Consider the following 72,089-nt stretch of genomic DNA (forward strand, 5'->3'; position numbering starts at 1 on the left):
GATCTGAACCTCGTCTGAAACTCACCCGCACCCCTCAGGACCCCGTCCGAGAATGGCAACAAGTTCCATACACTCAATACTGACCTACTCAAGGCCTCAAATTACAAATAACAACAACAAAATGACGAATCACACCTCAAATCGAAATCTATGAACTTTGAACTTTTAAAATTCAATACCTCGTGTCGAAACATAGCAAACCAATCCGCAATGACTTCAAATTTTGCACACAAATCCTAAATGACATAACGGAGCTATTCTAATTTCCAAAATTGGATTCCGACCCCGATATCAAAAAGTCAACCCCCCGGTCAAACTTCCCAAAAATTTAACTTTCGGCATTTCAAGCCTAATTCCACTACGGACCTCCAAATTATTTTCCGGACACGCTCCTAAGTCCAAAATAACTATATGGAGCTATTGGAATCATCAGAATTAAAATACGAGGTTGTTTACACATAAGTCAATATCCGGTCAACTCTTTCAACTTAAGTTTTTCAATTATGAGATTAAGTGTCTCATTTCACTCCGAAATCCTTCCGGGCCCAAACCAATTACCCTGGCAAGTCATACAACAATTGTAAAGCATAAAGTGAGCAGCAAATGGGGGAACAGGCCTGTAATACTCGAAACGACCGGGCGGGTCGTTACATCCTCCCCCACTTAAACGTACGTCCGTCCTCGAACGTGCCAAGAGTTGTTTCCAAGCCACTAAATCACTATTCCATCTTACCACGCACGTACCCAGGGGTGACCCCACGTCACCCTATCCCATATATGTCTGATAACACCACATAACTGAAATTTCTTAATTCAACCTAGCCCACAAGCCTTAGAATCCAATTTCCAACATCCAGAATTTCTTATAAGATCTGAATCTCGCAACCTACACACTGTATAAGTCTAAACAAGTTGTACCAAAATCCATCACCATAACTCAAATACCACATAGCTCAAATGCTTGAAGCAATGATTTCTAATCACACTAGCTGCTAAAAATAACTCAATGTCGGTAATAAACCTCATATCAAACAAGACTCCATTCTAAAACCTTCGTACATTACCGATGATGAAAGAAACACGCATAAACTCGTAATCATTCATCAGATCCACTAGTCATGGAGCTCCCTCTACTTCAACAAGAACTATAACCATTTCCTAAGCCGACTTCCGATATTACCCTTCCAAATATACCACAATCAAATCTGATAGCAGCCATCCTAGATCCGACGAACTCATCTTATCAAATATCACTTACTATACTGACATGCCACACAAATACTATCTATAGCCACTACCCGTGCTATCCGTGCACCAATAAGCAATATTCCAAATGTACATAATCACGAAAATGACTCAAACAAGAGAACCGTCCAGCAAGCTCGACAGGCACCACCCTAACGCAATGCTAAGAACCCATCACATGCCGTAGAACCATAACACACGAATCTAACACAAAGGATCATATCTCAACATAACTCTGCCGCAACGCGCGACCCCATCCAAACACTGGACCATATGAGATACCTCGAGCCACCATGCTCCAAATCAATAACTACGCACAATTCGACATCAAGTACCCAAAGTGCATGACCATAACCACGGAGAATCAAATGACACAATGCCATACAAACCCGAAAGAACATAACCAATGTGCAATCAATCATGCATAACCCAAATATCCATCTCGCGCAACTTTCGCTATAAAGCCCTAATGGAACCGCACCATGTGTGCATATGACCAACAGATCACAACCCCTCGTGGCATAGAGGAGCAACTCATAGAATGTATCAGAACACGAACGAGCTCAACTCTAACTGAATAACACATCCCTCAACAGTAGCAGCACAGAGTCAACCAATCCGACCCGGTGTAGAACACACATCCTCATTAGGCGTATCAATGAGTCCCGAATCATCTCTGGTCATCCAAAAATAAATAAATAACCCTCTGAAGGTCCCCAATGACTAAATCATAACATATACTATCATCTGGCTAGCTTTGGCGACATCTTCACAGTCCACAACCACAAAACAATCTGCTTCTAAAGATTCACGGTCTCCAAATCCATAGAACACACGAATCACCATATTTGATCCCAACTCCACTGCCCGAATGTCTAACATATCTCTCACACATGATAACCCCATGAGGAATACCTCTATAATACTTATGTGCCACATATAAAATTTTGAATATCAATAATAGATTAACCCTGCGAGCATCGCAATACCAATGAAGCATGCGTAAGTCAAAACACAAGGCGTCTTCTAAAATGCGCACCCTTTTCAGACAATACCAAGTAGTAATATCATTCACCTAGTCATCTAAAAACGTCCATGCTGCCTAAGAATTTATGTCCTTCCCTTCAAAACTGACCCGAGACCTTGCACATACAAATCTCGATCCCACACAACACACTACATCGAGTATGCCATCATATGAAAAGTACGAGAATCTCATAATCAACTCTGAGTCACAAGAAAAATACATACTAGATCAGTCAAAAACCTTTCATTTGATCTCATCTAGGAGAAAATCTCAATACACAACATGTTCCTCACGCCAGTAGAAAATATCCACCTCGAACCGTGATAGAAATCATCGAGAACTCTTCGAACCAATTTGCACACAACCAAGCTATCAGAACCGAATCTCTCTAACTCAACCCAGCCACGCAGGTCGCCAAAACCCAAGAGCATTGCCACGAAACACTTGTGGAGGCTAGCCACATCATAAGTACCCAAAGAAACGATTATATCCATTACTGTGCTGATCCAACCTACTACGACATTGTCCTGTTTCTCCAAGTCCCTTCCAAATTATCTTCAAATTGATATTTCTACTTGCTGGAACACCACGATCCTTAACTAAAATTCACCACACAGGAGGCCCTAGTATAAAACCACAACGCCCTAAGGCCCATAAGTCGCTGAATTCCCTCTTAAGTACACCCAAAGCACCACAACCGAGACATCCACTCTGAAAAGACCTTATGTAAATTTAAAATTGTTCCTCTTCTCTTTTCTTATACTGAAATGTAGAATCCATAGTCATACAGAATTACCGCAAGTCCCGAGACCATCCAATGTAAACAACTGATTCTAGCCATATACGAATCCGAAACATTTTAAATTGCCACTTATACATTTTTTTGAATCCATTAGCACCTTCTCAAGAGTCACCCACTTTGCTCAAATCTAAATTGCACCACCCAAATGGGCTAAAATACACATGCCCCACTAGTACAACAACACCCAAAGAAGTAACCCTCCCTTAATACCACCGATAAAATTCATACTCTGTGCGCACTACATCCTTCAGAAATAACAGCTTACTCACCCCATGATTTTCCTATACTCCTAAAGTGCCATAACCCGTATCTAGAAATTTCCTTACTCGAGTCATTTTCGAGCTCCACCTTTGCAAGTCATCACTGATTCCCAAGTATACCTCAGACCAAAACAAAAATTTGACACATAACTATGAATTGAATTATCAATGGTAGACTCCCCCACTTGGCTTAGAGCCATAAATTAAAACACTCCATAATTCACAATACCCATACTCTATTACTATCATAATACGTAGCCAGTACAACAAAAATTCTTCTCAAGCTCATACAACGCCAACCATAAAAATACCTCAATTGTCCGCTAGACTCACATTCATTCTCTTAACACTCAGGTCAACTTTCTCAACCAGATTCAAATTCAAATCCCAACACATACGCCTCATCGGTAGAAAAGAAACTCCTTACTCACATCATAAGGAATAGACCTACGTAGATTACTCTGCAAAGGATAACCCACCTGCTTAGCCTCAAATTGGTATCTTGCCCTTTCGCTGTTACAATTACTATGAGATCACTTAATCTTTCTGAGTCGAAACTCATTAACCAGACATAAGAATTTAATTTGTCCCAAAATTTAACAACGTGAAAGATCCTTCAAAACATTCATACTCGAGATTGTACGTCACATCGAAACAAAAATCGAGCACCCAATGGCCTTTCCTTTACATTCCAAGGAAACACTTCTCGTCACATTCAAATCGTCTTAACACATCCCGTAATTACACCATACTTATCACAAAGCCATTCCACCGCTCATCGAGCCACAAATTCCATTCGTAGGGACATTACCGGACATATGAGTCAAAATATACAAGTAACAACTGAAGCTATCGAGCTTAAGCTGCGGTCTAACCATGGCCTCAAGTCCTCCAGACTGGCCCATCACCAAAACAGAGAATACACATCTCGAACCTCGTTCGTAGAATCACAAGACGGCTATGCACAGCTGATACCGAGCGCTCACATGCGTATACGAATGCGTGGAAGGAATTCAAAGAGTTACGCTTCAAGCTGAATCAATGTCGCACGATAAGGAAAAAAAATGGGAAATATATCCTAAATGTCTTGTAGCCTCTCCAAGATAGGTATGGACGTCATCATACCAATCCCCAAGACTCTACTAGACACTTGCTCATGACTTGTAGAACCTATAAACCTAGAGCTTTGATACCAACTTATCACGACCCAAAATCCAACTAGTCATGATGGCACCTAACCCAACCCGCTAGGTAAGCCAATTAACAACTATTCTATCCCAATGATATTTAATAAGACAGTTAAGTAAAGAAATTATCTGAATCTTATACATTTCCCAAGGACTGGTAGTACAAATTATGAGTTTCTAAGAATAGAGTTTACAAAGCTGAAATGAAGTAAATACATCATCTATTTGAAAAGTACATTAACAGAGTTTTATAGCTCTAAGGCTACCATGAACAAGAGGCAGCTACAACCAGAATACAGGTACATCTTCAAATCCAGCTCCCATCGAACACAGCAACATCAGTAGCCAACATCTGCACGCAAGGTGCAGAAGTATAATATGAGTACAATCGACCCTATGTATTCAATAAGTAACAAACCTAACCTTAGGTTGAAAGTAGTGACAAGCTAACAAAAAGGTCGTGTCCAACACTAATATTTCACAATAGTTCATAACAGCACAGTACAAGTAACAAAAGAAGTATCTCAGAAATAAAAGGCTCAGTTCGTTCATAATTCCAGAAAATAGGCATTTCTTTTCAAGTATCTCAGTGAAAACCCAAATCATTTACCAAAAAAAATAATAATAATATACGAGTAAGTTTGAAAATTGTAATTTTTCCCAAAAATTCTTTCAACAATAAATAAGATGTTCCATTTTCCTTTCAGATAGCAAGTGTAAGATGTCTCTCTATGCCCATATGTCAAAATGTATGAGAAGTCATAAATGACGTGATACCATACAGGATGAGGAAAAATGCATCTCTATGCCTGTATGTCAAGTGTGCATGCCAAATGCGATGTAAATCGGTGATAAAGATCATATGCATAATCTCAGAGTATCAATTCACTCAGTCCTCCCAGTCACTCGGCACTCGGTACTCGGTACTCGGCATACGCACTCAGTAGGTACCTGCGCTCACTGGGTTATGCATACTCCGGAAGGGCTCCTACAACCTAAGCGCTATAATCCGCAAGGACAACTCATGTGCTGACGGATAACTCACTTACCATAATATCAATATCTGGAATCGCACGGACAACTCACGTGCTATAGTAAGCCAATCTGACCCGCTGCAGCATGCAGCCCGATCCGATAATCATCCTCACAATCAGGCCCTCGGCCTCACTCAGTCATCAATCTCTCCAGTCTTTCGGGCTCACAATGTCATGATACTAGCCCGAAAATAATGATGTGATGCATCAATAAATAACAACAACGACTGAGATATGATATGCATGTGAATGCGTATGACTGAGTATGTAATGCAATGAAAGCAGATTACTCAACAACAGAAATGACCTCAGTGGGTCCCAACAGGATAAGCATATAGCCTAGACATGGCTTCTAACATAATCACAGCTCAATAACTCTAGTACGTAGAGATTTCATGATTTCAGACAAGTTCAGGTAACTAACAGTACCACAGAAATAATGGAAATCACAGTTCACACGGTGCACGCCCACACGCCCGTCACCTAGCATGCGTATCACCTCAAAACCAAACACATAACACATATATTCAAACAAACCAAACACATAACACGTATGTTCATACGTTCAGCTCCAAAATTAGAAGAGTTACTTACCTCGAACAAGCCAATACCAATGTCGAGCAAGCCAAGCGATGCTCTAAAGATGCCATCCCGCGCGTTCTGAGCTCCGAACGGCTCGAAACTAACCAAAAATAAACTCAAGTACATCAAATAATGCTAAAGGAACCAATCCCGATCGAAAAAGATCAAATCTTGAATCAAAAGCCTAAAATTGGCCAAAAGCCCAACCTGGACCCGCACCTCGGAACCCAATAAAATTTACAAATCCCATTCAATTACGAGTCCAACCATACTAGTTTCACTCAAATCCGACTCCAATTTAATGTTCAAAACTCTAAAATTCATATTATGAAACTTTAGGTCAAAATGCCCAATTTCCTCTTTAAAATTCACAATCCAATTACCAAAAACGAAGGTATATTCGTGATATAAAGTCAAAAATCAGTGTAGGATATTTACCCCAGTCCACAAGATGCAAATTGCTTCAAGAATGGCCTCAATCCGAGCTTCATAGCTCCCAAAATGAAGAAAGAACCATAAACCCTCGATAATATAGCTTCTGCCCAGCGATTCCGCATTTGTGGACAATTCGTCGCATCTGCGACCACCGCTTTTGCGAAAAAACTTCGCTCCTGCAGAAATTAGCCTTGCCCAGCACCCCACGCACTTGCGGTCTTTAAGTCGCTTCTGCGATCGTGCTTCGGCGCACTTGAACCACATCTGCGGTTGCGCAGGTGCGTCCAAGCATCAGCACCTGCGATCCTCATGCCCAGCTCCTTTTCACGCTTCTGCAACTCCTCTGTCGCTTCTGCGACCATCGCACCTGCGCAAACCAGCCGCAATGCGATCACACCAGAACCAACAGCTTAGCAAAAAATCCAAAAATGTAATGAAATGATCTGAACCTCATCCGGAACTCATCCGAGCCCCTCAGGACCCCATCCGAACATGCAAACAAGTTTTATAACACAATACGGACCTACTCGAGGCCTCAAAACACACATAAAAACATCAAAACAATGAATTACACCTCAAATCGAAATCTATGAATTTTGAACTTTCAAATTCAATAACTCGTGCCGAAACATAGCAAACCAATCCGGAATGACTTCAAATTTTGCACACAAGTCCTAAATGACTAACAGAGCTATTCAAATTTCCAGAATCAGATTCCGACCCAGATATCAAAAAGTCAACCCCCCGGTCAAACTTCGCAAAAATTCAACTTTTGCCATTTCAAGCCTAATTCCACTACGGACCTCCAAATAATTTTTCGGACACGCTCCTAAGTCCAAAATCATCATATAGAGCTATTGGAATCATCAGAATTCAAATCTGAGGTCGTTTACATATAAGTCAACATCCGGTCAACTTTTTCAACTTAAAATTTTCAATTGGGAGACTAAGTGTCTCATTTCACTCCGAAATCCTTCTGGGCCCGAGCCAATTACCCCGGCAAGTCATACAACAACTATAAAGCATAATGTGAGCAGTGAATGGGGGAACGGGACTGTAATACTCGAAATGACCGGCCAGGTCGTTACACCATGGAAATACAGAGTCACACTGGATACTAATGTTTGAGAATTTGATATCGTGGCCATGGAAGAATAATATTTGATAATAAGATAACAAATGTACGGACACTTCCAAGGAGGGCTATAACTTTTATTTCATCAAACTTTAGTGAAATAAAAGATCAAACACCGTAATAGAAGACACAACAGTTAGTAACAAAATTTTGAAAAGATACCATATTCTGAACATTATTAGTAGCTTTTGTGAAGAATTGCATCCCTTCACTCACAAACTATTACTTTATTCTTTATTTATGTTAATAGGAAGACGTTGGATGGTTTGAGTATAAATAAAATGGTGTTTGTAAGAATTTGGAAGGTATAATTTATGAGCTCTAATTTTGAAAAGTCACCCAACGTTTTCTATTCTTTTACGAAAAGGCAACGCGTTTGAAAACAAAGTAAATAATAGGCATATGTAAGGTAGAAATCAGTTTGAACATTAGATACTAATACGAAAGATCACACCTTTTCAAGTAAATTTAGCACTTTTGCGCAATTTTTTATATGTAAAATATTTAAATTATTTAAAAGGATATTTTGGCAATTTAACTTTTTTACTTAAGGGCTTCCCACTTTTAATATAATATAGATATATTTCTTTGTCTGTATTTATGTATTTCGAAGGTTTGTATTTTTTTAATACAACTGAATACACATATATTCATGCATACTGTACATACAATATGCATGAATATAGGATATAAACATTGAAGTACACTGAATACAAACATTGAAATAGAACATAATATAAACAGTGAATACATTTAATTTTAAAATACAGTGATATACAGTAAAATATAATGAATACAAATTAAAGTATAGTGAATACAACCAATGAAATATACTGAATACAACAGTAATAACATGTATTAGGAATAACTAAAATACTATTAATACAAATATATTTGAATACACTGAATGCAAAATAGCGAATACAGTAAATATAAACATTGAATCTAATGGATGCGACAGTAAAAAATAAATATTAAAACACACTAAATACAAAAGTTAAATACAACAGTTATATACAACTGAAAAAACTAATTAATTGAGTTGATAATGAGGCGTGTTAGAATTGATTTGTTGAGTTATATTAGGAGTGTATCACGCTAATTGATCATATTTCTGTTATTAGACATCTGGACAGACCTATTTTTAAGGTGATTGTTGTTACTGTATTCATGAATGCATGGCAAAAATGCATGTGAATACAGTTGCGTACAGATGTAACCTCTATTTTTAGGCGACTTTTGCTACTGTATTCATGAATACACTAGCGTGAATACAGCAAATATACTACCGTAACAACTTAATAATAGCTATAGGAAGTTAATATCCACTAAATAATAGTGGTTTCTAAAAATTTCTCTTGAAATTTTAGTGCTCAATTGTGGATATGAGTTGTACAATATATGGGTAAGGTTTGCGTACACACTACCCTCCCTAGATCTCACTTATGGGAATATAATGGGTATGTTGTTGTAATCGTGCACACGAGTAGCGAGATTTTTCAACATTTTATCCATATTTTATGGAGTACTATTTTCAATCTTTGACTCGTCTGATAAGATGTAACGACATGGCCGGTCGTTTTGAGTATTACAGCCATGTCCCCCCCATTTACTGCTTATTTTTTGCTTTACAGTTATTATATGACTTGCCGGGGTAATTGGTTCAGGTCCGGTGAGGTCTTGGAATGAATGAGAACACTTAGTTCCAAAGTTTAAAACTTAAGTTGAAAAGGTTTGCTGGATGTCGACCTATGTGTAAACGACCCCGGAATAAAGTTTTGATGATTCCAATAGCTCTGTATAGTGATTTTGGACTTAGGAGCGTGTCAGAAAATTTATTTGGAAGCTCATAGCTAAATTAGGCTTGAAATGGCTAAAATAGAAATTAAAGTTTGGAAGTTTGACCGGGTAGTTGACTTTTTGATATCGTAGTCGGAATCCAATTCTGAAAATTTCTGTTATGTCATTTATGACTTGTGTGCAAAATTTTAGGTCAATCGGAATTAAATTTATAGGTTTCGTCATCGAATGCAGAAGTTGAAATTCGTTAGTTTCGTTAAGCTTGAATTGGGGTGTGATTTGTGATTTTAGCGTTATTTGATGTGATTTGAGGTTTCGACTAAGTTCGTATGATGCTTTAGGACTTGTTGGTGTATTTGGTTGAGGTCCCGGGGGCCTCGGGTGAGTTTCAAATGGTTAACGGATCGAAATTTGCATTTAAACAGTTGCTGGAATTTTCTGATGCCTGTATCTGGTTTCCTTCATCGCGTTCGTGGAGAGGAAATGTGGATTGGCCATTTTGTTCTTCGCATTCGCGACCACAGGCACGCGTTCGCGAAGGGTCGAGGGGAAATGCTACGCGTTCGCGATCGAGGCCTTGCGTTTGCAAAAGGGAAAGCCGACCTGGGGAAAAAGTGGTCTTCGCGTTCGGGAGACCGGGCTCGCGTTCGCGAAGGAAAAAATCTGGACAGCAAATAAATGTGCTTCGCAAACGCGAGGGAGCTGTCGCGTTCGCAAAGAAGAAGCGCCTGGACAGAAACTTTAAGTTTTGAAAATAGGACGACGAGGCGATTTTCTGGAGATTTTCAAGGAAAACAATGGGGTAAGTGCTCTTAACTCAATATTGGTTAAATTACCCGAATCCATGGTTGTTTTTAACATTTAACTGGTGAATTGAGTTGAAAAATTTAGAAAATCCTCTTATTTTAATTTGAAGATTTGAGGGTCGAGTTGATGTCGGAATTTGGTAAAATTTGTATGGTTGGACTCGTGGTTGAATGGGCGTTCATATTTTGAAACTTTTGTCGAGTTCCGAGATGTGGGCCCCACGGGCAATTTTTGAGTTAAATTTCAAATTTTGTTGGAAAATTAGTATTTTCATATGGAATAAATTTTTATGATTTGTATTGACTGAATCGAATTTTTGTGACTAGATAAGAGGCTTTCGGAGACCAATTCGCGAGGCAAAGGCATAGCGGAGTAAAGAATTATACGGTTTAAGGTAAGTAGCATTTCTAAACTTGGTTTTGAGGGTATGAATCCCTGAATTTTGTATTATATCAATTATTGGAGGTAATGCACATGCTAGGTGACGAACGTGTGGGCGTGCACCATATAAATTGTGACTTAAATAAATTATGTGGAGTTGTAAAAATTAAAGAATCATGTTATTATCCAAATATTCTCCACGTGTTAGAGAAATTGAGCTGAGACTCGTATTAAAGATCATGTTTAGGCTACGTGTCTATATTTTGGGACTCATAGGGTCGTGTTACCGTTGAATTTAATTATTTTAAAATGTACATTTCATACTCAGTCATGTTCATAAATTATGAGGATATTTATGGGATCGGAGTTGCCCGCCTGCAGCAGTCCATATCGACTTTATATATATTATTATTATATGGATCGGGGCTGCCCGCCTGCAGCAGGCCATATCGGCTTTATCATTATATGAATCGGGGCTACCCCCCTGCAGCAGGCCATATCGGCTTTATATCACGCTTGGTTTGAAGGAGCCCCTCCGGAGTCTACACCCCCCACAGTGAGCATAGATGAATTATATTCGGGATGGACTTCCCAGGGCATGGACTTGCCTTATTTATATATGTTCGGAATGGACTTTCCAGGGCATGGACTTGCCTTATTGAATTATAATTGTGATAAATTTTTTCTGGACATGGATCTTGTCCGAGTCATTTACATTTGGGGATAAATTTACCCCTAGGTTGGCTTGGCCTTATACGGTACTGAGTCACTAACTGACGGTTGATGTGTGTGTGTATATATATATATATATATATATATATATATATATATATATATATATATATATATAAAAATATATATGTGTGTGTGGGATGGATCTTCCCTGGGCTGGATTGGTCACATACAGTACTGAATTTAACTGTTGAACATGAAAGCATGCTTACATTTTTGTACCGTTATTTATATACTGGACTAACCTGCGGAGCTCGTCACTACTTTCAGCCCAAAGGTTAGTCTTGTTACTTATTGAGTTGGTTGTACTCATACTACACCATGCACCTCGTGTGCAGATCCAGGTGCTTCCGGATACGGCGACTGTTAGATCTAAGAGGGTTATCAGTTGGAGATTATCAAGGTAGTTGCTTGGCGTCCGCTGACCTTGACTCTCTTCCTTTCAGTTATTGTACTGTTCTATATTTTCAGACAGTATTGTTATCAGTCAAACTTTATTACTCTTATCATTTAGATGCTCATGTACTCAGTGACACCGGATTTTGGGAGTGTTTTATATCCATATTTGTGAGGTTTTCTATCGCATTCAAACATTATGTTTTTAAACTTAAAAGATATTGTGTTTTTTGAGGTTGCCGGCTTGCCTAGTATTGAGATAGGCGCCATCACGACATGCTGATTTTGGATCGTGACATAAGGTGACTTTCATAAGACGATGACATAAAAATGTTCCTAAAGTAAACAATAGACTGCGCTATAAGTATATTTCCTACACGTAGGTTGTCAAATTTTTGTAGATGGCCAAGAAATTGTGAGGGAATTTTACACCAAACAGAAGACCAATAAAAAAAAAAAGAACAAAAATGAAAGAAAAAATTAAGTAATAACGAGGAACACTTCTTCTCTATGAAAGCTTAAATTAACATGAAAGTCCAATCGAAACAGAGGATCTTACATAGCAACAAGAAGTATCTAAACTAGGGTGGCAAGTGGGCCGGTCCAGGCCCGGGATCAGCCCGGAATTGCGGGCCAAACGGACTAAACAGGCTAGGACCGTTTGGCTCGGTTTTAGTGGGCATGGGCCGGTCTTGTGGGCCGGTCCTATGATTTGGGCCCGTCAGACCCGGGACCGTTTAGGCCGCCAGGGTCCGGGACCGGCCCGGTTCTTTAGCGGGCCAAACGGTCCCAACGGCTATTTTAAAAATAAAAAATAAAAAAAATAAAATAAAATACAGCCGTTGGGCTGTCAAAAATAGTCGTTGGCTATTTATAAAATAGTCATTTAACTCCCTCAACTTTGTTTTAATCCCAAACTTTTTATAATTATACTTTTTCCCTATTTTCAACTATAAATACCCCATCATTCTTTTATTTTTTCTTACAAAATCATCAATCTATCACAATCTCTCTAATTTTCTTCTATAATTGCTACTATTGCTTACTTTATTGTTACAATTTGTGAAATAATTATGAAGTTGGTGAATTGAAATCTTCAACGATAATCAATTTCCAACAAGTTGTTCGTCAATTCGGTAAACTCGTTCCAACTCTTAAGTTTTAATATTATAATTTTGTTTGTTTTATTTATTTTTTATTACTTTATTAATTAAGATGGCTTCCTTAAAAAAACTTTTTGGTAAAAATAAGGGAAAATCCAAGAGTGACGAATCTAGTGCTCAATTTGTTCCTCCCCCACTGCCCCGGGCTCCCTGAACCAAACTCCATATACGTCCTACACCTGCTATTCTTGCTGAATCACAACCAGATGAAGACGAAGCTTACGAAGAAATGCTAGCTGAACTTGCGGAGGATGTTGCTTCGCCTGGAAGTGACGATGACCAAGCAACTTTTCCGCCACCACCAACGAAAATTCCTCCGGACCTTGATAGATTTATGAAGTTTGTAAGAGATACCATGTAACTTGTATGAACAAAAATTAGTATGTATTATATAACTTATATTTTGGCACATCTTAATTAGTTTCTTTTTCTTCTCAATGGTGGTATTAGCACCTTGTTGTGCTCATTCCATAGGGGGATGAAGACTAAGAAAGATATTGCCATATTTTTTAATACTATAATAAAATTACAAAGCATATCTCTTTACAATATTTTGTCTTTAGACTTAGATATTATTTTTAACATCCTTTTGTCTTTAGACTAATATATATACTATACTAAACTATACTATATATACATCTTATATATAGTATATAAGCTGTATATATAGCTTATCGAATATAACTTTTATATAACATATATATATATATATATATATATATATATATATATATATATATATATACATATATTTTAATATATATACCATACTTACACTATACTATGCACTAAGTATTAGTACATTAGCTAATATTATATCGAATATAGCTTTTATATATATATATATATATGCATATGAGTGGGTTATAAGTCGATATTTACAATATTTTTGTCTTTAGACTTAGATATTATTTTTAACATCTTTTTGTCTTTAGACTAATATATATACTATATATACATCTTATATATAGTATATAAGCTGTATATATAGCTTATCGAATATAACTTTTATATATATATAACCCCAAACGTTTTATACATTTAATATATATACTATACTATACTATATATACATCTTATATATAGTATATAAGATGTATATATAGCATATCGAATATAGCTTATATATAAATATACTATATATACATCTTATATATATACATCTTATATATAGTATATAAAATGTATATATAGCTTATCGAATATAGCTTATATATATATATATATATACTATACTATATATACATCTTATATATAATATATAAGATGTATATATAGTATAGTATATATATTAAATGTATATATAGTATAGTATATATATTAAATGTATATATAGTATATATATATATAAGCTATATTCGATAAGCTATATATACATCTTATATACTATATATATATACATTTAATATATATACTATACTATATATACATCTTATATATAGTATATAAGATGTATATATAGCTTATCGAATATAGCTTATATATATATATATATATATATATATATATATATATATATATATATATACATTTAATATATATATTATACTATATATACATCTTATATATAGTATATAAGATGTATATATAGCTTATATATATATATATATACATCTTATATCGATATACTATATATACATCTTATATACTATATATATTCGATATTAAATATTGAATATTAAAATTTAGGATGTTAAATAAAATTTAGGTCACAATTCTATAATAAAATTTACAAAGCATTGTCTTAGATATTTTTTTTAACATCCTTTTGTCTCTAATATCTATTTTTTTTTTTTTTACATATACATATATATTGGGCCCACTTAGCCCATTTAGCCCGGGTCCAAACGGTCCCGGTCCAGGGCCGGTCCTTAGAAAAAGCCCGGTTGGCCCATTTAATTTGGGTCCAGCCCGGGACCGAACCCGGAACCGTTTGGACCGGCCCACTTGCCAGCCCTAATCTAAACCAACTCTTTTTTTTTTCCTTTTTTTTTCCATTAATAAAACAAACGAAGGAAATCTGTGAACATCTTCATGCGTTCTTCATCTCTAGTATTGTATTGACGTAGTGCTAGTAACGTCTCAGCACTAAAATAGGTAGTAGTAATAAAGATTTGGTGGTGCTTTTCAAATAGTTGGTATACTTGGTTGCCTTCATGTCATGGAATTCAAAATCAAAATGAAGCACCATTTCATTCTTGCCGTCTGCCTGAAATCGTGACTTACAATTCCAACTATACATTAGTATTAGTTTTTTCTTACTTTTCTGGGATAGACCACTTATAATTTATAACTAACTAATCCGTTCCTTTATATATATATTACAAAAAGTAATATAAAGGTATAAAGCACGTAGAAAATTTAAGGAACCACTTGACAACATGAGCTTTGATGGACTAAATCTAAGAGTTAGACTGCTAGTATAAAAAAATAACTCACCCCACAAACTAAAAGTTGGAGGGGAGAGCAACTCTCTATTGTCATTATTATAGTAAATAATGGATAAAAAGCTTTCTTCTTTTTTCTTTTCTTTTACCTTTTTGTAGAAGGGGATCGAAGAGGACGCAACAAAAAGAAAAAATTAACTTCTAATAATGTAAAAGAATTTTTACATTATTAGGTTATCTAAAAGATAAATACATGTAACTATAAAAAAAATGAAATAAACAACTTGACAAAGAAGATCGATTACCAACTATAACAAGTTAAAATATATTGATAGTATAGGATTATTTATATTGTCAATATATATACGGTAAATCACACAAAGAATTGCCTCAAAAGATAAAAACTAAAAACACGAAACAGGACAAAGATAGAAGTGCATATAAGTTATGGTGCATTATAAGTATTTGTCTTAGAAGTCCCATAGAAAGGGGAGAGAAGGAAAGAGAGAGGAAAAAAGGTGTGAGATTACAGGATATACAACCATTCAAATCTCCCTTTTTTTCTCTGATGAGAAATCTTGAGGAAAATTCTTGAGCCAATGATTTGTCCCTTTCCTCCACTCCTAATAATTTGTTTTCCTTCAATATCTTTCAACCTGGAAAACCCTCCTCCCTTCTCCCATTTTTACGTTAATGTTTCTCAATGTGACCATTTCATGCATGAAACCTCACTATCTTCATGCACAACATTTTTCAATTATACTTCTTGAGGCCAACATATGCAAAAACTCTGATATTCTTTCTCCAAGATTTTACCGTTTGAGCTCCATTCGTGAAACACAAGGATCAATATATTTGCTTTGATATATTTTCTTTTAACATTTTGCTAAATTTATTCTAGAGGTGGATTTTTTTCCCCCTTTAATCTTGTGAGAAGGTCAAGAAGATATGGCCTCCCCTGCTCTATATAAGGAATCAATGATATGAGTTGCCTCCCTTGTTTTCAGTCTAAGAAAGCCAACGAGCCACCGGAGGACCTCCCGGTTGCTCGCCCCCTAAATGCTCCATCCCCTCCACCACATTTTGGTATGTTCTTTTCTTGAAATTTAAAAATAGACCAATTTATATTTTCTTTTCCACCACCTATTAGCACATACATTGGTGTTTCTCTTTATTTTACCTGTCTGAATTTGTCTAATTAATTTCTACGAGAAGAATGTATCTGTAGAGGTCAAGAATCTTGTTAGCAGGTACAAGAATGAAAAAGCAGTTATGAGTAAGCAAAGAACTTGTGGTTTTAGTCCAAGAGAAAACATAGAAAGAAAGCAAAAAAGAAGTAGCCAAATAGGAGACACTGAAGTAGGAAGTCTAATTTAGTTATAGCTTTCTGGTTTTTCTTAGTTAAGACAAACTAATTATTTTAAGATATATGTAAGACCTTGCAAAGAGTATGCATTATGTATTTTAAGACAATCTTAGCATGGAAACAGTGGATGCTAATAGTGTTCAGAACTAATGACACCAAATGAAAAACTAATACCTTATTCAGTAAAAAGAATAAGCTGGCTTAGAATTCAAGAGAAGAAAATTGCCACCAATGCAAGAATCAGTCACCATGTTTGTTTGTTTTCCTTACTCAGTTTCAGAAACACTTTAAAAGACTGCATCCTTTTAAGCTATAGACTGTGGCGGAGCCAGAAATTTTAGTAAGGAGTGTCAAAATATAAAAAAAGTACACACACAAAGAAAATAAAGGGAGCCACCATATAATTTATATACATAAAAATAAAATTTTAAGCTAGCTAAACAGTGTAATTTTCCGGTGAAGGGGTGTTGACACCCCTTAACATAAGGTGCTTCCGCCACTGGCTATAGATATCAGGGGAAGATGCAAGTAAGTGGAAGCTCTGCCTTCAAAGCGGCCTCTATGTATATACAAGAAACTTTACAGAAAATATATATTTATACTTGTACTACGTTTGCATCCACTGCTACATAAGCATATGAATGGTAATAAGTATGCCACACACACTACTTACTTGAATCGGCCTCCATAAACATGGCGAATACTGCTAAGGCAGCTCCTTTGGCTTCCCCTAGTCGGCTAGTTGTGATTGCTTTTGTTCCTTTTCTTACGGGGCGTGATGGTGCTGGAATACCTGCATGTCATGTTTAATTCTCGTAATAGACCTGCAGGCTTGTGTTTACCTTTTCCTTGCATTTCACAGAAAATAACAACTACAAACCACCATGTGAAAATGCTAACAAGGTTGAGCGAGCTAGCCCTGTTGAAAATGGGGATAGCAACGCTAAGACTTTCACATTCCGTGAGCTAGCCAGTGCAACAAAGAACTTTCGGCAAGAATGCCTAATAGGAGAAGGTGGATTTGGAAGAGTGTTTAAGGGAACGCTTCAAGGCGGAGAGGTAAAATGACCCTGGAGTTTGTTCCTCATCTGTTATTCTACTTTTATGCATCTCCACATATTTTTTTCAAGGACGAGACTTCACTTTTCATATCTAAATAGGTTGTGGCAGTAAAGCAACTAGACAGAACTGGAACACAAGGAAACAAGGAGTTTCAAGTTGAAGTCTTAATGCTAACTCTCCTTAACCATCCAAATCTGGTCAATCTCATTGGATATTGTGCTGATGGAGATCAGAGGATTTTAGTCTATGAATACATGCCAATGGGCTGTCTTGCTGATCATCTAATGGGTAAACACCTTACCTTGCTTCATGCTTTCTCAAATGTTCTTGCTTCTGTACTGATTGCATTATGTTACACTCCAGACATTAAGGAGGATCAAAAGCCATTAGATTGGCAAAACAGAATGAAGATAGCCTCAGGTGCAGCTCAAGGACTTGAATATCTACATGATAAGGCCAACCCGCCAATCATTTATCGCGATCTGAGAACCACCAATATTCTATTAGATCGAGATTTTAATTCTAGACTTTCAGACTACGGCCTTGCCAAGCTTGCAGGTGGAGGGAATGCATCACACATATCACCAAGGGTAATGGGAACCTACGGTTACTGTGCTCCAGAATATGAAAGATCTGGTGAACTCTCTTTCAAGTCGGATATATATAGTTTTGGAGTTGTTTTACTTGAACTTATTACAGGGCGTCGTGCAGTGGATACTACAAGGCCTGCAGAGGAGCAAAACTTAGTTGCTTGGGTGAGCATTGTTGTATGTTCTCGCTAGTGTAACTAAAAAGAAGTGGTTTGAATTTGACTAAATTCTAACTGATTATGAAATGTGTGATTGAATAGGCACAGCCCATTTTCAGGAATCCAAAAAGGTTCAGAGAAATGGCAGATCCACTTCTCAAAAACAAGTTTCCTGAGAGAAGTTTGAATCAAGCAGTTGGGGTTGCAGCCATGTGTTTACAAGAAGAGCCGTCAGTCCGCCCCTTGATCGGTGATGTTGTAGCTGCTATTACTTCCCTTGAAGTGGCTCCACCAGATGAACCAATTCCTGAATCTTTGTCTCCTGATAAAGACAGTTCAGATACAGAGATTTCAGATGATTACGAGCCAAAGAGTTCAGATAATGAGGATCGAAGCTGCGAAAATGATCAACAAAATGATGAAAATGTTCATTATAATAAAGATCATCAAAAAGTTGCTGACAGTGATGAGGATGATAGAGCAAGTTCTGATTATGGATATGGAAGCACATCAGGATCTTCAGAGAATGAGAACGAAGGAAGCACGTTTGAACGTGGAGGGATGACAACAAAATCTGGAAAATGGGGTTCCAAATCAAGACGCAAAAGCAAGTTAAAATCCTCCTCTCGAACTAACAGCTCAAGTTCAAGACGCAAAAGCAAGGTTTTAAGAGATGCCACAAAAGACCCTCAAACGAACGATTCATTCAATTTAAGAGATGACAAAATCCATTTCAGTTTAAGGCAACAAAGCAGCGTAAAGTCCAAGGATGTAAGTTTTGGAGCATATTCAAGTCATAGCAGCAATGAGGAATCAGAAAGCGAAAGTAATGGTTTAAATCACCAACACCATGTGCAATTAAAACATGAAACCATGCCTCAGAAATTAAAATCCTGATATCTCTTTATCATCAAAGTACATGGACTTATGTTACCATGGCACCTTTCTTCATCTGAGGTTTCAGAATAAGAGTACACAATCACACAGTGAGCTCTTTTAAATTATAATTATGGACAAATTTGTATGCGAAGCAGGTATCATATTTATATTTTTGGTATTACTATAAGTTTATGGATATCTGGCATTTTCATTCAATACAAGTCCTAAAAGGGGGTTACTTTTCTGTAGCTAGCATTAGACTTGTCGTTCATCCCAAAAACCTTAAAAGTCATTTATGGGGAATATTAAAGCTTCAGATGAGCCAGTTTCATCGATCAACTATTTTCTAGTCAAATATTTTTAGCCAGCATCTAGTGCTTTCAATCAAGGCAAAGGGAAGGGGGTGGTGCCATATAAATTCTACATCAATAAAAACTTAAAAAGTAAGGAAATGAAAATTACTGGATTGAAGTTTTTGGGGCCAGAAGAGAAAAATGAACAGCTATTACGTTCAAAGTGAAATTCTCAGAAGTTGTAAATTGGGGAGTATTAGAAATGTTACCAAGACTATGTATCAAGAAGTATTATCGTATATAGGAGAATATAACTCAATTTGCATATTGAAAAACTAATTATACCTTCCAAGCATACATCCCAAGAAGTATTATCGTATCCACCGACCAGACAATCGCAAACAATTTCCAGAAGAATGGCAACTGTAATATTTAGCAGAGCGATGAAGAGAAACAGATAATTCAACTCTTCTTTTTCATTCTTTGAGCAGTTTCGAGCCCGAAGAGAAGGAATTGCTGCAAATAATAGGAACGAACTTATTACAAGTGAAACGTTTTTATCCAGGTCCGGGCAAAAAGGATAAAGTTTTTAAGGAAAAGGGAAAGATGTATATACAAATTTATGCCTCTTAAAATTGGTATTTACAAAATCAGGAGACATTCTATATGTTTTGAATTTAAGCTTCTTTATACCATAAGCAAAATTCTAGCACAAATTGTAGTACCAATAAAACATTGCAAATGTGTGTTATTTACTACTTTTCCTTAAAGTAAATAAGCAAAAGATGAGCAATATATATCTAGTTAAGAGAATCGATCATAGGGCCATATATCTTCATGTGTTACTTATAGCTAGGATTTAGGCTTTAGGATTAGTGGCATATCCCAAATTTAGAAGTTATGAGTTCTGAAAGGATAACGGTTACTTATTTTTGAAACATATATATAACTATATAAAGTTTGATCTCAAAAAATCGTATTTTGTTGAATTCACAAACTAATTGTCGGGCATAGATGTATAGAATTCAATTGTAGACTTCATCTTATTACTCCAACTAATACTCAGACATCATTATCAATCTTTAATACTTGAAAATTTCATCAAAACTATTCGATTTGTATGATTTTCGTAAAAACAAGCATAAAATTATCTTTCGTGCATAATCACAGCAGAAACTATGGGACATTTCTTAAGGAAAAGTTGTTTAGTTTTTTATCATAGGCACTTGAGTAGAGTCACCAATAGCATACATGAGAGAAATACAAAATAAAACAACCTATTTAGGATAGGATAGGATTTTTCCTAGGTAATCAAACCCCAATATGAAACAAACAACCCTTGCACCTTTTTCATCTCTCATGCATTTTTATTTGCATCTATTTCACATTAATTTTGATAAAATATCTAGCACAAAACTGTGTTTTCAGAATTCAAACACTGCTACCCATATTATTCGATCTCACATATTTTTGAAATTGCATAATATTTTGTCTTTTTTGAGTTCTCTTAATTCGACTACAAGAAAATTAGGAGCCTCATGTAAAATTTAATACTTCAATAATAGTATGATTTAAAATAAATCACGGTGCAATAGTGTGATTATAGGACTTGAATAATCTGTCAATGATAAAAAATAAAAATAAAAATCTGTCAATGAAATTATAATGAATAGAAGAAGTGTACCTATTGGTATGGAATGTTTTAATTCCTTGGTGTGTCTACACGCCACGTATTTAGAGTAGTGAGACTATTAAACTTCACATACCAGAAGGGTAAACAAAACAAATAAAAAAAAAAGCAGATTTGTCATTTATGGAAACATTATTTTGTATCAAACTAATATGAATAGAACTTTATTTTCAAGGGAACAAAAGTAGCCACGCATCATATTAAGAAATACTTTGTTCTGAATCTTAATCATTCGGAGGTCAACCAATAAGTATGTTTGTTTTATAAGCCTTTTAATTTTTCAAATCTTAATTTTTAAGATTTGGATAATTAAGATATGTAACAAAGCATGAGTCGCTGAAATTGAAAGATTGAATTCTTCTTTATGCTCTTCTTTCTTTCCTTTTTGTTTACCATTAGTCACGTGCAGCGGCTATGAGTATAGGCGTACGCAAAAAAATTATTAAGTGGTGTCGAAAGTTTTAAAAGAACGGAAATAAATAACTTTAGTTATCATATTTCTAAATAAAAAATAACCCTAGACCATTGATTTTATTGAGTCCTACGTAAGAAAAGGTCTGACCTATTAGGGGCAAAATCAAACACATAACCAACACGCCAAGTGACAATTTGTGTGAAGTGGTGTCATTTTGTTTCTACTTATTCGTTTCCTCACAGTATTAATACATATATTTAGTAAAATTTTCCGACAAAGCGGTGTCGTTAAAGGTGCATCCACCCCTCAGTATAGACGTTACATCACTGAACATACATGTTACAAAGTGATGTTAATGTTGAGGTACGTTGTAGTTTGTGATCACTCATTTGTGGAATATTAGGAACTTAAAAAATCATAATTATGAAGTAGTCTTAATGACTAGCAGTTTGAAGCTTTAAAAACATTTTTATTTTTAGGAATTCGGTTCTATCGCCTTAAGTAACGCTCAATTTACTTTTTCAATTGGAAAGAAATATGCACCAGTACATATTTTCAAGTTAATTAAAGAAAAACACAAGTTTGCTTTAACATACAAACGAAATAGGTCACATCACACATGGTAAGCTCCAGCTAAGTGATGTTTCAGAAAGCTCCCCATATCAATAAACAATTCACCTCATAAGCTCATATTATCAAGAATTTGTATCACATTTTGCAAGGGAATAAATAGCTTTTACCAGCCTTGAGTTGTTGATGACATTTGGTTTTGATCCAAATCCTAATTTAAAAACTCGAGTAGGAACGAATAAGTTCACAACATACAGCTACTGCAAATAGCTAAAATAAGAATATGTAAATCAACTGATTGCAACAATTGGCAAAAAAACTACTACTTGATTTCAGTTAACCTTGCTCTCAAGAAATAGCCGAATACCAACCTTTTGTACAAGCTAAACCATTGTTAAACTATGAAATCCCAACTTAAGCTAAACATCTTACATTACAATCATCCGATATTGTCTCCTCTGATGAGGCGTCACTATTGATGACAACTAGCTCAACTCTTTTATTGGCCTCTGACTTACAATGTTGCTTCCCCTCTCTCATAGGCACTGCTGGTAGATGAGCATGATCAGCACTGCCATTATTCAGCTCAGTTCTTGGTGAAGTGTACAAGTCGCTTAATCTGTTCCTTGATTCACAATTAGCTTTGTTAGGTTCGGGAAAGGGTAGATGGAAAATCCATGAAGAATCTGGGGGAAATCCAGGAGGCCTCGATGGGATAGCAACCACTTCTTTAAGCCAGTGAGGCAAATTACCCTCTTCAGACACTCTGTTCATAATACCAGAACTGAATGAACAGTCAACACCCGAACCTGCAAAGTTTTCGGATTGATTAAACCTAGCTCTTTCGCGTTTTCCCCTATGACAGAGTGAGTCTAAGGTCCCTACGTTTGTTGTAGCCAGGTGAAGTAGTTTGGACGAAGTATTTTGAACATTTCCAAAATGAAAAGGTATTTGGCTCTGGATGTCCTCTGACTGCAAATATGCATGCCCAAGTGAAAGTCGAACATCATCCGTACCATGGGACAAAAGATCAGCTTTTCGTAACTGTCCCACAGGGGAAATGGATTTTCCATGTAAAAGTTTCGATTGTTCCTGCACCCACTGTTCTGCCAAATCCCTTGGTGTCCTCCAGGAAAAGAAGTGCAGCCTTGGATCCCTCAACATTACATCCCAGTTACCTCTTCCATGCCTCCTCACACCAATCCAAAGCGAGTCTAGCTCCTCTTCTGACCACATTGTTGGAGACTCAAATATTTCTGCAAATCTCCTCCTATTTCTCTTCTGTGATTTTGCTCTATTAAGAATGTTGTCCAGCATCATTTGATGTCGATGAAGTAATGACGCATCAAAAGGAAACTGAGGAACTCCTTGAATAATTTCCCTTGGTTGATACCACATATCAGCCAACTGTGACGAGCTTGAAATTAAAGCTGGACCACTGACCATGGATTCAGTTGGCAATGACAAACCAAGAAAATCTGAGGATTCCGCTACAGTAGACCCACTATGCTTCTTGTCTTCTGACAAGGAAACTTTTCCTCCTCCTTTAGAATTCACAGGAGCACTCTCATTTTCCTGCGTGCTTGCTAATGGGAAAAAGTTGTAGGTTCCATCTTCCCGAAAAAGCTGAAAGCAAACAATGCATCTCAATCAAACATCAAAGACACTTCATCGGAAGTAGCACAGATTTACTGAAAACTGGTATAGACTTTTAATGAGGAGCAGTTTCTATACAACTGCACTCTTATATCTACCTGCGGTAAATTATTTATTGAAGCAATGCCCTCACTACAATCAGCCGTTGCTTTTCCAGGTAAGCAACCAGCTTCAGGTACCTCTGCTTGAATTGGAGATATCTTCTCCGGTTTGTTGTCAAGTAATTCCAAACTTTTGTCAGAAGGCACCTTCTGTAAAAACGTAGAAACATTTTCATTCAAGGAGCAAGGAGGGTTCTGCTGAACTTCTTCTGCCATTGGAATAAGGTGTTCATCGGATGCCTGTTCTGACATACTACTGCAATCGATTTTGTCATCACTATCTGCACAAGGTGATTTAAAACAAAAGCATACTGAGACACAGAATTCATGACCACAAGCTCCTACAAAAACATACATCTTACATTCGACAAGGACAAAACCAAATAAAAATACATACTGTCACAAGGAATGGACAAATCTATAGCTCGGGAACCTCTGTCACTCGCAAACTCTAAGGGAGACGATATTGGTACTTCTGTTCCGGATAAAGCATCAAAAGATGGATCCTGAGTGGTATGAAATGATGAATCCTTGACAGCATCTGAAGCAAAACGGTTGTCAAAACCAGAGAAACCTATTCCAGAATTTGGAAGAGCTTCTTTACCGATTGGTGAGGCTTCCTTGACTGAGATAGGCTGTTCATTAACATCTATCAATCTGTAAAAGCAAAATCCAGGAAATAAGAATGAACATTTCCAAACAAGAATCTTTCATTAAACCTGTCTCCTCGCTTCACCATAAGGCAGGAGTAGAAGATAGTTAAGCTTACATCTTCATCCGCGAAGTTGATCCAGCACAAGAACATTGATAATGGTCACCTCCGCTGGTTGTCTATAACAAAATAAGAGACTTTGTTAACATTGTAAATTACATGATTTTCCAATAGAAATAATCAACAAGTCCGGGTTCATCAGGTCTTGGTTGGACAGCAAAGATGAACTGAGCAGCAAGCAGGTTCCAAATGAGTTATCAATGCCTTCACATAGCTTAACATGTCAAAAGGAGAAACAATGTATCCAGTTTGAACAAGACGCAGAAAGTTTATTGTCACACAAAGTGAAATTGTCTCTCAAAATACAGAACATGTAGGCCAGATATTTGCAGTTATAGAAAAGCAATTATGTGTACATAATCCTTCTGAAACTAATTTTACTTGAGCTTGTCTGGACATAGAAACAGAACTTTTTGTTTTTGCACACAGTGGTTTTGTTTTCTTATCCAAATATTCTTGCTTTTATGGTTCTGGAAACAAAACAAACACAAAAAAAATCTCGAAATTATTCAAAAATCATCTCCCAAAACCAAATCCAAACATTCATAGAAAGAAAACAAAAACAAATTAGACAACAAAACAATATTAGCTACAAGTCTAAGTGCCCTCGTATAAAATAAAATCCAGACACCAATTTAATACCCAATACTGCAAAGTTCAGCAGAGACTAGATAAAAGTTTTAGCTTTAATCTGCATGATCATGGTTAAACATATGACTTCATCAACTAAAGAGCTAAGAACTCGCACAAAGAAACATAGAATATAAAGTTTGTAACATTTGAAGGAAAAATGGAATGGGGAGTAGAAATATTTGTGTCATGTATTCAAAGTAAGAGCCTTGAGAAATACTATGACTGTCCTATAAATGCATAATATATTTGTTAGTTTTTTCTGCCATTTTTGCTCTTTTAATTAAAGAATACAAATCACTATAAAGTTGATTAGGAAAAATATGAATCATCAGCATTGATCTCCAAAAACTGGTAAAATAGGTTTCACATGGTCTCTGAATTACTCTCAAAAGGTTAACATGGCTCCCTTTCAAATATAATTTAAACGTCAACTGACAAAAGTTTCCTTCATTCCTAGCAATAAGTATCATGTCCTGGGATAAGGATTAACCTCCGAATGCTTAGAATCTGCTGAACGATCCAAAGAGCAGCTCTTAGCAACTGATCCTTCAGAGCCATGAGGAGCAACAGGACATGCAGTATTTACAACTGATAAACAAGCAGCTTCTTCAACTTTGAGCTCGAACTTTGCCTCTGCTCGACCTGCATCCTTGTCCCGCTTGGCTCTCCGCTGAAAAGTAATCAGACCGGAGGCCAACTTCCTTTTTCTTACTGCATTTACAGAGAGGCTCTGAGAGATGTCTTTTACTGTGTCAGCTTCTTCCAGACTCAGTTTTCCCAAATCAGAGGTATCACAATACTGAAGATTGCATCTCTTCCCGTCACCAGAATTTGGAGTGACCAAATCCTGTTCTTTAGAAGTATTCAATCCTGTCAACGGGGAAACTGAAAACTTCTGGGTGCATTTACTCTCACATCCACAACCTGAGGTACTGCAAGAACATAATCCCCTGTCTGAACTCCTAGGTTCTCCTTCAGAGGGAGGCCCTCTGGAACCCTTTGAAGAGTGAGCTTCTTCAGAATTATCCTGCAAAGATAACAGCAATGAAGCAACTTAGGAAGTTTATAACTAAGACACCTTTGTTAACATCCGGAATCATAATCATGTAGACGCAAGAAGAAAATTCTTTCTATGAAAACCACAACGCCACCAAAAGCCACATTAAAGCTCAAAATCTCGTGCTCAGTTTGACTAACAGTCAAAGTCCCTAAAAGGTTGTACTAAAGTCCCCCAAAAAAAAATATTATATAAGTACAAACTAATTTCAATAGCAAAAGATCATCGAGATGCAACCATGTTCAATCAGTTGTCTCTGTGTTGACCTTCTGTCAGTAACCACAACGGAAAAAAAAGAGGAAGGGGAAGGGGTCGCCCAAAGCCGTGGAGATGGAAGATAAAAAAGCTATATTTATAATAATAAAGAGAATCTATTCAAATTCATATTCGAAAACAACTTCTACTTGTCACAGGGATGGCTTAATAAAATTGGTGGCCCAAAACCAAACAAATAAGAGGCCCAATGTTAAGAAAAGGTTTTAAAAAAAATTATGTATTTCTATTTGAAGTCTATTTTTCTAGCTTTATGAGATGCAAAATCTAAGCTTTTCGATAGCGAAGGCTTTTCCTTTGTCATCCCTCTATTTTTTTTGTTTGCTTCCCGGAGATGGTTTAATCATCCTTTCTAAATCTACAAATACTGTTGGCTTTCTTTTCTATATTTCTCCTCTGTTTACCAGTATGGAAGGAACGAAACAACAATGAAAAAAAATGATGATGGCAGTAGCTATTAATAATAAATAGTTAATGGGGCCTCAATAAATCGGGGGCCTAAAGCAGTTGCTTCAGCTGCTTGGCCCTTCAGCTGGCACTGGGCACTTGATGGGGAAAAAATGTAGAAGAAGAAGAATACTGAGGAGCACAAGGTGTCCTTTTCTTTTGGAACATGTAAAGTGGTGTATTATAGCACAAAAATAGAAACCCGGCACAAAGCTAGTGCCTGGATAATTACAAAATTCAAAACCCTTCTGTAGTAAAAACAAAAGGAAGGTTTCCAGCAGAATAAGCTCCTATTCCTGTAGTGAGTCTATAGACTATACATACTGTGTTCATCTTTATCATCTTGTAAGTTGCACCAAAAGCCAAAAGCCATAAGCAGTTAAGCACTTGAATTTAATCTTCGGAACCGGTTTTCCCTTCGAAGCATCTAGCATTTTTTCCTTCCATATAACCCAACACACGCAGCTTGACACTGTCTTCCATGCTTTTCTCACCGGTTTCTTCAATCCTTCCACCCCCCAGCTTGTCAAAAGATCCTTCACTGTGAATGGCATAACAAAGATGAACTCTAAATAGGTTTACAAAAAGGATCGTTCGAGTAAATCTGAAGATATAAAAGGACGAAAGCTGGAAACAAGAAGTGTGCGCCAATCACTCTGGAAATCAATTTGAACCACTAACTTCCTGTATCATGGGACTAATTATGCTTTACTACCTCCAATCCACAAACGGTGACCTATTTTACATCGGGAGAGCTGTAGATCTAGAGATGTTACAATAATAGTACACTAGAATTGGATAGAGAAGTACTAAAAATATTAGGATAAAATGTGGAATGTTTATAGTAGTATTTTAGGAAAGATTTTAAATGGCAGTGAATCTAAAATGGAAAGTCAAGTCACCTAGTATGGAGGGTGCATAGACTTAGTTAAAAACCTCCAACACTACAATTAGGTATAGATTTTAAATTAAAAAAAAGGAAAAAACACTACAACTAGGTATAGATGTACAGTATTGAAGTGAAGCAACAAATCTGAGATGCGGCAAAATAGATTGCAGATGCAGCACCTGTTGCTCCTGAAGAACACCCTATGCTACTTAGTGAAGCACCTCTGAACTTCAAGGCTAAATGGAGCGAAAACAACCTAAATCATGTTTGAAATGCCACATATATTTCTATTCAGGCAGTCTTGTCTCTTTATGCCAGTGGCCGTACAACAGGTACTGGTGAATGGTGATGGTATAACACACACAGTGCCAATTTATGTATGCCCTTCCCATAGCAATCCTTTAACTGGATCTTGCTGGTCGTGATCTTGATGAAGATCCTAATGACGAGACGATACTTATTCACCAATAGTGCTGAGCAGGAAATTGTCACCGATGTGAAATATAAACTAGCATATCTGTTGTTGAGAAAAGCTACAAGTTACCAGATGGCCAGGTAACCAGGTGATTACAATTGGAGCACAGAGGTTTAGATTCCCAGAAATCTTGTTCCAGCCATCAGTCAATTGGAATAGAAGCTACTGGAATCTGTGATACAACTCACAATTCCATCATGAAGTGTGATGTTGATATCAGAAAGGATCCTTAAGGAAAAATCGTTCTCAGGGATGGAACCACGTTGTTTCCTAGTATTGCTGATCGTACGAGCAAAGAAATAACTACCCTTGCTCAGTGTTGTCAAAGGCTCATTTGAGGCGCGCTTTAACCATGAAGCTCAAAAAAGCTCAGGGTATGCGCTTCTTCGACTTAGACTGCGGTTTGGTGTAGGCAACGCACTAAGGTACATGTCTCATTGCCCATAAGTTCTATTTTGAATAGAGCGGTACAAAACAACAAATCTAATTGGCAAAAAGATATATTAATTGTTAAGGAAATCATTATGAATGAAATTGTTACTCTTTTTTTTTTTCTTTTTTTCTTTTGCATTACATATACATTTTTATTTTTTTCTTCGTTGCGAATTTCTAAACTAAAGCCCACACTTTATTGCGCTTTGTGCTTAATGCCCTGATAGACCTGGAGCGCTTTTTAACCTTTTTTGTTGTTTACATCACTGCCCTTGCTTCGCAGCATGAAGATCAAGGCGGTGACACCTCATGAAAGGAAGTATAGTGTGTGGATAAGAGGATCAATCTTAGCTTCTCACAACACCTTCCAACAAATGTAGACAACAATGTGCGAATAATGTCCCCTTCCATTGTTCATTAGAAATGCTTTTAACTAAAGGGTGCTTTTGCAAGCTGGAAGCTATGGATATTGAGGAAAACGTTAGGAACGCATGGAGAAGGATATCTGCTTGTGTTTTGTTGGACATAGTAACAAATTGGATGCCATGAAGAAAATTTGGCATCACACTATACAACCCTACACTTTTTCTTTTGTGACGTTAGTGTCCGGGCCAGTATACGCATACCCTGACTATTCTATCGAGTACTTGCTACCTCCCAATAGCACACTTACCAGGTAACTCTAGCTACCAAGGCTTAGACAGATGGGAAGAAATCACCTACTCCTCCATCCCAATTTGTGTGGCATACTTTCCTTGAGAAAAGGCCCAAAATAGTCCAGTATCTTTGGACTTTAACTCAAAATAATCCTATTTTTTTTCACATGGAGCACTAATAGTCCACATTCTTTAATAAAGTGGTACACTTTTAGTCTCCATCCAAGCTTCTGTTAGGTTTTTAACGGAAAGAACCTCACATGCCATATCATATGAGATTTAATTTCTTAGAAAAGAAAAATTATTCTTTTTGTTGAGCAAGAACCCGATCAAACACATTCTTCTCCAAATAGCCAAAACCCTGCTGCATAAGTCATGCTCAATCAATTTGTCTAATGCAATTTGGTAATGTGTGTAGTTGAAGTTGTGCACTTTTTCTTCTGATTATGATATTAAATTAAATAAAGGTAGGGAACTTCCGGTGGGCTGTATGGAATTGCATCTTATATGATTCTTGTTATCTTTTGAAGTTGATAATTAAGAAAAAAAAATCCCAATAAATAAAAAGAATAACGAGGATTTTACACACAGTACCTATAATAAACATAAAATCTAAACTGGACAAATAGCAGTTCCCAGCTTGCAAGTTGCAAAGCTCTCACGAGAAGGGGAAGGGGTATGATAGTGCATTCAAGGTAGCTTCTGATTACCATCTCCAAGATTTACCACAGTGTACATAACCATGATAAGAAATTAAGGTTGTTAAAAGGCTATACACATCAATGAAATTCTTGATAAAACAATTTAGGAATTTTTCAGTTAAATGCTAGTTCAATAACATGGCATCTCATAATTATTAACGAGCAAAATAAGAGGAAGAGCACGAAACTCAAGAATGCAACACCTACTGAATGATCACTTGAAACGTCTTCGATCTGCTACTACTGTACACTTTTTCAAACTAAAGAGTAACTCGACAAGATTAATAGTGTAGTAGTATTTGTTTTCTAAGGAAATAAATCTCATATGTTGGCATGTGAGGTTCTTTCCGTTAAAAAACTAATAGAAGTTTTGATGGAGACTAAAAGTGCACCATTTTATTAAAGAATGTGGACTATTAGTGCTCCATGTGAAAGAAATAGGATTATTTTGAGTTAAAGTTCAAAGATACTGGACTATTTTGGATCTTTTCTCTACTTTCCTTTCTAGTCTGTCCCAAAAAGAATATCATCTTTTCATATTTAGAAATAAATAACTTTATACTTCCCATGTTACCCTTGATGAGATGAATTATAACCACATAAATGTTTATAGCTTATTCAAGGCAAGTTTCACAAATCTTTCTTTCTTAGACTCGGTACCTAGTCAAACATTGTCACATAAAATGGGATGGAGAGAGTAATATTTTTTGCCTCTGCTAGGATTTGAACCTCTAATGGCTATCCTCCAAGTTTATTGACCATTATGCCACACCCTTGGGTGCTCCCTATACTACCCTTATACTACCCTTTTCTACTTACTGAATCACCTCTGAATCCCAAGGCTAATAGAGAGAAAATGATCCAAATCATGTTTGAAACTTTCAATCTACCTAACCTGCACGTCATTCGGGTAGTGTTGTCTCTTTATGCCAGCAGTAATACATCAGGTATTGTTCTTCATTCAAGTGATGGTATGAAACACACAGCACCAGTTACAAGAAAGAGTAGCTCAAGAGGAAAGCCCCTTTTGGAGGTTCGAGTCACCATGTTACTATTTTTTTAAAAACAAATACTGTGTCAATTTATGAAGGTTATGCCCTTCCCATGCAAGCTACCGAATCTTGTTGATCGTGATCTTACTAATTATTAGATGATCCTGACAAAGAGAGGGGATTCATTCACTACTAGCGTTGAGCAGGAAATTGTGTACAATGTAAAAGAGAAACTAGCATATGCTGCTCTTGATTTTGAGCAAGAGTCGGAGACTACAAAGAGTAGCTCTCTATTGAGAAAAGCTACAAGCTACCAGATGCTGCTAAGGTGATCACTATTGGAGCAAGAAGTCTTGTTCTTGCCATCACTCAATGGAATATAAGTTGCTGAAATCCATGAAACAACTAACAATTTGTAGATTTTGAGAGAAAGAAAAGGCTTCTTGTATGTGTGTTTTACATCCCATGAGCAAGGGAATTTATACAAAGCTCTAATGCTAATTAAGGAAATAAAATAAATCTATACAATCAATACAACTACCAAATCAAATCAAATCAAATCTCCTAAATATAATCAAATCTCCTGAAATTGCTAATCAACAATCCCCTAAATATAATAAAATCTCCTGAAATCATGCTAATCAACACTCCCCCTCAAGTTGTGGTGCAAAGATGTCGCACATGCCCAACCTGCATTGTTTGGAAAGTTCGCTCGCTGAGATCTTTGGTAAGCACATCAGCTAGTTGTTTTTCCGATGGCACATGAAACAAACTCAAAATACCGGTTGTAATTTTTTCTTTGATGAAGTGTCGATAAATTTCCACATACTTTGTTCGGTCATGCTAGACTTAGGGATGGCAAATAAGACGGGGTGGGGCGAGGCGGGTGAAGCTTTGCCCTGCCCCGTTTAACAACTTTTCTTTTTTTAACCTGCCCCGCCCCGCCCCGTTTAGCTTGTTTAGCTTATATTTTTTCCTTCATTTTTTAAGTTTTCATGTTCTTACTTATTTGAACGGGACTGATTCTAATTTCGATTTGAGCAAAAGTAAAAGCAAACTAAGTCAATGAAATTTAATAACCTGTAAAATCTAAAACTTGTTAAAAGAAAGGAAACTCTAATAAACAAACAAATTATAATATGCAAGGAAACTTAGCTTGTACTTCATAAGATGTATATTTGTTTGGGAATATTTTACAAGTACTTGAAAAAGAAATTAGAGTGTCTGTAAAAATAAATAATAATAACCAAACCAACATAATATCATGTTTGACTCGGTAAATGTTCATGAAAGTTTGGAGTTGGAATTGGAATTTTTTTTATGTTGCAATATTATCGTTTCACAGATTTGCAAGGAGAAGAAAGGACCAAATATCTTACTAAAGAGAAATCAGATTGTCTGCTCTAGGGACTTTATTTGATGTATCAGTAAAACACTTAGCTTATTAAACTAAATGCAAATAACAAAGTAAAAAAGAAAAATAGAAAATAACAAATTAACAAGTTAGTGATACTTCCACCAATACGCAATCCATTTGCATGTTCCCAGTGAAAACACTACATTCTAACGACAGTATAAACTATAAATTATAGGAGTAACTCATAATTCATGCTATAAATTATTATACATTAAATTCATAACTAAGGAGGTATACAAAATCTATAAGCAGCACACTGTATAAAATGAAAAAGTTTCAGTTTATTTTTTATCAATTTTGCAGCCAAAACTCTTGCCCTGCCATCTACCTTGCCCTATTTATAATTTTCTAAAATCATACTTTGACCCGCCCTGCCCCGCCCCGCCCCGTTTAAGTAATCCCCTGCCCTGTCATGTTAAGGCCCTACCCTGCCCTACTTCTGCCCTTCCCCATTGCCATCTCTAGTTGGACTAGATTATCGGAGCAGGACAACTCAAGTTAGACGAGAGGCAGGGATGTAATTTCAAAGAGGCTCGACCGGACCCAAGAACCGGGTTTATCTTTCGAACCGGTTAAATACCTATAACAAAAAAAAGCCAAAGCCCACTGAATGTTGACCATAATTTCTAACGCTTTTCAGCTATACTGATAGCAATCGTGTTGTCACAGTACAAGGAAAGTGTTTTTCTTCCGGACAGTCTCAATGTTTGTAGTAACTTTTGTAGCCAAAGCAATTCGCAAACACCCTGGCCATATCTCTTCTTATCAACTGACTCTCCAACACCGCTTTGTAACTTGTGATTGCTTTCAATGGGTGATTCTACGGGTCCGCAACCTGTCATACCAGTTTCTTTCAAGAGATCCACAATATATTTCCTTTGAGAAATAACGATTCCTCTTTTTTGATCTAGCAACCTCAATTCCCAAGAAGTACTGCAATTTTCCTAGACCATTGATCTCAAATTCATACGTCAACCACTTGTTAATTCGGGCCATCTTCTCTTCGTCATCACATATCATTACTATGTCATCAACATAAACTATGAGAAGAGTGAGTTTACCCGTTTGATGTCTTATGAAAAGGATGTGATCAACATTGTTTTGTTGGTAACCGCAACAGACCATTGTTTTGCAGAATCTGTCAAACCAAGCTTTGGGGGATTGCTTCAATTCGTACAAGGCTTTCTTCAATCTGCATACCTTTCCTTGACTCTGTGCAGTATCAAATCTAGGAAAAAAATCCATATACGCCTCTTCTTCTAAGTCTCTATGAAGAAATGCATTCTTGCACCCAAGAGTGTGGCCTAGTGGTCAATGAAGTAGGTGAGAACCATGAGGTCTCAGGTTCAAATCCCAGCGGAGGCAAATACTAGGTGTTTTCTTCCCATCTATCCAAGCCTTGGTGGATAGAGTTACTTGGTACATGTTGCTGGTGGGAGGTGGCAGGTATCCCGTGGAATTAGTCGAGGTGTGCGCAAGTTGGCCCGGACACCACGGTTATCAAAAAAAAAATGCATTCTTCACATTAAACTGTTGCAATTCCCAATCAAGATTAGTTGCACACGACAAAAGAATTCTAATAGTGTTCACCTTCGCAACAAAGGCAAATGTCTCTTGATAATCCACTCCATAAGTCTGAGTGAATCCCTTAACAACCAATCTTGCTTTGAATCTTTCAATCGAGTCACCAGTTTTGCGCTTCAAAGTGAAGACCTCATTTGCAGCCAACCAACTTCTTGTCTGGCGGTGAAGTGACAAGTTCCCAAGTTCTATTTTTTGACAATGCCTTCATTTCTTCAATCATAACTTGCTTCTATTTAGGATCTGCAAAAGTTCCCTCTAATTTTGGAGAATTGATACAGAAGAAATAGACAAGGCAAAGGCTCCATAGTCTCCCACTGAATTCTTTCTCCAATTTCATTTTCCCCGTGACAATGTCATCAAAAGGTCCAGTAATGGAACTAAGTAGAATCACCTCTTCCTCCTTAATGTTCTCCCATTGAAGAGGTGATGAGTCAATACTAAGGGCTCAGATTCTCGAAAGGTAGCATCCATGCTAACAAAAGATCTCCTGGAGGGAGGATAATAACATTTGTAACCTTTTTGTGTCGAAGAATACCCAATGAAAACACACTGAAATAGGGCTCAGATTCTCAAAAGGTAACATCCATGCTAACAAAATATCTCCTAGAGGGAGGATAATAACATTTGTAACATTTTTGTGTCGAAGAATACCCAATGAAAACACAATTTATAGCTCTAGGATCAAGTTTCAAAGAATTCCTAGTGTGGACAAAGCAAACACACCCAAACATCATTGGTTGAATAGTATATTCATTCTTACCCTTTAAAGCTTCCAGAAGACTTTCAAAATTGAGGATTTTAAGTGGCATTCCGTGGATAAGCTAGGCAACAACTAGAATAGCATCCCCCAGTAAAGTCATGGTGAACATAAGAGATCTTGCTACTTCTAACAGATGCCTATTTTTTCTTTCAGTGACCCTATTTTGTGCACTAGTGTAAGGACAACTAGTCTGATGGACTATCTCATTGGACTCCAAATAAGCACCAAATCTTTTATCCATGTATTCCCTGCCATTGTCAGCTCTCAAAATTTTTATTTTAGCATCAAACTGAGTACAAATCATCTTATAAAATGACTGAAAACAAGATAATACTTCACTTTTGACTTTAACAAATATACCCAAGTCATCCTAGTGTAGCAATCAACGAAAATAACAAACTATCGACTACCAGGCAAAAAATACAATTTGGGCAGGACCCCATATATCAGAATGAATAATCATAAACGGAATTGTGCTTCTATTATCACTCACAAAATAGGAGTTTCTAGTATGCTTGGCATGTTCACACGCATCACAGAACAAAGATTCAAATTAAGTCCTTGAAAAAAAATCAGGATATAACCTCTTCAAAACAAAGAATGATGGGTGTCCTAACTGTCGATGCTGATGTATTATTTCTTGATTGACACCTTACTTTCCCCCTCCCCCCCCAAAAAAAAGGCTTGACCAGAGTTTTAAACTCCATCTAATATATACAAGTCATCACGCAATCTACCACCGCCAATCTTTTTCCCTGTTTAAAGATCCTGAAAAATACAATTATCAGAAAAGAACTCGATTTTACAGTTTAAAGCTTCGATGATGGCAGTAATAGATAAAAGATTGATAGGGAACTTAGGGACATGGAGCAAGGATGATAGTTTAATATTAGGAGTACAAACGACAGAACATGTTCCAGAGATATGTGTTAAAGAACCATTAGCCAATATTATCAAAGGCGAAAAGCGCAAAAAAGCTCTAAGGTCCGTTGGAGATTTAAGAGCAAAGCGCAAATAAAGCGTGGGCTTTAATAAAAAAAGGCGCAACGGGAGAAAAGGTAAAATATGCATGTAGTACAAGACTAATCCTTATAAGCACGAATAACAATTATATGGACAAAGAAATTGAAAAGTAATTCACGATAAAGTGAAATATCAATTGTTTAAGGTCGCCTTTTCAGGATTACACTCATTGGTAAGGAAAAGCATGCCTTAGAGTTTTGATGCGACACTAAAGCGCCCACAAAGCGAGGTGAAGCACTAAACATGTTTTGAGCCTCGCTTAAGGGCTTAAGCGCGCTTCAAGCGCACCTTTGACAACACTGCTTAGCTATTTTGACATTATCTCCTTTGAGACACAGAAAATAGTTTTAAATGCCTTTAGAAGAGCATGTCATGTGTCTGTGCACCAGAATCAAATCAAGAATTAGGTGAGCAGCAAAGACAGTACCTAATTGCACATAGTTGGATGTGGCAACATTAGCAGAGTCAAGTTTGGCTAGGAGGTAACAGAGAAGCTGAATTTCATCCAAAGACAAGATTGCTCCAGAAACTGTGTCCTTGAATGTCTCCATATTCCCAATCAAAAAGAAATCTGAAGAAAATTGTTGAAAATAATCTGCCTTGTCGGAAACCACATCAGCCTTGACGGAACCTTAACTCCGATGACCGAAAAAATCAAAACTGGTAAGGATAGGCTCGAAATGTTCCAACAATCTCAACAGAAAAGAAAATTCAGAGCTTGTGTTGCGGACAACCACCAAGAAAGAGAAAACTCGGCCTCTTTGATAAAAACGGAAACCTAGTGTTGTGAAGAAGATAACTCACCTCAAAAAGGCAGCAATGGAGCTGATGCCATGTAGATTTTGAGAAGAAGAAAAGGCGTCTTGTATTTATATGTGCATTTACATCCCATGAGCAAGGAAATTTATACAAAGCTTTTAATGCTAATTAAGGAAATAAAATAAATCTATACAATCAGTACAGCTATCAAATCAAATCAAATAATATCAAATCTTCTAAATATAATCAAATCTCGTGATATCATGCTAATCAACAATCTCCTAAATATAATCAAATCTCCTAAAATCATGCTAATCAACACAATTCCATCATGAAATGTCATGTTGATCAGAAGGATTTTTATGGCAACATTGTTTGCTTGGAAAGAATCCAGTCGTAATTATTAACTATGTTATGCTTGGAAATGTGCATAGGGATTCATGGTGCTCATCAAACTTGAAGGGCTTTAAAGGGATTATGGCGGTCGAGTTATGCTACAACTGGGCAGCAGGGAAGGGAAAGAAAGAAGCACGATCATATGAAGTTGATGCTGCAGGATCGACAGAGGTAGAAGTGAGAGTAAAGGAAGGAGGTCTGAGGAGGAGCAATTCAAAAACCACGGAATTTCCTCCAGCCAGGCTGACATGAGAAGATAGAGTAAAAGACTAATCGACAAGGATCACAATATCAACAAAGGCCCGGAAAAAAAAAATTATGAGTCCTATCGACAAGCTTTTGTTTATGAATTGCTCTCCCTTTAGATTAACAAGGTTGTCTCCTGTTCACAGATATGATCATGATGGAACAACGAATTTCTCACAAGAGCTTTGCAAGTTAAATACTAGAAGTTCAGAAAATAAAGGGGATGACTGGATCTTCATAACTAATTTGATAATAGGACAAAAGAGGGAGAAGAATGCATTCACCCTATTCAACAAAGCTCAAGTAACGTCAGTATATGACAGCCTGTATAATGCTAGTAGCATATTTCGTTGGATACAAACTCAACAAGTGATTGCTTACTCACGCACAATAGAAACCAACTTGTACGCTCCTCGACTATTCACCAGAAACCTGTCCAACCCACAAGCACAAGATTGCCAAAGAAATCCCCCTCACCAATGTTGGAGCTAATGAGCTCACACGAGTGTTTTAGCTAGGATATGAACCTGGGACCAGCAACTTGTCACTCCCATGCTTCAACCACTACTTCATCCCCTTTGGGGGCATGTATAATATAGCAATAACCTTTAGAGTTTAGAACTATGAAAAACTCAGTCTTTTGACAAAAATGAAAAATCAAATTCTATTTATAAATATTCTGCAAGAGTCTAAGCTGTCACACTTTTCAGACTAACGTCTAAGCTTACACCTTGTCATATGGAGTTCTTTTTTGACTTTTGTTTCAGTGGGTTTGAGTTCAGCTCGTACTCACCCATACATGTCTATCACGTCAGCACAAGCAGATACATTTTAGTATGAATTCTTGAATTTACCCTCATATAATCCTCATCCCAGTTGTGTTTGTAATAACAAGTAAAAGATTTCCATAAAGCGGAGAGAGAGAGATTGGATGGTATTTGAGCTGTCAAATAAGCTATCACATTTGACAGGCCAAAAACAAGGACACTGTAGAATGGCAGCTAAGAATCAGATAGTTTACAGTTTGTAAAATGTACTTCTGAAAGCAAGAGATACAAGTGTTGGATCATGCACCACACTGCACATCTGTTTTTATTGATTGCCAAGAATCACTAGTAAGTCAAAAACTAGGAGAGGGTCCAAATGTAGATTAAGTTTTGATTCAGAATCATTGCCACGGTTTCATTTATAAATGTGACGACATAACTTTAAACATGAGTATCCCCAAATAAAATCAAGCCACAACAAAGACCTCATACAACAACTACTACAACTACACCTCAATCACAAGCACAGCAAAGGGGGCTAGGCCTAAATAGAAAGTACTGTATACCAAATATATTACCTCAAAGTCTTTGTTTTCATCCTTAATGGTATGGTTCTCATACTTCTCCTCCTCCTTCAGCAAAGGGGCTAGGCCATTTGATTTTCGACACCCAGAAGGTGTATTAGGAATCCCATTTTCCAGATAAGGATCGGAACTTGGTTGCCTCTTTCGCTTGTAAGTCAAGAACACTTTTCTCCGAATCATTAAGCTTTGTAAAGGTTATCCAGATTCAGCAGCAAACTTAAGACAACACGAATTGTAAAGTCGTCGACTTGAAGCTAAAGCCACACGATATATATGCTGCAAAAACCATAAAAAAGAAACTACATCAAAATAACATCACATGTGCTCAACATCACATGAACGCATTATTGAATTTTAACTATGTCTCTCCTTACAATTTAGGTAAATAACAAGGGAGGAAAATCATAAGCAACGTTTAGGATGTGTTTGGTATGATTTCTAGAAAATGTTTTAGAAGAAACTTTGTCTCACTATCCAACACTCTCTAAATTTAGAAACTATTTCAAATGGACTACAAAAAAAAAACATAAACGAAGAAAGATGTTTTACCCCTGATTTTTCAAGGAAAATATTTTTGTGTTTTGTTGCTAGAACCAAACACAGCTTACTCTTCAACCTACAAAGCATGCCATTAATCATATATTCTGGGCTAATATATGCAACATTATCTTTTCCAATTCAACATAATGGTTATAGGCCTGAATAACCAGCAGCAAAGCAGAACATATCAAGCAATAACATTCATTATACTCAGCAGAGTCCGAACAATCTAAACAAGCTTATCTGTTACTAATAGCATTTATTATCTCCTTGACCAAAACCTTTAAAAATAAAACACACACACACACAAAAAGGCATGAAAGGCAAAATCAGCTTAGACCCAACATACCAACTGAAAAGACCAAGAAATTTCAAGTACCCAACTTGCAAGTAGTCCCAGATTCTTCTCAAAAGAATGAATTAAACCAAAAAAAAAAGGGAGTTAGGTACTTCCGACCGAGGCAGCAGACACTTGAAAATATAAACTCATGAATATGGAATTTTGCCTCTTAAATACAAAAATAAGAGGGGGGGAAATTCAAAGGATAGTGAGTACTCTATACTGAAAATACACAGAAAGCATTCTTTCAAACAGAAAAGAAAAAAAATGGTTCAAGAAAAAAATAATGGGGAGAAAGAAGTTAGGAGTACCGGAAACGGAGATAATCAACGGCGGCTAACTTTCCGACAGAACAAAGCTCGGTTCGACACTGGCGCCAGTGAGTGTTAGCTTGTACTAACTTGTGTTTCTCTAGAGTACTGTGCGAAGATTAAAGGGAAGGAGAGAGAGTGTGTATGTATGTGTACTCTCTTTTTGGACTCTTTCACTAGTCAGCTTTTTGTTGCAGAGTTATCTTAATTATTCAAAATCTCCACTAAATTTATTCTAATTCTAAATTTAAATATAAGACAAATTTTATCACCTACTATATGTATTGTATCTTTTTCGAAGGTATTACTTATTTACCCTCGATGTTTAGGTTTTAACTTAATTAATTACAAGTTAATATATAATTTATCAATTATATATAAATTAGTATTAATGAGTATCCCATTATATTAGAAATTTAATAGGTAATTACTTGTTCGCTCTCTCTCTTCGATCTCTTTCATTCTCTATCATTATTCTTATATTAATATCTTCATGTGGATTAACTGAAGAAATGATACTAATGTTAAGTGAAAAAAAAGAGAAGATTAGTACCTAACAAAGTTCTTGCTTCAGATCCTATGAAAATGAGGAAGTAAATAAGAAAAAAAATTAGCTCCGATGAAGAGAATCATTTTAGTTATCATTCTTTTAGCTTTTTGGAATCAATAAATAAAATAGTATTAATTAAAAGCGAGTAGATTGAATTGGAAACTATGTTAATCCATTAAAAACTTCATTGACAGACATTAAAAAGCTTCAAAGCTTTGAATTCAAAAATGAAATTTTATGAAATTATATTTTGTTTGAATTGGGTGTTGTTGCAAATGATTGGGAATATCCGTTGGAGTTTATATCTCAAATTTGAGACAATTTGGTGAAAATTCGAGGTGGTTTTGGTTGAAATTTCAGATTGAAACTCGAAAAAGAGACATGAACAAATTATATATATTTTGCATGTAAGTTGTAAATAAGTTGTATATAAATTATATATAAATTATAATTTTTGACCGGATTCTGTACAAAAAATGTGTACTTATGTTGTAGATAAGCTGTAGATTTCAACCAGATTTGTATATATTTTGTAAAAAACTTTTGTTACTTCCTGTAAATATGAAAACTTAGACAAAACCGGGTAAATAAGTTTAAAAATTTGTATAGATACGAAAAAGTCCCTTTTTCGAATGATGGCGTAATATTTTTGTTTATGTTAGAGAATTTAAATTTGAGATCTCGTAATTTTTTATTTTATTAATCATTAGAATACAGCCTTAGAAGCTAACATATATCTTTTATACATGTAATTGTCACTAATAATAATTATATATACTTGTCTCAATTTATGTGATGGTGTTAGAATTTCAAGAGCCAAACAAATTAATTTTGGCCATGAATTCAAACAAAGAATCTTTAAGATTTTTGAGATTAAATTTACATATTTGAAAATGATGTAAAAATATATTATTAGTCACAATAATTACCAATTTAAAATATTTAAAATATATAGACAAAATCATGGTAAAAAAACGATTAACTTTTAAAATACGAATATTGTCGCAGAAATCGAGACGAATGGAATAATATACATTATCATTTATCACCTTGATTTATTATTTAATTATTACAAAATAATCTATATCTATCTATATCTATCTATATTATTATAAAAGCATGAATATAATATCAATTTACAAAAATAACCTTATAATATTAAGCATAATAACTCATAATAAAAGGACATAACCCGAATTCTAAATTTCCAAATTGGAGTCAAACAAGGAATATAACTTTAATACAATCCACTATATTAATACCTATAAATCCTTCCCGTAAGAATTCACATACAAAAGGAATTTTCGAACAAACGAACATGAATGTGGAGAACTCCGAGATAGATTTGGAACTTCTCTTTCTAACGGAATCCGATTAATTTTAGGATATAATTTTAAAAAAAAAATCTATTACTAATTCGATTTAAATTACATATGTCAAGCCTACTAAGTTGAATTTGGGTCAAATTTGTTTGGGTCTTTATCGTTTTGTGTCTTTGTGATAGTAGCCTACTTCTTCTCAGACAACACAAAATTCCAATGTCGTCATACCAATCCTACTTGGACTATAACCGGACAAACAAGGTTAGATTCAAATATTTATTTCGGTCGCAAACATAAAGAGCAAATGAATTAAAACTCGAGTGACTCAAAAAAGAAATATTATGAAAGAACTGCGAAGAAACTAACATAAATACATTTCCTTCTTAATCTATTATTTGGCATGTGTAACAAAACTTACTCATAATTTTTTTAAAGCAATATGACTCACTAACACTCGACTACTGAATAAGCATCCTCTTCAAATGACTTAATTGTTTAATGTAGAAAAATTATAAATAAAATTCAGGAATAAGTTTCGAAAGACTTTACAGAAAAGACAAAAAAAGTTTTTAAAAGCATGCTTTTAATACGATGTTCATTCGTTTTGAATTCAACTATTATGTTGATAATATGATTGATTTTCAATTTAAAAGATTGTTGTAGTTTTACTAAGACAATTGCTTTTCAATGATTTTTCCTTCTTGTATGTAACTTTTAATAAATTTAATTCCTTATTATTATAAAAGCACGAATAATTTATGCTAAATGTTGAACGACTAAAATATCCTCGAAATATTAATTGACTTTTATGATCTTAAATATTTGTACAATTTAAGGATATAATTGTAAATCACCTAAGGTTGGAATTCTTTTTCGATTTAAACTACATATACGCGGACCCTACAAAGTTGATTTTAGGTAAAATTCTTTTGAGACTTTATCGTTTTAGATTATTTCCTTTAATTAGACCTTAAGTTTTGGATCATATCAATTGTTATCACTACATACGAAGTATTGATCTTTCTTCTTCTTCTTTGTTACTGACTTTTTCTCAAATAGTTTATGTTCGATAAAATTTTATTGTCTAAATATGTCCTCGAAATATTATCGATTTTTATGACCTTAAATATTTGTATAATTTAAGGATATAATTATAAATCACTTAACTCTACAATTCTTTTCTGATTTAAACTACACATACGCCGACCCTACGAAGTTGATTTTGGTTAAAATTCTTTTAATTGGACTTTATCCAACATACGAAGTATTAATCTTTTTTGTTATCATTTTCTTTTTTATTGTTATTAACTTATTTCATATTTCTCAAGTAATTTATGTTCGATAAAATTTTATTGACTAAAATTAAAAAATAAACATGTAACTGTATAAAGATAAATAATTGATAAAGATCAATGGAATGTTTTCTGCTTCCATGGGAAGAGAAGACATGAGGCTGACAGGTATCTTATAGCACATATCTTAACCTTTGTTTTTAATCTATATTAAAAGAGATTTACGCATAATAATAGAAAATAACCAAATCAAGTTTCAGCCTTTCGAATTTACGAAAACACATATGGATAATTCAGACCTATATTGACAATTACTGGAGCAAGTTGTAATGGAGCAAAGCTGCTTTGATTAGATACAAGATCGAAAGCTGATACAAGATATTTCGTGCATCGCACGAACATAGAACCTAATATTATTATAAAAACATGAATATTCCACGCTAAATGTTGGACGACCAAAATATCCTTAAAATGTTAATAGACTTTTATACCATTTAGAAGATACATTATTTGTCCAAAAAAACAATTACCTGTTAGGACACTATTCCTAACATGAATTTGAACGGAAATCTAAAACTGTATTGTTTTTGTTCCAAAGTTATACTAATCCTACATAAACAAGAATACGATGAACCGACTCTCGTTCTTTATATATATAAAGGTCACTTTTACTTTGAACAAAGTTATACCTATCGTGTAAATTCAATGTTTCTACGGGTAATTTGATTTTCTACATCGCATAAATTCTCTTAAAATTAGACAATGATAGAAGCTCTAAACAAGGGAAGGAATGCAATCGACCATGTGATAGAAGCTTACTTTAGTAGTACTATTTATCATTTTTAATATGGTGTTATTTGTTTTGGGGAACCATTGTTTTGAGTATTACGCTTTTTTATAAGAAAATTTTACTTGGAATATCAATATGAAATTAGAGAAGACGACTGTCAATAGGATGAATAGTTATATTGGATAAAGAACTTATTCAAGAAAGACTATTTGGAGTTAGAGAAGGAATTTAACATGCCCAAATCTAGGTATCCAACAACCGAGCCTCTCCCGGTTCAAACCAACCAACTGGCGATCGGCATCGTCTTCCGTATAATGTCTCATATGGAGCCATCTGAATGCTCGACCGGTAGCTATTATTATAAGCAAACTCCGCAAGTGACAAAAAATGATCCCAAGAACCTCTAAAGTCTATAACACAAGCGCGGAGCATATCTTTCAATATCTGAATAATGCGCTCTGACTGTCCGTCTGTCTGTGGATGAAATATTGTACTCAACTCCACCCGCGTTCCTAACTCACGTTGTACAGCCCTCCAGAAATGTGAAGTAAATTGCGTACCTCAATCTGAAATAACAGACACGGGCACACCGTGAAGGCGGACAATCTCACGAATGTAAATTTCAGCTAACATCTCTGAAGAATAGGTAACTGCCACTGGAATGAAATGTGCTGACTTGGTCAACCTGTCCACAATGACCCAAACTGCGTCAAATTTTCTCTGAGTCCATGGGAGCGCAACAACAAAATCCATAGTGATACGCTCCCACTTCCACTCAGGAATTTCTAACTTCTGAAGCAAACCACCAGGTCTCTGATGCTCGTACTTAACTTGCTGACAATTCAGACACCGAGCTACATATGTAACTATATTATTTTTTATTCTCCTCCACCAATAATGTTTCCGCAAATCTTGATACATTTTGGCGGTACCTGGATGAATAGAATACCTGGAACTGTGTGCTTCTTCAAGAATTAATTCACGAAGCCCATCCACATTAGGCACATAAATACGACCCTGCATTCGCAAAACCCCATCCTCCCCTACAACAACCTGTTTGGCATCACCGTGCCACACCGTGTTCTTAAGGACAAGTAAATGAGGATCATCATACTGCCTCTCTCTGATGCGCTTATATAAAGAAGACCGAGCGACTATGCAAGCTAGAACCCGACTGGGTTCCGAAACATCTAACATCATGAACTGATTAGCCAAAGTCTGAACATCTGTAGCTAATGGACTCTCACCAACCGGAATATACGCAAGACTGACCATACTCACAACCTTTTTACTCAAAGCATCGGCCACCACATTGGCCTTTTCGAGGTGATACAAAATGGTGATATCATAGTCTTTCAACAACTCCAACCATCTTCTCTGCCTCAAATTAAAATCCTTTTGTTTGAACAGATACTGAAGGCTGCGATGATCAGTAAATACCTCACACGAGACACTATAGAGGTAATGCCTCCAAATCTTCAGCGCATGAACAATGGCTGCCAATTCTAAGTCATGAACATGATAATTCTTCTCGTGAACTTTCAACTGCCGCGACACATATGCAATTATCTTGCCATCTTGCATTAATACTGCACCAAGCCCAATGTGAGATGCGTCACAATATACCGTATACGATCCTGAACCTGTGGGTAATACCAACACTAGCGTTGTAGTCAAAGCGGTCTTGAGCTTCTGAAAGCTCATCTCACACTCGTCTGAACATCTGAATGTGACACCTTTCTGGGTCAATGGGCTTGCTATAGATGAAAACCCTTCCACGAACCGACGATAATAACCTGCTAAACCCAGGAAACTCCGGATCTCTGTAATTGAAGTAGGTCTAGGCCAATTCTAAACAACCTCAATCTTTTTAGGATCCACCTTTATGCCTTTTGCCGATACAACATGCCCCAAAAAGGCAACTGAGTCTAACCAAAACTCACATTTTGAAAACGTGGCATATAACTGATTATTCTTCAAGGTGTGAAGCACACTTCGAAGATGCTGCTCATGTTCCTCTCGACTGCTGGAGTAAATCAAGATATCATCAATGAATACAACCACAAAAGAATCCAAATAAGGCTTGAACACCCGATTCATCAAATCCATAAATGTTGCTGGGACATTTGTCAACCCAAATGACATCACTAGGAATTCGTAATGCCCATACCGAGTTCGAAAAGCTGTTTTAGGGACATCAGATGCCCTAATCTTCAACTGATGGTAACCAGACCTCAAATCGATCTTCGAAAATACCTTGGCACCCTGAAGCTGATCAAATAAGTCATCAATTCTTGGCAGCGGATATTTGTTTTTGATAGTGGCCTTGTTCAATTGCCGATAATCTATACACATCCGCATAGATCCATCTTTCTTCTTTACAAATAATACTGGTGCACCCCAGAGCGAGACACTAGGTCTAATGAATCCCTGATCAAGCAAGTCTTGTAATTGCTCTTTCAATTCTTTCAACTCTGGCGGGGCCATACGGTATGGTGGAATATAAATGGGCTGAGTGCCCGGAGCCAAATCAATACAGAAGTCAATATCTCTGTCGGGTGGCATCCCCGGCAAATCTGCAGGAAATACTTCTGAAAATTCACGAACAACTGGTACTGAGTCCATAGAAGGAGCATCCGCACTAGGATCGCGAATATAAGCCAAATAGGTTAGACACCCTTTCTCTACCATACACCGAGCTTTCATATAAGAAATAACCCTGCTGGAAGAATGATCAGGAGTTCCTTTTCACTCTAACCGAGGTAACCCTGGCATAGCTAGGGTCATTGTCTTGGCATGAAAATCCAATATAGCATGACAAAGGGGATAGCCAATCCATACCCAAGATGACATCAAAATCTACCATATCAAGAAGTAGAAGATCCACACTAGTCTCAAGATTACCAATAGTAACCACACACGAATAATAGATATGATCTACTACAACAGAGTCTCCCACCGGTGTAGATACATACACAGAAGCACTCAGAGAATCACAAGGCACAACCAAATATGAAGCAAAATAGGAGGACACATAGGAATAAGTAGATCCTGGATCAAATAGAACTGAAGCATCTCTATGGAAAACTGGAATAATACCTGTGATCACAACATCAGCTGACTCGGCCTCAGGCCTAGCTGGAAAAGCATAAAATCAGGGGTGGGCCCCACCACTCTAAACTGCGTCTCTGGGACGGCCTTTAACTGGCTGGCCTTCATCTCTAATGGCCTAACCTCCACCTCTAATGGCTTGACCTCCACCTCTAGCTGCTTGACTCCTACCTCTAGCTGGCTGAGCAGGCAGTGAAGCAACCGGTGCCAGTATGATGGCACGAGAATCTTGCCGAGATCTGTTACTCGCCAATCTAGGGCAATACCTCCTGATGTGACCAATGTTCCCACACTCATAACAACCATCCTGGTGCCGTGGCTGCTGAAGTTGAAGCTGACCCAAATGGGTCGGATAACCGTTGTAGTAACTCTGGAGTGGTGATGTACTGATAGGAGATGTATGTGCACTGAATGATGGCTGCCCACAGTAAGGCATAATAGGATTGTGACTCCTTGAAGCACCGGGAGATGCATGAAGTGCTGAATGAAATGGTCTGGGAGGATGACCCATACTAAAATTACCCCTGCCTCCAGACGGGCACCACTGAAACCACTGAACTGACGAGGCCTCTTATCGGACCTCTGCTCTCTCTCATGTGCAAGAACCATCTCGATCCTACTTGCGACATTAGCAGCCGCCTGAAAAGAAATCTCAGTTTCGGTCTCCTTGGCTATCTGAAGTCTGATAGGGTGAGAGAGTCCCTCAATAAACCTCCTCACTCTCTCTCCCTCCGTAGGTAGTAAAAGGAGAGCATGACGGGCCAAATCCATAAAACGGGGCTCATACCGAGTCACAGTCATACTGCCTTGCTGTAGACGCTCAAATTGCTTGTGGAATTCCTCTCTTAGTGTGATAGGGAGGAACTTCTCCAAAAGTAGCTGAGAAAACTGCTCCTAGGTAAGCGCAGGCGATCCAAGTTGCTTGGTCAATGTATAATCTCTCCACCATCTCTTGACGAAACCCGTCATCTGAAATACAACAAAATCAACCCCATTGGTCTCAGATATACCCATGTTCCGCAGCATCTGGTGGCAGTGTTCAAGATAATCCCGTGGGTCCTTTGAAGGTGTACCACTGAAGTGAATTGGAAAGAGCTTAGTAAACTTATCCAGTCTCAATAAGGCCTCAAAAGACATGGCAGGCCTATCACCGATCTATGCCGCAACAACTGGCTGAACTACCCAACTGGCGGGGATGCTGGAGCCTGATTCTAGGGAGCCATCTGCTCTGGAGCGGGAGTAGTGGGAGTTTGTGCTCCTCCCCCAGCTTGTGAGACGAATGGTACCACTGGAAATGTACCATTTTGGTCCACGCCCTCCATAAGACTCACCAATCGGACTAGAGCGTCCTGAAGCACTGGAGTGGCTATGAATCCTTCCGGGACCTGAACTGGTCTAACTGGTACATTCTGAACTGGAACCTCCTCCTGAAGGTCCACCTGAGGTTCTTCAACAGGTGAGGCTGCTCGAGCTCTGGACTGAGCTCTACCTCTTCCTCTTCCTCGGCCTCTAGCACGACCTCAGCCTCGACCTCTACCCCTGGCCATAGTTTTCACCGAGGGTTCTGGTCCCTGTCCATCGGTAGAGGTATTACGTGTTCTCACCATCTGTAAGAGAATAAGAGTAGAATGGTTCAATTATCGATGATAGAATAAATTCGCACGACAGAATAAGAAAGAAGTGATATTGTTCCTAAACTTCATAGCCTCTGAGAGATAAGTACATGCGTCTCTGTACCGATCCTTCAGACTCTACTAAGCTTGCTCGTGACTCGTGAGACCTATGTAACCTAGTGCTCTAATACCAACTGTCACGACCCGAAATTCCCACCTTCGGACCGTGATAGCGCCTAACATTTCACTTGCTAGGCAAGCCAACGTTAGAATAATATTAACCAATTATAAATTATTAATAATCAAAGAAACAAATGCGGAAGCAAAGTTTGAAATATAGTGAATAATCCATAAATACAACGGTGTCTAAATACCATCCCATAATTGGTGTCACAAGTGCACAAACTTCTAGAATAAATACAAATAAATGTCTGAATAAAATAAAGCTATCTGGAAATAAACACACAACTAAAGTAAAATAGACGGGGACTTCAGAACTGCAGACGCCATGCAGTTATACCTTAAGTCTCCTCTGGTAGCTGAAATCCGAGCAAGTCTATGGTACGCCGTTGGGACCAACTTCGAAATATGCACAAGAAGTGCAGAGTGTAGTATCAATACAACCGACCCTAGGTACTGGTAAGTGCTGAGCCTAACCTCGACGAAGTAGTGACGAGGCTAAGGCGGTTCACTTACATTAACTTGTACGTAATATTAATAACAACAACAAATAATAGAAATAAATCAGGTAGCTCATTTATAATAATTGAAGCCAACTCATCAGTTATAATCTATTATTATTTCAACCAATTATGTTGCAGCGTGTAACCCGCTCTCACAATATATTCACATTCAATTCTGTTGCAGCGTGCAACCCGCTCTCCCAATATATTCCTTTTAATCAAGTATGTCGTATATTTATTTCAATCAAGTATATATAGACTTTTTAATAAGTCTGTTGCGGAGTGCAATCCGATCCCCCAATATTGACTTTTAATAATCTGTTGCGGCGTGCAATCCGATCCCCCAATATTGACTTTTAATAAGTCTGTTGCCGCGTGCAATCCGATCCTCCAATATGAACTTTTTAATAAGTCTGTTGCGGCGTGCAACCCGATCCTCCAATATATCCATTTCAATAAATTCTTATAGAAGAAATTTCTCCAATAAATGCGATAATTAATATAAAATAAAGACAACAAGCATACAATAATTATGATTTAATTATGAAACAAACAATGGCAAATAATAAATTATTATGGAAATCAGGGAGAAAATAGGTAGTTTAATATTTAATATGTTAAATGCCAAATAACAATTAAAATAAATAATTCAAATAGCATGTAACAATTAATGCAGGAATTCAAGAATTTATATTTGACAAAGAATAAGAGAGAAATAATTATTATAATAATTAATTCATGATTAAGATAATTAATGATTTTTAAGTAATTATGCAAATAATTAATTTGACGACGTATAGACACTCGTCACCTCGCCTATACGTCGTTCACATGCATTTCACATAACAAATAATTTAAGGGTTCTATTCCCTCAAGTCAAGGTTAACCACGACACTTACCTCGCTTTGCAAAACCACAACTTTTTCTTTTAAATTGGACTCCAAAAGCTTTAAATCTATTCACAAACAATTCGATATACTCAATATGAATCATAGGAATTAATTCCATATGAATTTACAAATATTTCGGATAAAAATCTAAAATTTATTTAAATATTCGACAGTGGGACCCACGTCTCAAAACTCGAAAAAACTTACGAAATCCGAACACCCATTCTGAGACGAGCCCAACTATACAGAAATTATCCAATTCCGATGTCAAATGGACCTTATAATCTAAATTTTTCGTTTTTGGAAAGTTTTACAAAAATTCTAATTTCTTCCATCTAAATCTGAAATAAATGATGAATATAGGCTTAGATTTATGAAATACATCACTATATAATAAAGAACACTTACCCAGTTTGAAATCGTGAAAAACTACTTTGAAATCGCCCCTAAGCCGAGTTATAATTGAGGGTTTATGAAAAATGGAAAAAATCCCGTTTTGATTATGTTTTAAGTCATAGGGGTCAGGTCTTCTTCGCGTTCGCAATGAGTAGCAGCCCATGGCTTTCGCGTTCGCGAAGGCTTTTTCCTCCTTCGCATTTGCGTGCCAGTGCTCGTGTTCGCGTATAAGGACAATTGACCCCTCCCCCAGGCCTCTAAAGCTTCGCATTCGCGTTGAGCTGGTCGCGTTCGTGAAGGGTAAAGTCCCCATAGCTTCGCGTTCGCGGTCCAATCTTCGCATTCGCGAAGAAGGAAAATTCAGCCAGCTCAGTTTGCTCTTCGCGTTCACGAGAGTACATTCGCGAACGCGATGAAGGAAATACCAGAAGCCCAAAGTCTGCAGAAAACCAGATTTCCTAAGTCCGAAATCATCCTGTAGACTATCCGAAACTCACCCGAGCCCACGGGGCTCCAAATCAAACATGCACACAAGTTCTAAAACATCATACGAGCTTGCTCGCACGATCAAATCGCCAAAATAACACCTAGAAATACGAATCGGACACCAAATCAAAGAAAGTTTTCAAGAAAACTTTAAAACATATATTTTTACAACCGGACGTCCGAATCACGTAAAATCAACTTTGATTCTCACCAAAATCGGCAGACAAGTCATAAATATTATAGTGGACCTATACCGAGCTCCGAAACTAAAATACGGACCCGAGGTCAATAAATCCAACATCAGTAATTTTTTAAAAATTATTAAGCTTTCAAGCTTTTAATTTTTCATCAAAATTCCATATCTCGGGCTAGGGAGCTCGGAATTCGATTCCGGGTATAAGCCCAAGTCCCAAATCACGATACGGACCTACCGAAATTTTCAATATACTGATCCGGGTCCTTTTTTCAAAATGTTGACTAAAAGTCAACTTAGTTGAATTTTAAAGCTCTATTTCATATTTTAATCCATTTTTCACATGAAAACTTTCCGAAAAATTTTACGGACTGCGCACGCAAGTCGAGGAATGATAAATGGTGCTTTTCGAGGTCTTAGAACACATAATTACTTATTAAATTTAAAGATAACATTTTGGGTCATCACATTCCGAAGGGTAAAATCCGAACACCCATTCCGAGACGAGTCCAACCATACAGAAATTATCCAATTCCGATATCAAATGGACCTTCAAAACTAAATTTTTCGTTTTTGAAAAGTTTTACAAAAATTCTAATTTCTTTCATCTAAATCCGAAATAAATGATGAATATAGGCTTAGATTTATGAAATACAATCACTATATGATAAAGAACACTTATCCAATTCAAAATCGTGAAACAATCCTTTGAAATCACCCCTAAGCCGAGTTATAATTGAGGGTTTGTAAAAAATGAAAAAAAAATCCCGTTTTGGTTCTGTTTTAAGTCACATGGGTCAGGCCTTCTTCATGTTCGCGAAGGGCCTATCGCGTTCGCGATGAGTAGCAGCCCGTGGCTTTCGCGAGTCCTCCTTAGCGTTCGCGAAGGCTTTCCCCCCCTGGCCTTCGCGTTCGTGTGCCAGTGCTCGCGTTCGCGTATAAGGACAACTTATCCCTCCCTCAAGCCTCTAAAGCTTCGCGTTCGCGTTCGCGAAGGGTAAAGTCCCCATAGCTTCGCGTTCGCGGTCTAATCTTCGCGTTCGCGAAGAAGGAAAATTCAGCCAGCTCAGTTTGCTCTTTGCGTTCGCGAGAGTACATTCGCGAACGCGATGAAGGAAATACCATAAGCCAAAGTCTACAGAAAACCAGATTTCCTAAGTCCGAAATCATCCCGTAGCCTATCCGAAACTCACCCGAGCCCTCGGGGCTCCAAACCAAACATGCACACAAGTTCTAAAACATCATACGAACTTGCTCGCGTGATCAAATCACCAAAATAACACCTAGAACTACGAATCGGACACCAAATCAAATGAAGTTTTCAAGAAAACTTTAAAATTTATTTTTTTACAACCGGACGTCCGAATCACGTCAAATCAACTCCGATTCTCACCCATTTTGGTAGACAAGTCATAAATATTATAGTGGACTTATACCGGGCTTCGAAACTAAAATACGGACCCGAGGTCAATAAATTTCTTTCAAGCTTTTAATTTTTCATCAAAATTTCATTTCTCGGGCTAGGGACCTCGGAATTCGATTCCGGGCATACGCCCAAGTCCCAAATCACTATACGGACCTACCGGAATTGTCAAAATACTGATCCAGGTCCGTTTGTTCAAAATGTTGACTAAAGTCAACTTGGTTGAGTTTTAAAGCTCTATTTCACATTTTAATTCATTTTCACATGAAAACTTTTTGAAAAAATTTACGGACTGCGCACGCAAGTCGAGGAATGATAAATGGTTCTTTTGAGGTCTTAGAACATATAATTACTTATTAAATTTAAAGATGACATTTTGGGTTATCACGCCTATAGCAAGTGATGATGTAAATTTTGACTCTTCAAGTGATACTCACCCTCACGCTATTCTCAATTAGCAAATATGTAATACTACGACTCATTATGTAGAATTACTCTTGATCTTCAATTTTATAGATGAATAGAACTTTAATCATTCATTTGTTAGAGAATTCTGATTGTCAACGATGCCAATTAGGTCATTAGACACATAATTTGCGTTAGGAACTGTTAGGCGAGCCCTGTGCGTCAAACGTATTTCGGGCGCACAACCGAGCGCTTGGGACATAAGCCTCACAGAACTAAGCCCCACACGTGAGTCTCGGGGCATTTTGATAGTGCCCCTCCCCGGAGCGAGCCCCGAAGCGAGTCCCATGAAAGTCTTTTAAAACACTGAACAAGACAACTAAAATGAACTAGAAGGTAAGGGCAGATGCATCAAACGAGGGTCGGGCTCAACTGAATCCAGTACTTTTGACGCATAGTATAAATTTATGTATAAACTCTATCAAAATTACAAAAAATAGTAGATATGAACACATAACTTTAAATATACTATGGGTTCAATGCTAAAAATATTAAAGATTGAACCCATATAGTTTAAATCTTAAATCCGCCTCTGATTGAGGGAGTACTTTATTGGAAAAATTACGTAATATAGCTGCTCTAAAATATAATAGTCGATAAAATATATAATTTTTATATATTAATGTATAATATATAAATAATATTTTTTTAAATATAATTAGTGTATATATTTTTTGGCTAGCAGATATAATTATTTTTAGCCAATCGGCTAAACAGTAAAAGCGTAATTTACACTACTCTATTATCCAAAGGAGAGAAACGAAGAGGGTCCACAGTCACACTGCTTTAATTCAAGTTACAGAGTGCCAGCCTCTGTTGCTTTTCAGTCTTGAAAGTCGCAAGGCTGAAAGACGGATGAGAAAAAGAGGGAATACTGCTTCATACTATTACACACATTGCACATACACGCAATAGCCCGCTCAGAAACACAGTGCTATGGACCTCCCCTTTAACTACTTTTCTAAATGTCACGACTCACTTTACTGCCCTTTTACTTCCCTTCATTATTAATTTCCAATACATCCCCCCATTCACAGCAGTCTACAACATAACCCTATGTCCATCTTTACATGTCAATTTTGAGACAAGTCCCTCTATACAATATTTTTTTTTTTGGAATCCCGAAATAACTCGAAACCGCTATATTCTCTGTCACAGTCTTTGTCTTTCGGGTGAGCACTCTGTGATGAGTATTATGTGCGCACTAGATAAATCCCCATTATGTTGTAACCTGCAAACCACACATGGGATGTAAATCGCACTAGGCAAACGTCATGCGACAAGCTCAACCCAGAGGGCATTGAGTTGGTTCTATACAATATTTTTGAAACATTGATTTGTTGAAGAAAATTACTTTGGGTCAATTTGAATTTTTTTTCTTTAAATCAATTTGACATGCGGAATTCACTCAGTTTATACTAAATTAGTATTAAAACATGAGACGATTTGCTAATATCAAAATTATGAATAACCTTATAGCGTGACTGAAGTTAAATTCAAGATATTCCATATAGAAAAAATGATCATTTCCTCTTATAAGAAAAAAGAACCCAAAGCACTTCTCAAACAAAAAAATCGTGAGCACATGTTCAGAAAGTCAAACCAAACACGCGAAAGTTTAAAAGAAATTCTATGCCAAGCAAGTACCTTGTTAATTGATTTTTCCGAGAGCAAACTTTCAAGTTAAAATTAAACCTTATACATAAATTGACAATTAATCAGTAGCTTTTCGGATGAACAAATTAAATTTGTGTTGCTTTTAAGTGATGAAGTACATAAATTTTTCATTGGATGATTATAACTAGGGACAGCTGGGGTTAACTCACCTTAATGGAACCGTTTGAAAATCTTTCCACTTCTCCATTTAAGGTGATTATTTATAGAGTTCAGAACTCATTTTTGGTTATTTTTGTCAAGCAGGACGGAAATGCGTGTAAAAAAAATAAATTAGCTAACTATATATAACGCTCTTTTAAAGAGCGCTATACCTTAACGGACGTTTTGGATGTTAAGGTATAACGCTCTTTAAAAGAGCGTTATACATATATAACGCCCTTATAAACCGCGTTATACCTGGGCTGATAAGACAGTTATGCATAGCGCGGTATATAAAAGATAGTCCCCTTCCCTTCTTCCCCACCGTCCCCTTCCCCCTTTTTTAAAAGAATCTGAAGCACCCCCCCCCCCCCAAAAAAAAAATTTCTCCAAAAAAATCCGAGTGGACCCCACTCGTCACACAAAACGATAAGATTGTAGGTCCCACATTGTAGCCAAGCCTTCTATTGTTGTGGTTCCGATTTAGTTTATGTCGAAACTCGTATAAATAATGCATATTAGTTGTTTTGAATGTGTTTCCATGTTATTTTGTATTTTTTTTGCGATTAAACTAGTATGTTATTTTTATTTGGACTAAGATATTAGTGTTCTAAAAAATTTGTAAAATTGAGAAATTATTATTATTTGTTAATAAATTTCTTTTACTGTTTTATATGTATTTTCGTGAATGTTTAGTGGTTAAATTTATTGTTGTTTTTATCTAGTTTAGATTATTTATTTCCTTAAAGACTAGTAATATAGTGCCCTTTTAAACGTAGTAAAATGTAGAGCCTTTTAGCGTAGTATCCCTGTAGTTTAAGTATCTCTTATATTGATAGATCAAACACAAACTCTGTCCAATTTATAAAACTTAATTATTTAATTTACAACACAAACATATAGAATTATGAAACTAACATGTAAAATAATAAAATTGACACATACAAGAATTCAGGATAACTTGGTGCTACTGGGCCTCGAATATCGAGCATGGAACCCATAGATATATACCCTGTCCAATTAAATATTAAATAACTTTAAAAATAATTATTTAGTTTACAGAACAAAACATACAAAATTATGAAAATAATAAAATTGACACATACAAGAATTCAGGATAGCTTGGTGCTACTGGGCCTCAAATATCGAGCCTGAAACCCATAGATAGATATATACTATGTCCAATTAAATATTGTATAACTTTAAAAATTAATTATTTAATTTACAGATCAAACATACAAAATTATGAAAATAATAAAATTGACACATACAAGAATTCAGGATAGCTTGGTGCTACCAGGCCTCAAATATCGAGCCTAGAACCCATAGATATATACTCTGTCCAATTAAATATTGTAGAACTTTAAAAAATAATTATTTAATTTACAGAACAAAACATACAAAATTATGAAAATAATAAAATTGACACATATAAGAATTCAATATAGCTTGGTGCTACTAAGTCTCAAATATCGAGCCTGAAACCCATAGATATATACTTTGTCCAATTAAATATTGTATAACTTTAAAAATTAATTATTTAATTTACAGATAAAACATACAATTAATGTTGTTTAATTTAGAGTAGATGACATGGACGTGCCGCCTATGCATCCCAGACCTTTCTCCGATGAGCTATTAGTGTTACAGGAAGATCATAGGTCCGCCCACGTATGGGAGGGAGAGTTACTGGCTCAGACTCTCTGTGCCAGGAAGTGGACGACATGTGGGATTTTATGAAGGATAGAGATCTCCATCCCGTGTAGTCCAGCGCCTGCGGGTTACGGGCTTCTACAGGATTTTGGAGATCGGGCGGCTGCAGCTCGACTGGTTTTTGGTCACTGCCCTGATAGAGCGGTGGCGACCAGAGACGCACACATTCCACCTGCCCATTGGCGATGCCACCATCACGTTGCAGGACGTGGAGGTTTTATATGGGCTACCCGTTGATGGACTGCCCGTTGCATTGCCTCAGGCCATGAGAGAGATAACGCGTGGGCAGTATTTGGACATGCTGCAACTCACTAGTTTCAGGCCACAGGATGAGACAGCACACTCAGGGGCCGGTCGCATGAGTTTGACAGCTATTCGACAACATTTGGAGATATTGCACCCCGACATCAGTGGCGAGATAGATGATCTGCATATTCACCGGTATACGAGGTTGCTGCTGCTCCTTATGTTTGGAGGGGTCTTATTCTCGAACACTTCGGGGAATCTAGTTAGCTTGATATTTCTTCATCATCTTGAGCGGCTGGATGATTTATCCCAGTACAACTGGGGTGCTGCTGTTCTCGCCTATTTGTACAGGCAGATGTGCCGGGCGAACATGGGCACCCAACATAACGTATGTGGATTTTTGCCGCTGCTACATGTGACAATATATTCGAATACTCTATTCACTATAACATATCTAGTAAAAATTAATCTTAAATTTTACATCAACTTTGTATGTTAGGTTTAGGCCTGGGAGCGGACTCCGCTCAAGCTTAAAAGTTAGTAAAACTTAATGTTAGTAAAAATTAATCTTAAATATATATTCTGGTCTTCCCGGACTCCGCTCAAGCTTCCATTCAACAACCGTCCCGGGGTTAAAGTGCTGCAGCGCGGCCATGTACCTGGATAGAGCTGCAAATGACTTATCCCAGTTACCATAAACAATTTCAAACGCACGTTTGTGCCCGAGAAATGCCTTTCTTATGGTAATGGTATGGCCATATTCCTGGTGGACTGATGTAATGCATCTTTGATTTTATACCTTATGGACGCTTCAAGGTGTGGAATAAGGACAAGAGAAATCAAGTCAATATCCAAGTTGTAGTGATTCCCATTGAATGTGTCCATTTTACATATGTGGGTGGGAATATATTTACCCACTTTCCACAAACCTATGTTTTTCATGCTCGCACGTAAAATCCAATGACAAACCGTAAGCCATCTGCGGCAAACAACCTTGTATACATCCGGACATGACTCCCATACCGTCATCTCACGACACTCTTTTACGCTGTACATTTTCTCCGTCCTGCTTAGGCACACTTTATCAGGAAAAAACATGCCCTTTGCCAGCACCGTTGGTCTAGAATCATCCCACATTGCTGTCCGAATTTCATCAAAATCCCTTGTCAGAGCATCCACATCCGGCATACTTGGCAAATGATCAAGGTAGGGAATCTTCCTTAAATGAAACGACACTTAGGACTCGTACACTCTTGGTTTAACGGAGGGTGGAGCATACTCCCTCGTCAAATCAGGTCCTTCATTCTCTTCCTCCTCATCACCATTCTCACGAGGGAAGGGGTGTGTCGTCTCCGGAATCATCGACATTGTTGTCATAACCACTGTTCTCTTCCTCACTCTGTGTATCTACCAGATCCCAATTAAATATGCCGTCTTCGGGCAATTGAGTCAAGATAGGTGGTTCAACTTGCTCGTTTTCACTGCACAGACAACAAAATAAACATCATTACTGAAATTAATAAATACTTTCCATATAGCTGTATCACTTCACTTACAAGTCGTAATGTGTTGACATTCCTTGATGGACATTATCCTGTTGGTGATGACTCCCGGATGGACCACCATGATCCAACATACCAGAACTACACATATTCCAACTGGCCGTGGGTTCATAACTTGTAAAAGGTATATCTGGTTGGTACCCCATGTGGAATATGTGAGCGTTAATACAAATTCAATACAACAAAAATATACATCGTAACATAAAGGAAAATTGAAGTTTACCACTCATCTTGTGGATTATGTAAAGCAGGAGAAAAATTATTTCTTTGCTCCTCATTCGCCAGTGGTGATAAGTTTAAATCAGGGCAAACTCTTTCATCCGGAACCTGTCCGGCAAAAACTGCTCCAGAATAACCACCTGATGACTGAGGGTTATCCCTACTATGCGCAACCTCATTATTGCGAACGTCTTCGACCTAGACGTACATTTCCAACATTTTTATCACAAAAAATTTCCGGTATTCATCCGGAGTCCTCAAAAAATCCCTCAAAGTTTCATCATCATTGATGTTAAACTCAGCGTAACAAGAAATCCCTTGCGGAGTGACATAATACTGATATCTTCTGGTTACTTTAAGGTTCACCGAACGTTTCCTCACACTCATTTTATTACATAACAACGATACCAATCTATCATACTCCATTGTAAGTGGCAACTTAATATGACATTGTGGAGATAAACTATAACTCACAGAGTTATTTGCCACCACAACCTCACCCCCACCCCAATTTAATGAAACCCTTACTTTTCGCTCTTCAGACATTATGAAAAAATGCTTGAGAATTTAACAAGAAGAAAAATTTCAGCGGGAGTTAGGAATATTTTTGAATGAATTTTTGTAAAATCCTAACGCCTTTAAATAAGGCAATGCGTAGCTCGGGGGGCTGAATGTTTTTAGGTATAACGCTCTTTTAAAGGGCGCTATACACATTTGAATTATTGTTATGTTAGTTAAACGCATGAGACTTATTGGTGGGCCCACAAAACATGTGTAACGCTCTTTATAACTGCGCTATACATATATAGCGCGGTTTATAAGGGCGTTATATATATATAATGCTCTTTTAAAGAGTGTTATACCTTAACATCCAAAACGTCCATTAAAGTATAGCGCTCTTCAAAAGAGAATTATATATAGTTAGGTAACTCTTTTTTTTACACGCATTTCCGTCCTACTTGGTAAAAACAACCACAAATGGGTTCTAGACTCATTCTTTATATGATATTTGCTTTTTTCTAAAAGTTCGACTACTGTCTTTTCCTTTTTACCTATTGGGCGATAATTAGGAGTCTAGAACCTAAATGTGGTTCTTTTTGCCATGTAGGACGGAAATAAGTGTAAAAATAAAATAGTGACTTATCTATGCATAACGCTCTTTTAAAGAGCGATGTACATTAATGGACGTTTTGGACATTAAGGTATAACGCTCTTTAAAAAAGCACTATACATCTATAACGTTGTTATTAAAGGCGTTATATATATAGCACTTTTTTAAAGAGCGCTATACCTGTTTTGTGAGCCCACCAATAAGTCTCCTGCATTTAACTGACATAACAATAATTCAAATGGGTATAACACCTTTTAAAAGAGCACTATACCTAAACAAATTCAGCCCCCCGAGCTAGAAATTGCCTTATTTAAAGGCGTTAGGATTTTACAAAAATCCATTCAAAAATATTCGTAACTCCTGTTAAATTTTTCTTCTTGTTAAATTCTCAAGCATTTTTTCATAATGTCTGAAGAGCGAAAAGTAAGGGTTTCATTATATTGGGGGGGGGGGGGGGGTGAGGTTGTGGTGGCGAATAACACTGTGAGCTATAGTTTATCTCCACAGTGTCATGTTAAGTTGCCACTTACAATGGAGTACGATACATTGGTATCGTTGTTATGGAAAACAATGAGTGTGAGGAAACGTTCGGTGAACCTTAAAGTAACCGGAAGATATCTGTATTCCGTCACTCCGCAAGGGGTTGCTTGTTACGCTGAGTTTAACATCGACGATGATGAAACTTTGAGAAATTTTTTGAGGACTCCGGATGAATACCGGGAATTTCTAGTGATAAAAATATTGGAAATGTACGTCAAGGTTGAAGACGTTCGCAATAATGAGGTTGAGCATAGTAGGGATAACCCTCAGTCGTTGGGTGGTTATTCTGGAGCAGTTTTTACCGGACAGGTTCCGGTTGAAAGAGTTTGGACTGATTTAAACTTATCACCACGGGCGAATGAGGAGCGAGGAAATAATTTCTCTCCCGCTTTACATAATCCACAAGACGAGTGGTAAACTTCAATTTTACTTAGTGTTATGATGTATATTTTTATTGTGTTGAATTTGTATTAGCACTCATATATTCCACAGGGGGTACCGACCAGATATGACTTTTACAAGTTATGAACCCATGCCCAGTTGGAATATGCGTAGTTTTGGTGTGTTGGATCACGGTGGTCCATCCGGGAGTCATCACTAATATGATAATGTCCATTAAGGAATGTCAACACATTATGACTTGTAAGTGAAGTGATACAACTATATGGAAAATATTTATTAATTTGAGTAGCTTATTATTTTGTTGTTTGTACAGTGAAAACGAGCCAGTTGAATCACCTGTCCTGACTCAATTGCCCAAAGATGACATATTAAATCGGGACATGGCAGATGCACAGAGTGAGGAAGAGAACAATGATTATGGCAACAATGCCGATGATTCCGGAGATGACACACCCTTCCCTCGTGAGGATGGTGATGAGGAGGAAGAGAATGAAGGACCTGATTTGATGAGGAAGTATGCTCCACCCCCGTTAGACCAAGAGTGTACGAGTCCAAAGTGCCATTTCATTTAAGGAAGATTCCTTACCTTGATCATTTTCCAAGTATACCGGATGTGGATCCTCTCACAAGGGATTTTGATGAAATTCGTACAGCAATGTGGGATGATTCTAGACCAACGGTGCTGACAAAGGGCATGTGTTTTCTTGATAAAGCGCACCTAAGCAGGGTGGCAAAAATGTTCAGCGTAAAAGAGTGTCGTTAGATGATGGTATGGGAGTCAAGTCTGGATGTATACAAGGTTGTTTTCCACAGATGGTTTACGGGTTGTCATTGGATGCTGTGTGTGAGCAAGAAGAACACATGTCTGTGGAAAGTGGGTAAATATATTCCCACCCACAGATGTGAAATGGACACATTCAATGGGAATCACTACAACTTGGATATCGACGTGACTTCTCTTGTCCTTATTCCACACCTTGAAGCGTCCATAAGGTATAAAATCAAAGAGTGCAATGCATCAGTCCACAAGGAATATGGCCATACCATTACCAAAAGAAAGGCATTTCTCGGGCGCAAATGTGCGTTTGAAATTGTTTATGGTAACTGGGATAAGTCATTTGCAGCTCTACCTAGGTACATGGCCGCACTGAACACTTTAACCCCGGGACGGTTGTTGAATGGAAGCTTGAGCGGAGTCCAGGAACACCAGAATATATATTCAATTACGTGTTCTGGGAATTTAAACCAGTAATTGATGGTTTTCGCATTGCCGACCGGTAATATCCATAGACGACACTCATGTCTATGGAAAGTATGATATCAAGCTATTGATCGACGTTGCAGTAGATGCTAATAGACAAATATTTCCTCTAGCTTTTGCTATTTGTGACAATAAAAGCCAAGAGACGTGGACGCTGTTTTTGAACCATTTGAAAGAGCACGTTGTCAAACAACGTTCCGGTATTTGTCTAATATCTGATCGGCATGGTGGTATCTTAGGTTCTGTAGAGAATTTGCCTGCATGGCAAGAACCTTATGCCTACCACCGTTACTGTGTGAGGCACCAAAAGGCCAATTTCCAGAAGGCACATCCCAACAAGTATCTGCATGATTTGATGTGGATGTCAGCAACAGACCACCAAGAGCATAAATTCCGGAGGCACATGGAATCTATTAGGCAGGAAGACGATAGAGCCTATCGTTGGTTGATGCGATATGAGCTCGACAAGTGGACTTTGCATGCGGATGGTGGAAAAAGATGGGGAATTATGACTACAAATGTGTCAGAGTCTTTCAACGGGTTATTGAAGTCGGCAAGAAGATTGCCTGTCACATCCATGGTGTGCATGTCATTCAAGCAGATGGCGGGGAGGTTTGTTGAAAGGGCCACAACTGCAACGCCATTAATGGAAAGGGGTGTTGAATTTATGCCACCAGGTGGCAAGCACATTGGCATTCATTTTTACAGTATGATCAGGATAGAAATATTTTTAAAGTTTGCACCGCTATCCATCAAAATCGGGGGTATAATGTACATACCATAAATGAATCTACAAGGTTATGCTCTTGTGGGAAATGGTCCATCTACCACATGCCATGCTCACATGCCATCAGGTGTTTTCAACATGTTGGTTTAGGGACAACCAACTACGTTGATAAACAATATAGTGTTGCTGCATACTTAAACACCTATAATGGGCAGTTGATCCATGTCTACCATTTATATTGATCTTGTCGGCCCTTAAAGATAATAAGGAAGGTTAGATAAAATGTACGTTGGTGCTCGGCAAGTATGGGACGACAAGATCGTCAAGAAACTATATATAAGGTACGAGCTACCACGAGTCGACACCTGTCTATGAGCCTCTAAAGGAACATAAGTTCTACAACATTGCCGGAACAGGGCCCCAACATACCCATAATGTCTATAACAAAAATGCATACCAAGACCACGGCAAGTCCGGAGAAAGAATCTTCGCCAATAACCGCTAAACTGGATAGCCTACTGTGGTGGGGGAGCTGCGTCTACCCGTCTATCAGGACCTACAGCACGACATGCAGCGTCCACAAATAAAAGGGACGTCAGTACGAATAAAGTACTGAGTATGTAAGGCAGGAAAGCATAAGTAAGAACAGTAATGTAAACAGGGATAGGGAATATACAACCTGTGACATCTGGGTACCTCTGAGGGCTACTGACATGAAACACATGATACATACATATATATACATAAACTTTTAAAACATACGCCTTTGTGGGCATCACCATCATCATATCGTACCCGGCCGTAATAGGCTCGGTAAAACGTACCCGGCCATCATAGGGCTCAGTAGAATCATACCCGGCCAAGTGGAGCTCGGTAAAACCTAACTGATCAGTGGTTGCACAATAGGTGCCATACCCGGCCGACTATAGCGCGGCTCGGTAGAGTAAAATAGATACATATATATGATGCATGCTGGACTCATTGGAATCACATTTTGAACCTTTCGGAGTGACGTAAGGTCGGTATCCTTCGTACACGTTATTAGGATTAACTCTTCATCAAGAAACTTATAAGAATCAGGAACTACCAACAACATTGATAATATAAGAATAAGAGAAGTAACATCAATATCAATCATTTCATAAGAAGGGCAGCAATGTAAGTACTGCTAGCTTCTAAGAGTAGAGTATCTTTGGGAGCTCGTTCATTACATTATGTACAATCGGAGTCGTGCAAAAGAATGAAGGGGATAGCCTCACATACCTTGTATATACTGCCCAACCTCAAGCTATGCAAATGTCACGACTCCTTAGTCTACAATAAGAGAAATGACACTATCATTATCGTTTAAGCGTCGTAACTATTATGTATCGACCGCAACCTATTTTACGATGAAACGGACAGCACCTCCCCTATTTATATGACTTCACACAAGTCAATACAATCACCAAACAGCCCAAACAACATCATTAATAATCATATTAAGCCTCCCAAAACAGTCCACCAACCAACAACATTACTACCAAGCCTTTCGATATATATTTCACAAGTTCTAGCTTCAACGACTTAGCCGCAACTTGGATAATCTTAAATATATATAGAGTAAGAGGTTCCTTACCTTTAAACAGAAAGAACAACTCCAATTTTACCTTAATTTGTCACTAAATATCCCTTCAATTCTACCACAAGAACAAGGAAGCGAAACTAGCAATTAATTCGGGTTTTTCGGCACTAGAATTACTTTAGAGGACTTGAAATCACCTAGGGTTGATATTAAAAACTTGAAGGAGTATTTACAGAATATAAAACACTTAAAACAACCTCCCACACGAGCTGGAACAACACAAAAATCAGCAACAACAAGAAGAACAAGAAACTTACTAGCGCCACGGGATTCCCGACACTTGATTTGTGTTGTTTGCCCTTTGTTTGGGTCTTGGATCATGAGAGAACCTTGAGAGATTGTTTTTAGGGTTATAAGGTCTGAATATACTGAAAAATAATGACTTAAAACGGGGTTGAGGTATCTTATATATGTCCATATGTCTTAAACCGCCTTTGTGGGCCCCATAGAGAGCAGTTTGGCGCACTCTCGCGAAAACACGAATATCTCTCTATTCCGAGATCGTATCGACAAACGGTTTAATGCGTAGGAAATTAGACTCACAGATCTTCAATTTGATAGGTAGATCACCCCATAATTCCAAGCACATTGGGAGAAAAATGCAGTAATATTTGACCTAAAGTTTAAGTAAAATTATAAACCTAAGTTGCGACAACATTTATCGACTTTTGTTTCATAACTCGCTTGACTTTCAAGACTTATGATACAGATATTATATGATTCAAATACATTAAAACAATACCTCTTGGGACAATTAATCACCTCTAGTGTTACCCGAAAATACGGGTTACAACATCCTTGATTCGTTTAACTTCTAATACTTGTTAACCACTCTTATACACCCTTGTATCATTTAAGACCAATATGATTAACTTCTTATCATCTCAAAGATAATCTCTTCTTGGATTTACATCGACTAACTTACGGCGTGATCTATGGTATGCGAATTTGGGTTGTAACACCCTCTCCCCCTTAGGAACATTCGTCCTCGAATGTAAGGGTTTATGGGGTGTCTAACTCATCGTGGATTCCGACGGAGATTTCCGGCTGAGTTTCCCCTATAAAATGGACACTAGCCAAACTTGCAAGCAGTTAAACCCAACCTATGGCCTTACAAGACTATACAAAGCATTATGGATATGTACATTATCTGCATATCACCATTTTGTATTAAAAAAAGAGTATTCACAAGCTATTGCTTACCTCATAGAGCCGTTTCACCTTATAATGCGTCCTTCTTTCCCCCGGCATCCTCGTTATCTTCACTCTGGAATAGGTAAGGGTATTTAGACTTCATCTCCTCTTCTGCTTCCCATGTCATTTCTTCTATATTCTTGTTCCTCCATAATACTTTCACGGAAGCTACATCCTTTGTTCTCAGCTTGCGGACTTGTCGATCTAATATAGCCACTGGCACTTCATCATATGATAGATCCTTTGTAACTTGTACATCTTTGATAGGGACGACCCGAGAAGGGTCTCCAATACATTTCCTCAACATAGACATATGGAATACCGGGTGGACAAATTCCAATTCAGATGACAATTCTAACTCGTAAGCCACCTGTCCAATTCGTCGAAGAATTTTGTACGGCCCAATATACCGCGGACTCAACTTACCCTTCTTCCCAAAACGCATAACACCCTTCATCGGCGAGATCTTCAGGAAAACCCAATCACCAACCTCAAATTCCAGATCACGACGTCGGACATCGGAATAAGACTTTTGCATGATTTGTGCCGTCCTCAGTCGCTCTTGTATCACTTTCACCTTCTCAATGGCTTGGTGAATCAAATCTGGCCCATATAATTCTGTCTCACCGACTTCGAACCATCCAACTGGTGATCTACATCTCCTCCCGTACAGTGCCTCATACGGGGCTATTTTAATACTGGAATGGTAGCTATTATTGTAGGCAAATTCTATAAGTGCCAGATGGTCATCCCAATTCCCCTTAAAATCTAGAACACATGCTCGTAGCATATCTTCAAGTGTCTGAATGGTACATTCAGCCTGTCCGTCAGTCTGCAGATGGAATGCAGTGCTGAGATTTACTTGTGTGCCTAAACCCTTCTGAAAAGACCTCCAAAAGTTAGCCGTAAATTGAGCTCCTCGGTCTGATATAATAGATACCAGCACACCATGAAGCCTATCAATCTCCTTGATATACAACTTCGCATAATCTTCAGCCGTGTAAGTTGTCTTAACTGGTAGAAAATGGGCAGATTTTGTAAGTCGATCAACTATCACCCAGATGGAGTCAAACTTATGATAAGAGCGAGGTAATCCAATAATGAAGTCCATATTAATCACCTCCCATTTCCAGGTCGGAATCTCTATATTCTGAATCAATCCACTGGGTTTCTGATGCTCGATCTTTACTTGTTGACAATTAGGACACTGGGCTACAAATTCTGCAATAGACTTCTTCATGTTATCCCACCAATACTGCTCCTTAACGTCATGATACATCTTTGTCGAGCCAGGATGGATAGAATATCGGGACTGATGAATCTCAATCATAATCTTCTCTCGCAACCCTGCCATACTAGGCACACATAATCGGCCCTGGTATCTCAGTGTCCCATCTCCTCCGATCTTGAAAGTTGTAATCTTACACTGCTGAATTCCCTCTCTCAATCTTACTAAGGTAGGATCTTCATATTGCCGTGCTTTTACCTCGGCTACCAAAGATGATTCTGCTGTATTCTGTACAGTAACACCTCCGTCATCAGAGTCCAACAATCTGATTCTCATATTGGCCAGCTGGTGAAGCTCTTTGGTCAACCCTTGTCTACCTGCCTCAATATGTATTAAGCTTCCCATTGACTTACGGCTGAGAGCGTCTGCCACAATATTGGCTTTACCGGGATGGTACAATATCTCGACGTCATAGTCTTTCAGTAATTCAAGCCACCTACGCTGCCTCAAATTCAACTCCTTCTGCTTGAAGATGTATTGTAAACTCTTGTGATCTGTGTAGATGTCAACATGGACGCCGTATAAGTAGTGCCGCCATATCTTCAAAGCATATATTACTGCAGCCAATTCCAAATCATGAGTCGGGTAATTCTTTTCATGCTTCTTCAATTGTCTTGATGCATAAGCAATCACCTTCCCACGTTGCATCAATACGCACCCCAAACCTATACCTGAGGCATCACAATATACCACATAACCTTCTGTTCCTTCTGGGAGAGTGAGCACTGGCGCAGATGTCAATCGATTCTTTAGCTCCTGAAAACTATGTTCACAAGCATCAGACCACTAGAACTTGGTAGCTTTCTGTGTTAACTTTGTCAATGGTGCTGATATAGAGGAAAACCCTTCTACAAACTGCCTATAATATCCTGCTAGCCCCAGGAAGCTGCGGACTTCTGACGGTGTTGTAGGTCTCGGCCAATTCTTCACTGCATTGATCTTCTGAGTGTCGACACTAATACCCTCATCAGATATCACATGGCCAAGGAATGCTACTGAGTTCAGCAAGAATTCACATTTAGAGAGCTTAGCATATAACTTATGATCCTGAAGGGTCTGGGCATAAGCCTGAATACGGGAAATATCTATGCCCTCTACCAAGGAGGCTGTTGTGCACTTATTTATCAGATGTGGTCCCAACCCGTTCACGAACAGGTGCACCCTATCACTCATCTCGGCCACCATATGGGGAGTATACCTTGCTAAAGAATCAAACTATATACTATACTCTCGTACACTCATAATTACCATGTCGAAGGTTTAAGAACTTATCAGCTCTAGCTCGTCGTATCTCAGCTGGCAAGTAGTGATGAAGAAAGGCCTCAGAAAATTCCTTCCACATGGCTGGAGGAGCGTTTGGACCCCTAGATCTCTCCCAACTATCATACCAGAAAACCGCTAAATCCCGTAATCGATAAGAAGCCAACTCTACTGCCTCCGTATCACTAGCATGCATAACCCGCAATGTACGATGAACCTGATCAATAAATGTTTGTGGGTCCTCCTTGGGGTCTGATCCCGTAAACACTGGAGGGTCTAGATTAATAAAATCACGAACTCTCGCACTAACCGGTTTATCAACAGCACCGGTATTCTACCTCTGAGCCTGAGCAGCTACCAAGCTAGTCAACAACTGCACCGCACTGCGCATATCGTGGTCTGTAGTGCCAGACGGGGGAACTGGATGTACTGGGTGCCTCCTAATATCCTCTGGAGGAGACGGAGAGGTATGAGACGGCATCTCACTCTGAGCCTCACTTTGGCCTGCTCTGCCTGGAGGCACCTGAATGTTACCCTCTCCCACAGCTGTATCAAGCCGTTTACTAATCGCTTGTTTCCTAGTCGAAGGCATCGCTGAAAGAAAATAAGGTGAATATTAGATATGAACACTTACGACTCAACTCTACGCATGATCTAGATTCAGGAAGAAGGTAACAACCCTAGATGTCACGTAGCCTCCTGATTATAAATGTGGCGCGCTACACATCCATAATCAAAACTCTACTAGACACGGCTCATAGACATCCCCTAGGACAGACTTGCTCTGATACCAAGTTTGTCACGACCCAACTGGAGGGTCATGACTAGCGCCCGGGCCATACTTGCCGAGCACCAACGTACATTTTATCTAACCTTCCTTATTATCTTTAAGGGCCGACAAGATCAATATAAATGGTAGACATGGATCATGAACATCCAACAATGAAAGATAATGTCATGAACATACATAACATGGGACGACAAGACTGTCAAGAAACTATATATAAGGTACGAGCTACCATGAGTCGACACCTGTCTATGAGCCTCTAAAGGAACATAAGTTCTACAACATTGCCGGAACAGGGCCCCGACATACCCATATTGTCTATAACAAAAATGCATACCAAGACCACGGCAAGTCCGGAGAAGGGATCTTGCCAATAACCGCTGAACTGGACAGCCTACTGTGGTGGGGGAGCTGCGTCTACCCGTCTATCAGGACCTGCAGCACGACAAGCAGCGTCCACAAATAAAAGGGACGTCAGTACGAATAAAGTACTGAGTATGTAAGGCAGGAAAGCGTAAGAACAGTAATATAAACAGGGATAAGGAATATACAACCTGTGACATCTGGGTACCTCTGAGGGCTACTGACATGAAACACATGATACATACATATATATACATAAACTTTTAAAACATACGCCTTTGTGGGCATCACCATCATCATATCATACCCGGCCGTAATAGGCTCGGTAAAACGTACCCGGCCATCATAGGGCTCAGTAGAATCATACCCGGCCACGTGGAGCTCGGTAAAACCCAACTGATCAGTGGTTGCACAATAGGTGCCATACCCAGCCGACTATAGCGCGGCTTGGTAGAGTAAAATAGATACATATATATGATGCATGCTGGACTCATTGGAATCACATTTTGAACCTTTCGGAGTGACATAAGGTCGGTATCCTTCGTACACGTTATTAGGATTAACTCTTCATCAAGAAACTTATAAGAATCAGGAACTACCAACAACATTGATAATATAAGAATAAGAGAAGTAACATCAATATCAATCGTTTCATAAGAAGGGCAGCAATGTAAGTACTGCTAGCTTCTAAGAGTAGAGTATCTTTGGGAGCTCGTTCATTACATTATGTACAATCGGAGTCATGCAAAAGAATGAAGGGGATAGCCTCACATACCTTGCATATACTGCCCAACCTCAAGCTATGCAAATGTCACGACTCCTTAGTCTACAATAAGAGAAATGACACTATCATTATCGTTTAAGCGTCATAACTATTATGTATCGACCGCAACCTATTTTACGATGAAACGGACAGCACCTCCCCTATTTATATGACTTTACACAAGTCAATACAATCACCAAACAGCCCAAACAACATCATTAATAATCATATTGAGCCTCCCAAAACAGTCCACCAACCAACAACATTACTACCAAGCCTTTCGATATATATTTCACAAGTTCTAGCTTCAACGACTTAGCCGCAACTTGGATAATCTTAAATATATATAGAGTAAGAGGTTCCTTACCTTTAAACAGAAAGAACAACTCCAATTTGACCTTAATTTTCCACTAAATATCCCTTCAATTCTGCCACAAGAACAAGGAAGCGAAACTAGCAATTAATTCGGGTTTTTCGGCACTAGAATTACTTTAGAGGACTTGAAATTACCTAGGGTTGATATTAAAAACTTGAAGGAGTATTTAAAGAACATAAAACACTTAAAACAACCTCCCACACGAGCTGGAACAACACAAAAATCAGCAACAACAAGAAGAACAAGAAACTTACTAGCGCCACGGGATTCCCGACACTTGATTTGTGTTGTTTGCCCTTTGTTTGGGTCTTGGATCATGAGAGAACCTTGAGAGATTGTTTTTAGGGTTATAAGGTCTGAATATACTGAAAAACAACGACTTAAAACGGGGTTGAGGTATCTTATATATGTCCATATGTCTTAAACCGCCTTTGTGGGCCCCATAGAGAGCAGCTTGGCGCACTCTCGCGAAAACGCGAATATCTCTCTATTCCGAGATCGTATCAACAAACGGTTTAATGCGTAGGAAACTAGACTCATATATCTTCAATTTGATAGGTAGATCACCCCATAATTCCAAGCACATTGGGAGAAAAATGCAGTAATATTTGACCTAAAGTTTAAGTAAAATTATAAACCTAAGTTGCGACAACATTTATCGACTTTTGTTTCATAACTCGCTTGACTTTCAAGACTTATGATACAGATATTATATGATTCAAATACATTAAAACAAGACCTCTTGGGACAGTTAATCACCTCTAGTGTTACCCGAAAATACGGGTTACAACATCCTTGATTCGTTTAACTTCTAATACTTGTTAACCACTCTTATACACCCTTGTATCGTTTAAGACCAATAGGATTAACTTCTTATCATCTCAAAGATAATCTCTTCTTGAATTTACGTCGACTAACTAACGGCGTGATCTATGGTATGTGAATTTGGGTTGTAACATATATGCTCGCAAATAGGACATGACCGTCGAAAATGTCCTTCGACTGGTTTGGGTGGCAGTGGTAATCCAGCTCCTGGTGGGAGTTCTTCTAATGTGCCCAACTATCAAGGATACACGTAGTAACTGGGTTTCGTAATGTAGTTGTAATAAGTGTATGTACTTGTTTATGTTGCAAGATGTATCAAATAAAATTATGTTTCCATTGTTGTTAAACCTTATTGATAATGGTCCATTTTTCAGTTGAGTAAATTAATGAATTTCTCCCTCCCGTTCATGTAATAAAAAATAGTATTGGATTAAAAAACGGGAATTTTTTTTGAAGACCTTCGAATTTCAGAGGAGGAAGATTTTTGATAAATATGTGAATATATATAGCGCGGTTAAATACTACGTATGTGTTTGCATAGCTCGGTTAAATACTACGTTATGTGTGTTGTCTTGTCGAACTGAAAAGCTAC

General features: G+C 37.5%; 2 protein-coding genes across 5 annotated transcripts; one reads left to right on the top strand and one right to left on the bottom strand.

Annotated features, from left to right (window-relative positions):
* The first annotated feature begins 14,958 nt into the window (after positions 1-14,958).
* On the top strand, positions 14,959-19,446 carry LOC107792034 (putative serine/threonine-protein kinase PBL25). Its single transcript, XM_016614212.2, has 5 exons — positions 14,959-16,459; positions 17,602-17,798; positions 17,900-18,089; positions 18,165-18,556; positions 18,652-19,446. The coding sequence occupies exons 1-5, from the start codon at positions 16,357-16,359 to the stop codon at positions 19,444-19,446; spliced, it is 1,677 nt and encodes a 558-aa protein (XP_016469698.1). The 5' UTR covers positions 14,959-16,356.
* Positions 19,447-22,703: 3,257 nt separating this feature from the next.
* On the bottom strand, positions 22,704-40,366 carry LOC107792044 (uncharacterized). 4 transcript variants are annotated; one of them, XM_075228225.1, is made up of 9 exons: positions 40,208-40,366; positions 39,011-39,292; positions 27,660-27,876; positions 26,049-26,585; positions 24,923-24,984; positions 24,758-24,810; positions 24,551-24,694; positions 24,151-24,434; positions 22,704-24,022 (listed from the first exon to the last, which is right to left on the bottom strand). In XM_075228225.1, exons 3-9 carry the CDS (start codon positions 27,675-27,677, stop codon positions 22,811-22,813), a joined length of 2,310 nt encoding a protein of 769 aa, XP_075084326.1. In that variant the 5' UTR covers positions 27,678-27,876; positions 39,011-39,292; positions 40,208-40,366; the 3' UTR covers positions 22,704-22,810. The 4 variants fall into 4 exon arrangements, with proteins under 4 accessions (XP_075084326.1, XP_075084325.1, XP_016469713.1 ...); XM_075228224.1 differs by having other exon boundaries at positions 24,551-24,810; XM_016614227.2 differs by lacking the exon at positions 27,660-27,876 and having other exon boundaries at positions 40,208-40,347.
* Positions 40,367-72,089: the final 31,723 nt, after the last annotated feature.

This window comes from Nicotiana tabacum, chromosome 13 (assembly GCF_000715075.1).
Source record: "Nicotiana tabacum cultivar K326 chromosome 13, ASM71507v2, whole genome shotgun sequence".
NCBI lineage: Eukaryota > Viridiplantae > Streptophyta > Magnoliopsida > Solanales > Solanaceae > Nicotiana > Nicotiana tabacum.

Bases quoted from the DNA above. Each gene is read 5' to 3' on its own strand.
- LOC107792034 (XM_016614212.2), top strand. From the start codon at position 16,357: ATGAGTTGCCTCCCTTGTTTTCAGTCTAAGAAAGCCAACGAGCCACCG. The intron at 17,799-17,899 runs GTAAAATGACCC...ATATCTAAATAG, and splicing joins GAACGCTTCAAGGCGGAGAG to GTTGTGGCAGTAAAGCAACT. The intron at 18,557-18,651 runs GTGAGCATTGTT...GTGATTGAATAG, and splicing joins AGCAAAACTTAGTTGCTTGG to GCACAGCCCATTTTCAGGAA.
- LOC107792044 (XM_016614220.2), bottom strand. From the start codon at position 39,196: ATGATTCGGAGAAAAGTGTTCTTGACTTACAAGCGAAAGAGGCAACCA. The intron at 24,811-24,922 runs GTAAGCTTAACT...TTGCTTTTACAG, and splicing joins TCAACTTCGCGGATGAAGAT to ATTGATAGATGTTAATGAAC. The intron at 24,435-24,550 runs GTATGTATTTTT...CACCTTGTGCAG, and splicing joins TTTGTCCATTCCTTGTGACA to ATAGTGATGACAAAATCGAT.